At 41.8% G+C, this 53,854-nt stretch overlaps 2 protein-coding genes and 1 long non-coding RNA gene across 4 annotated transcripts; 2 read left to right on the plus strand and 1 right to left on the minus strand.

Moving 5' to 3' along the window:
* The first annotated feature begins 5,811 nt into the window (after positions 1–5,811).
* oscp1b (organic solute carrier partner 1b) lies at positions 5,812–16,209 on the plus strand. Its single transcript, XM_033639939.2, has 10 exons — positions 5,812–6,019; positions 8,027–8,181; positions 8,639–8,806; positions 10,699–10,779; positions 10,905–11,008; positions 11,404–11,532; positions 12,565–12,634; positions 12,896–13,035; positions 13,174–13,237; positions 15,157–16,209. The coding sequence occupies exons 1-10, from the start codon at positions 5,908–5,910 to the stop codon at positions 15,274–15,276; spliced, it is 1,143 nt and encodes a 380-aa protein (XP_033495830.1). The 5' UTR covers positions 5,812–5,907; the 3' UTR covers positions 15,277–16,209.
* On the minus strand, positions 9,130–14,613 carry LOC144464508 (uncharacterized). The gene is made up of 4 exons (XR_013492205.1): positions 14,495–14,613; positions 14,238–14,304; positions 9,922–10,073; positions 9,130–9,706 (listed from the first exon to the last, which is right to left on the minus strand). It is a non-coding gene; the product is annotated as an uncharacterized LOC144464508 (long non-coding RNA).
* A 2,251-nt stretch (positions 16,210–18,460) lies between the features above and the next one.
* stk40 (serine/threonine kinase 40) lies at positions 18,461–35,758 on the plus strand. 2 transcript variants are annotated; one of them, XM_033640971.2, is made up of 11 exons: positions 18,461–18,675; positions 22,104–22,230; positions 22,739–22,824; positions 23,472–23,615; positions 24,692–24,916; positions 25,227–25,279; positions 29,327–29,442; positions 30,858–31,002; positions 31,272–31,391; positions 31,753–31,837; positions 32,156–35,758. In XM_033640971.2, the coding sequence occupies exons 2-11, from the start codon at positions 22,113–22,115 to the stop codon at positions 32,372–32,374; spliced, it is 1,311 nt and encodes a 436-aa protein (XP_033496862.1). In that variant the 5' UTR covers positions 18,461–18,675; positions 22,104–22,112; the 3' UTR covers positions 32,375–35,758. The 2 variants fall into 2 exon arrangements, with proteins under 2 accessions (XP_033496862.1, XP_033496863.1); XM_033640972.2 differs by lacking the exon at positions 18,461–18,675 and adding an exon at positions 21,911–21,929.
* The last annotated feature ends 18,096 nt before the right edge of the window (positions 35,759–53,854 follow it).

A 53,854-nucleotide genomic window follows, 5' to 3' on the forward strand; every position in this document is an offset into this window, starting at 1 on the left:
GTTAGCAAAACAAGTCATGGGATTGATCCAATACAACTTGACCTCAAACTACGGCCCTTGTAATTAACCACACAGTCATCATTTAATGCCATATCTGCTGTATGATGAAACAATAAGATGCACTAGTATCAGCATCACTACTTTATTACTGTCCCACTAATGCAGCTCTGTGTGGGGTTTAGGTCAGTCAAAAAGCAAGATTTTGCAGCTGCAAGTTTGTCATGGCTCTTGTGTGAAACCATCCCCCTTTGCAAACCTCAAGCTATGAGACAACAAGGATGTGATGCATTTTGGGTGTTTACGAAAGCAGGGTCTAAACAATTTTGACAGCTGCGTGAATTCTCTGAACTGTGCTGAACTGAGAAACTAATTCGTAGCTTTCCCCTCAAAACAGTGACATGTTCCAGTGATCTATCTCTTCGTGATTACAGCCACCGTCGGCCTCAAAACAGAGCAGAAGTTCTCGTTAATGGTCGGAGTTTATCAGTCAATCACCACAGATCTTTGTCATCTTCAGAAGCAGCAGTTTGTTGGCAAACCAGCGTTTCACAGCTCGAGTTCGTCAGTTTCCTGTGTGGTGTGCAGCAACTTGTCACTTAGATCAGGAGGAGCACACACTGACACAGTCTTCTGGTAAGTGACACCTTTTTTTCCCTCTCGCAGTAGATTTGCTCAAGAATTCACTATTAACTTACTTAAACTGATATTACTCATAAACCATATTTGCAAATCATTCATAGTTTGTACTTTAAAAGTTATGCTTTCACTGTAAACTCCTAACAGCACAACAAGATTACAGCCTGACGCATTTCTAGGTCAAGTCAAACCTTCACATTTAGAATTATAACATTCTTTAAATTGCTGCAGACCTTCAAGTCGAGTCTTTCAAGTTTGTGAGACGAGTACTGAAACAAAATATTGTCTGACCAACATAAGTAGCTAAGTTGTCACACGCTGACTGTGCTGAGAAGGATTTTTTAAAATACAAGTATATTCCTGTTTAAGAACCACGTGAAACGATGTTGGTGAGGATTCTCAGTCATCAAGGTCATGGAAATCTGACTTGCTGTATCGTAGGCAGCTGGATTTTCTTGAGTTTCTTGAAGACGCTGAACTGGACCGAAGTCTCTTGGATGGGAGGTGAAACGTCTTCAAGAAAGTCAAGCAAGTCCAGTTGCCAACGATATGGCACTTAAAACATGTGAAACGATTATCAAATCATTTGTGTGCAAATCACAAAAGCTCCTAAAGATGAAAAACTAGTGTGTTGTTTTGTGTTAAAGAAGAAGTCCCTGAAACATTTGATGATACATTACATGTTTTGCAGGGAGACTTGTAAATGCTAATTATAAATGCTGTGAATGCTGTCTTAGAGTTATTCTCCAATGGAAAGCACTGGAATATATGTACTGATGCGTCAAATGACATTTCCCTCTCTGTCAATACATAGCGTTAAATGTCAGCACGTGTGGAAAATTTAAAAAACAATAATTGTGGCACATGGAAGGATTTATTCAGGTCTTTCCTCCTGCAGCAAACTGTACGTCTGCTTAATTCCTCTGCTAACAGCTGAATGTGTTCCTATAGGTTGCTAAAGCAAAGGCAAAACAGCAAATCCAGTTATCCAAAATGTCGAACCCAGTGGTCACCCATCAACCAGGCGCCGGCGGCTACGGGACAAACGTCCAAACAGGAGAGTGGAGCTCAGGCTTGTGCTCCTGCTGCAGTGACTTGGTTGTCTGTGAGTACCATTCAGGGTGCTTAAATCTGACACTGTTCAATGTTTCTCCAATTCTGTTTTCAAATATTCACAATGAAATACGCTGTCGTTGTGCAGGTGCTCTTGGTTGCTGCTGTCCGCTTATATTGAGCTGCTACACAGCAAATAAGTATGGTGAAAGCTTCTGTTTGGGTTGTGTGCCAGGAGGCATGACAGCCCTTAGGACTCATATGAGACTGACCTACGGTATTCAGGTGAGTTACTCATATGCATTATATTCCAGAGTCTGAAGAAGACAAAGCTTTTGTTTTGTGGTGGTGTTTCATGCAGCAAGTTTCACACAGGAACACTGACCCGCTCTTATGAAAGACAGAGATTTCATAAACGTAGGAAATGTTGGGTGTTCCCTGCAGTTGAGAAACCTAAACTGCGGTAGATTTCTTCATAGAGGGCTGACGTTCCCTTTTGTGATTTTGTTTTAAATCTTTTAACCACAGGGAACAATAACCAACGACGCCTTGATGACCTTTTTCTGTGGGATATGCGAGGTTTGCAGGATGGCGCGAGAAATCCGCATCAGGAACGGAGACGTTTCAACTTAAGAAGACGAAGGCTTCTGGTCCACTATATATACACAGCATGCTCTGTTTGTTGACGATGTCCCGCTATTGTGGAAGTAATTTGTTTATTCCTGTAGCAGGTGTAGCTTTCATACAGACAACAAAGAAGGAGCGGCTAATGAGTTATGCAATTCAATGAATTTAATTTTTGTTACCTGTATCCTTACATGTACGTCTAATTGTGCGACAGTTAGTGCGAGCACTTATCTGCTTCACTGTAAATAAAATGCTTTGTTCATGATTGATGACATTTAAGCATGCACCATTTTGTACAAGATTGTCAATAAAAACAAAATAGATTATGTGATGTTATTTCATTTGCCTCTTAAATGTCAAGTGTGTATGTGGGATTTAGTGCCATCTAGAGGTAAAGTTGTAGATTGCAACTAAATGACACTTCTCCCATGTGTGTAGGAGAACTACAGTGGCCGACACAAAAACACGAATGGCCCTGTGTAGAGCAAGTGTTTGGTTTATCCATTCTGGGCTACTGTTGAAACAATATAGTGTATCAAGTAAATAACATAAGAATAATATCTAATAATATATTTTTTTACCAGATTTATGGGCAGTATACAGTGACATAGCAAAGATGCCAGAGTGAGCTGGTTTCTGGTTGGTATACAAAACCTACAATGTTGAGAACATGAACTGAACCTATACTGTTAATTCGTACCCTAATCTCCCATATCCATATACTTCTCCCACCCTAATCTCTCAGGACAGATTCTGCAATTTACATTGTAAAAAAAGTTTGTTTTTTTTACCGATGGATTTCCAGATTGCTCCCACCCTTACTCAAAATGATAATAATAAAATAAATATTTAAACTTAAACATCAGACAAACATAGACACACATAGAAAATGATAACAGTAATATGATAAGGGAAATAAATAAATAAAACAGAATAAATAATAAAATAAAATACCATTAAAAATAAATAATAAAATAAAATAAAGTAGAATAAAAAATAAAAAGAGAGGAAATTAAAAAAAAAAAAAAAACTCCATAAAGGGCTTCCAGGTCTTGTTGAAGGATTTACAAATATCTCCAAGGGAAAATCTAATCTATTCAGTTTTGAGGTTAGGATACACCATTCAACCCAAATCATAAACCTGGAGGGAATCCCAATGGAAGAATCTGATTTGTTTCTTTACTACACCAAAACTCAAAAGTAAACATGTCCATAGTTGCCAAAAATGTTTGCGAGAGTGCAGGTCTTTTGATGTGGACCACTCATGTTTTTTAGAAATGTCAGAAAATAACTGTATTTTGGGAAATTGTATGTAAAGAGCATAAGTACATACTAGGACATGAGGTTCCTGTCAGTTGTTTGGTGCTTTATTTATGTACACTTTCTGAATAAAATGATAAATATTTGTAGCCTGAGTGTCAGACTGAAGCTCCCAGAACCTTCAGTCTGACATGGCTTCCACTGAAGGCGATTTACAAGGGGGAGGGAATTTGATTTTTTCCCTAACCAATCAGTAGAGATCAACGACTCACCCAGAATCTGACGTCATTAGTATCCATGCCTCGGGGGTGCCGAAAACAAGCGAGCATTGCCCGTTTAAAATGTCTCCGTCGTTGTGCACGCCCAGCTGCATCGCCGTTAAATCCAGTTTAGCAGCTTCCTTAATTTGGTCCTCCATTAACGCGAGTAGTGGCGAAATACCTCGATAGCATCGTCAATGTGGTCTGTAGGATCTGTAGCGGTCGCCATTGTTGCTATCCTCACCAGTTACCCACTGGCGTACAGCTTGACATCAGCATGGCGCTGATTGGCTAATCGCTAGACCCCCGGCGTTCATTGGTCCGTCCAGCGTTTGGACGAGATAAATCACAAATTCATTGCAGTATGCCAGACCAGAGATGCAAGCCTACTCAGCTGAGTGGGCGGGGTCTATGGTCTGGAACCAGGCTAAGATATTTGATCAAAATATTACTAGTAGCAAGCAAGACAGCTATCAGTGGGAGCTGGGGTAAAGAAACACCGCCAACGACCAGTGGCTAACTATTGTGGAAGAAATCTTTTTCATGGAGAAATTAGCACATACTGAGACTACAAGAAGCATAACTAGAAAGAAAATTAGAAAAATGGACTCTATACAAGACTCAAAATCAATAGATACACTGATCCTTAAGGCTGTAAAATGTGTATTCACCCAAGCAGTTTTGTTTCATTAGCTCTTATTATTTTAAATTATTTCATTATTCTGTTGTAACTGACATATCAATGTCACAAAAATAGTTTTCATAAAGATTTAAGTGGGGGAAAAAAGACACAAAATAGTGACCTCCGTAGAGCAGCACTTTATGTAGATATAAATGCACACTAAATTTGACACACTGGACCTTTAATGTAGGAGATTATGATGTGCTGAGCCACCAGAACAGATGAGTATTGTGTGTGTTATTTGGTGAAAAGGAATGTGCTCATAAATCAGTAGTTCCCAGCCTTTGTGGCTGGTGACTACATGAGAAACAGTCCTTAGCATGGACATCTGTTGAGATATCAACATTTCAACATCAGCATTTTAGCGACAGAATGAGTAACAGAAAGTAATTTCCTTTTTTTTTTTTCATTAGATGGATTTTTAAAGGGTTGAATAGGTTAAAGTATCAAGTATTTCACAAGATCAAGAAGGCAGAAGTGTGTGGTGACCTCTGGAGGTCAGGGGACATGATGAGAACACAATGCATAAGTTAATTGAGATTGTAAGGTAATCTTACTGGTAAAGTATAATTTGGATGTGTGCAAATCAGTTTACAACTTTTAATACATGTCTTCAGGCTAAATAACACCAAATAACACTCATTTCTTTTATAGACCGTCGATTTATCCCAGCATTGTACATGTGCCCTTGCTTTAGTCCTCAGGTGAAAGATCAGTATTTCCTTGGAATATAGTTCCTCTGAAATGTCCATTCGCTGTTCTGTAGATGAAGGGTCAGGTTTAATGGCCTTTTTGCATGCCAGTATAAGGATTTTAAACAGATTAAGTCCTTCTTATAAATAATGTTCTCAAGTATTAATGCCAAGTAAACAATCCATGGGTCCCTTGGGATCTTGTAACCTATAGGTCTCTCAAGAATCAAAATAATCCTGTGCCAGAATGTTCGTAGTTTCATACATGACCAGAATATATGAGTGATTGGCATTCACCTGCCCACAGAATGTCCAGCAGCAATTATATTCCTCCACCCTTATTCTCTCCATCTTTTAGAGCTGGTGGAGGTTTGCTGCGACCCATATATATTTTAAATATTTATATATTTATAGGCAAACACGTCAAAACCCTGTGTATCCAGGCCATAGGTTGTTAAGGCCTATAGTTATTCACACTGTGGTGAAGGGTCTAACTGAAAGTTTCACACAAACTTGACCCCGCCCGTTTCCGTATACGTCATAACACACAGCGCGCTGATTGGCTGTCTGCTTCGTGGCCTGGCAACCAGAAGAGGCTTTACCAAACAGACAGAGCCCCTACCAACAAGCATCCGAGCTAGCTACAGACGCTAGCTACCTACGTTTTCTGAGGATATTCAACCGTCCAAACGCCACCATGTCTTCAAGAACTCTGCCTCTGCTGTTCATCAACCTCGGCGGAGAAATGCTGTACATCCTGGACCAGCGGCTCAGAGCTCAGAATATCCCCGCGGACAAAGCTAAGAAAGGTAGCTAGCTTAGCGGCTAACAACAAAAATGTCACCCTGCAGTAAAACGTCTGATAACTGCTCATTCATTTCAGCCCGTTTGCACGTTTACTGGTTGGTGAATTAGGAATAAGTTTTGGCAGTTGATAAGAAGTCAACAGTAAGTTAACATTAATGAGTCAACTGGTTGTCTTGTCCCAAAGCTAATTTGAATTCTTAATTCTCAATGCTCCAGTGTAAGTAAATGGGAAACTGCTCTATTTTTTCCACCCAGAATTTTAGCATATATGCAAATGTTCTATACACCAACATTGGTCAAGCCATGAGTTATTTGTCATTCAACAATCTAGTTTCCAGAACAGCGTTTCATTTATCTGTCTTCCTTTAAATCATAAAGTCTTCACTGTAGCTGGCTGGATAGAGGATGACAGAAGGAAAGGTATTATTACAGAGCTTCAGCATAATCATGCACTCATGCATTTGTGGCTCTTTGCTCTGCTTTGGCCTAGACTGAAGCAACACGCTGGATAAACAGTAGGACTTGAGAAGTAAACAACAGATGAGATTTCATATGCACACATCAGCTCACGAGAAATGTATTATGTGGTTGGCTCTGCACCCAGGTACATCTGGCTCAGGTTCTGGCCACAAACTAACCTCAATAACAATGAAAGGAGGTGTGTTTAAAGGAATACTTCACCCTCAAAATGATGGGTATATATATTTGTATATCTGTTACCCACCCTACGTAGGTTGAATTCATGAACATAACTTTATTTCTTTTATATGCCTCTGCAGTGAACAAAGACTCCAAAACCAGAGAGAATTCTTGATGAATTGAAGTGAAAGGGGTCGACGTGAAACAACAGCAAAACCAAGTCAAAACATCAGTTTACAAACACTCACACAACTCTTGCAGTTTTACTCCAAGCCTCATTTACCCAGTCATATTTCCAGCATTTCCCAACACTTGCATTTTAGCTGAAACTGCATCAAACAATTTGAAACACTCCTGCATAAACAGTCTCAAGCATGCGTTTGAACTTTGCTCAAGTATTTTTTTCATATCCTGCCTCTAAGCGACAGGCGTGGGTGAGTGACAGCAGAGGTCCTGGCTGATACACAAGCTGGGAGGTGGGATTTCAATGAAATGCACATCCATGCGTGAGACTGTTTATGCAGAATTGTTTTAAATATTGAGGTATAAGCAAACATGTATGTTTGTTGATATTTTTAGTTTTGCTGTTGTTACCTCAATTCATCAAGAATTTTCTCTGCTTTTGTATTCTTTGTTCACCACTGAGGCAAGTTTTTTTTCTCTCACAAATTTAATGTAACTCAGTGAGTAATTTCTATACAGATGTCATTGTGGGGGTCAAGTATTCCTTTTAAAGCTACCACACAGGCCCATATTCCACATAGGACACAACATACACTTGATGCGATAAGATAATCACTACATACAATTGTTTCTTAACTCCAAAATATTGTGTATTGCACCTGTTTATTCTGCATATATCAAGAAGATCATCAGGGGTCACCACACTGTCTGTCTCTGCTCTGAGAACAGTCTTACAGTGGGTAAGTTGCACTACAGAGAATAGTACATAGCCTCACTGAGTTAGGCAAGTTGATCTGCCACACCCTTGAGCCAATACAAAGCTTGTGAAAAGTGAAAGTTAGTCAATGAGGCTTGACTTCCTACAGTCACAGCAGTGATTGTGATGACTTCAGCCAATTGCAACAGTGATTGACGGACATAATCACTGTAAATGAAACACTCTTTTTGGAGAGTGAACACAAACATTTTCCTACCTGGCTATTGCCCTGCTACCAAGTAGGACATCCGCTGATGGCTTACCATGCTGCTGCTTTATTAGGGCTGTCGGGTTAGGCTTTGTATGAAATGGTTTGGGCCAACATAGTGTATAGAACGCTGCCTGCTTTTGAGCCTACAGCGACGAGGGTACATTTGTCTAACCTCAGTTAACTCTGTGTACCTTTCTGTCGTGCTGTTTGCCTGACTAGTTATGAATGACATCATCACCACCATGTTCAACAAAAAGTTCCTCGAGGAGCTTTTCAAGCCACAGGAGCTTTACTCCAAGAAGGCCCTGCGGACTGTGTTCGACAGGCTCGCCCATGCCTCCATAATGAGACTCAATCAAGCCAGCATGGACAAGGTGAGTCATCTCGTAGCCCTCCTGCACAGCGCTACACTGAGCATGAGCACATGTTCAATTGTTTTGTTCCTTTTGTCTTCTGATTTGAATTTCACATTAGTACATAAGACTCCACTCATTCATCACATTGTCTCATCAGCTGCACAGTTTGTTTTCCAGCCTCCTCAGTATACACACTAGATCAGTATTTTAGAGTCAAGCATGCTTCAGATCCACATTAGATAAATCTACTCATCAATCAGTGCTTTATGTCCATATATCAAGTGTGTAAATGTTGGATCATTTTGTTGCCTTGAAGCAGAGTGCAACTGTGACTCTGAAACAGTGAGTGATTGATATCTCAAACACTGAATGCTGCTGTATGTGGCTCCCTCTGCTGTTTATTACACAACAATAACATTGTTTTTATTTTGATGGATGACTCAGTGTCGTTATGCATGTGTTTCCCTCCTCACAGCTCTATGATTTGATGACCATGGCTTTCAAGTACCAAGTGCTCCTCTGTCCCCGGCCCAAGGACATCCTCCTCGTCTCCTTCAACCACATGGATGCAATCAAAGACTTTGTGAAAGACACTCCCAGCATTCTCAGCCAGGTTGATGAGACGTACCGACAGCTCATAGAGGTATGACGTGTGTGACTTAACTCTTCTCACATTAGTTTTGGACAGGAGTGTGTAGCGGCATTACACATGGCTTGTTGGGGTTTCCTGCGGTGTGATCTTTGAGTTTTTAGTGGCAAGTTAATTAGGTGTGATAAATGACTGTATAGAAAGACGGACAATGTGTCTCACCTTCTCCTATTGTACACAATGTCGCAAAATATCCATGTACAGCTGCCACCTTGCACTGGTGACATCATTTGGAGCCAGAATCTACATGGTAGCGACCTCCGCAGTATCAAGTTCCTGCTGTGTGACCAGTCGCATGCAGCGCCATTCATCAAAGCACACACAGCTGTCAGTCATAATGTCAGCTTCCTTTTTTATAGCATTAAATAACTACTGAAAACAATACTTATTGGGAAAACAAATACTTGAACACACAACAGCGTGAAAAGAGACACCTTAAATGAAGAAACCATCTTTGGGAAAAATTTATTGATGTGTACCTTGATCTTATTTTTATTGGTAATTCAATAAAGATATACAGAGTATTAATAAACAAACACAGAGCCAGTAAGGAGAAAAAGACAACCCCACACACCCATTAACCCAGGAACAGACAGAGAAAGTCAGACCAGTTAAAGGAAATCTAATAGAGAAGAAAGACGGAAAAAAGGGAAAAATCACGTCAAATTAAGTTGTGTGACATAAGTAGGGGAGTATAGCATGTTTCATTACAATTTTTCAGCTTCCATATTTGCCACAAAAGTTAAAAATTTTTGCCAGGTGGCAAAGACGCGTGCAGCTGATCCTTTAATAAAACAACGGCTTTTCTCCAATTGTAAATGATACAAAACATCCTTGATCCAATGTCCATATGTTGGAGCTGAAGAGTCCTTCCATTTACATGGGATGAGCCGTCTGGACAGAAGTGAGCAGAAAGAGACAATGTCCGATTGGACTCTACTCAAGTTAACATCGCGAGGAGTTACTCCAAATATTATCATTGACATAGATGGGGCAGCCAGCCGTCCAAACAGTGTTGAGAAAGTTTTAAATATTAAAGCCCAGAAATGAAATAGTTTCGGACATGACCAGAACATGTGACATAAAGTGGCTGAAGACTGTTTACGTACCTTGATCTTTTAATTTGGCCCATGTCCCATCTGCTAACATGGAGGGGCGGGGTTTATGACTGCAGCGAGTCCCCAGGGGGCCACCAAGGTATTTTGTCTTCACTTTTGGGGCCGCTGTCAAGTTGAGCGTCTTTATTATACAGTCAGTAGTTCTGATTTTAAAAGAGGTGGAAAGCAAAAAATGCTAGTTAGCTCGTTATACCAAGAAGAAGAAAAAAGAAGAAAATGAAACTACTTAAAACAGCAACTTCTTTTGGTTTTGTCATACAGTCAGGTGTGGAGTACAGAGCTGACTTTACAAAGCAATGACTCACATTGTATCACCAAACAAGATTTTAAAAAAGGCCATGTAGTACAATTTATACGACCCAGAACAGGAAACACATTTCAACGTTAGAAGTGTCATAGCCTTCCAATTCCATCCAATTCAACTAAGTAAACATTTAATACAAGCAATTTAAGTGGCAGTGATTTATTTTTTCTGCTTTCCTGATGCAACATAGTCAGGGATGCAGGTAATTCACTATGCTGTCATAATTCCTTACCATTTGGATTATAATCACATACGCTGAGCTGCAGTATGACTACACATTATGTCAAGTGTCAGCAGCAACAGATGTTTTAAATTGCTTGTTATTTTATGGTAATATGAGATTAAATGGGATAATGTTTAACTTTGATAATAAAGGAAACATGTATATACATACATTCAGTTTGTAGTTACATTTTTGCATTATGTTATAATGTTATCGTTCATCTTTACCTTTTTATTTCTAGATGTACACACCCTTGTCTAGTGGGGAATTCCAGCTGATCAGACAGACTCTCCTTATCTTCTTCCAAGACATGCATATAAGAGTAAGTCCATTATGTTGTCAGGTTTGAATATCTTGGAGAGAGTAAACTGGATAATATTATATTCACTTTTGTTTTTTGTTTTACTTTCCTCACAAACCTGTTTCTCTGTTTTCTCTCTCTGCCAGGTATCTATTTTCCTCAAGGACAAAGTGCAGAACTCAAATGGTCGCTTTGTGCTCCCCACTAGTGGTCCTGTGCCTTATGGAACACAAGTCCCCGGCTTGATAAGGTACCGCTTTATACAGCTTTTTCCACTCAGACCCAAACAGTCTTCACTCTAAAGAATGATGGCGATAACCGAGACTGAGATTAAACAGTTGGCTCTGATCATAAATGTACTTTTGGTCCTTTCAGTGATCTTTAATGTTTGTTTTTTGCCTTTCATATGCTTGCTGATCTCACCCAGACACTGTAATCTTAAGTTAAGTAGGCCTAACTGCAGCTAATAGCATTACTGAGGTTTTGTTGAACAAGCATTTACATTCTAAGTTTAGATGTGTTGCATGTTGAGCTACTAACTACTTTTGTCACAGGAAGAAATACTAAAGAAATGATGTGCATAGAAAAGGTTTGAAGGCATGTTTGTCTATAATAAATATATTTTTTTGTATTTGGCAATTCCAGGATGTTTAGCTGCACTGGTGAAGAGATGGCCAGACTGCAGTTCAGTAATGGAGGAAACTACAATGCTGCTCTCCGGGAGGGATCTTTTGAGATTTTCGGAGACAGGGTCACCAAACTAGGCACAAACATGTAAGGCACAACACATCACAAAAGATGTACATTAACATCAAAAACATGATTTGTTTGTCCTGTATTTATGTAGTTGCAGTGGGCTGATGATGATCGTCTGTCATCCAAGTCATGATATACTTAGAAGAACTAAGTCAAAGGCTTAAAGGGACATTTCATCCCAAAATCAAAAATACATATTTTTCCTCTTACCCTTGGTGTCAGTTGCAGAGTGTTGGAGGTAGCGGCTGTGGAGATGTCTGCCTTCTCTCCAATATAATGGCACTCTGCTCGTGGTGTTCAAAGCGCCAAAAAAAATACAATTGAAAAACTCAACAGCAATGTCTCTTTCCAGAAATCATGACCTGGTTACTCAAGATTATCCACAGACCTTGTTGTGAGCAGTTTCATTCATTCATTGTCCGTAACGGCTTATCCTGTTAGGGGTGGCGGGGGTGCTGGAGCCTATCCCAGCTGACATTGGGCAAGAGGCAGGGTACACCCTGGACAGGCCACCAGACACAGGGCTGACAGACAGACAACCATTCACACTCACATTCACACCTATGGGTAATTTAGAGTCACCATTTACCTAACCTGCATGTCTTTGGACTGTGGGAGGAAGTCGGAGTACCCAGAGAAAACCCACGCTGACACGGGGAGAACGTGCAAACTCTGCATAGAAGGGCTCCCCCACCCTAGGGTTCAAACAAGGAACCCTCTTGCTGTGAGACGGCAATGCTAACCACTGCAGCACTATGCTGCCCTAAAGGAAAAATATGTATTTTTGATTTTGGAGTGAATTGTCCCTTTAAAAACTTTGCGATGGTGTTATCTTGGTGACTTTCCAGAGTCTTAGGTATTTAAACCTATGTAATTTAATGTCAGAATGTTATTACATTACAGTGTGACTGGTATAAAGAGAATTAAAGGCCTGGGATTTCCCACCACTCAGTAAAACATATAAAGACTACTGGATCACTAGACAGATCATCTTTAGCCCCATGTTGCATCAAAGTGTTCATTCTCTCTGTTCTTCTTCTTTTCACTCAGGTACAGCGTGAGCCGCCCAGTGGAAACCCACATGTCAGGAACATCTAAAAATTCTGCTCAGCACACAAAGGTGAAACAGCTTCACTGTCAGTGCTGTGAACATAACTGATTTTATTAACACACAAAATGTTAATGAACTTCATGCACAAAAGTTGCATTCTTAAGGCTGATTTGGTGTTCTCAGTACATAACAGGAACATGAACTTAATGAAGTGACCCTGGTCCAGATGAACACTCTACGTCCTGGTGCATAATCAGCAGCAGCAGGACCTTGTGAATAACAGGTTCAGCATGAATACACTGTAGTGAACAAAGCATTGTGTGTCAACAGGTCAGTGCTGCTCCCAACCCTCTGGCCAAAGAGGAGCTGAATCTATTGGCCAAGTTAATGGGAGGGTTAGAAGTTCAGAAACCAGGAAATGCAGACAGCGGCTTCCGTGTCAACCTCTTCGCCACTGATGAGGAAGAAGAGTGAGTTTCCATATTTGTGTGTGTACTGTCAGTGTGTCGTACGGCACTTGATGAAACAAAACTGCTACCGAAATTAAACTATTTAAATTGTATTAATTACTCAAAACTAACATTGTGACTCTTTTCTTGTCATCACAGAGAGGCATTAATATCAAGACCAGATGAGCTTTCATATGGAGTCATAAACATCCAAGCAACAAAGGTAAAGCTGAGTTATCTGACCTCACAAAACTTTTCTATTTTGTATGATGTAATTTGATTATCAGTATTTGTGTCATGAAAATCAAACTTAACTGCACATTCAGTGACAAAGTCTGACTATACTGTCAGTCGTGTGTCATCTAAGGACAAGTGGAGACTACAAGACTCTCAGAGCTGCTGTGCTGCTCAAACCAAAAAAATTGGGGGGCAGTTGGCGATACCAGAAGACTCGTGAGGCCTTAGTACATACAGTACATTTGTGCACAGTAAAGAGCAGGGTAAATGTCTAGCTTAAATATGAGGTGTCTCACTATCTATATTATATGCATCTAACAGCTGCTACACACACATAATCACTTTCTGCATTTATTGTTTATTTATAACAGGCAACAACAAAGAAGACAATGCCACACCGCACACTCTTCAGTGGCCTGTGTGCCTTCTGCTCTCCTCCTCATTTTGTCCTCTTCTCCTCACTTTATTCTCCACTCCTTTCCTTTGCTCTCTTCTCACTTTTGTCTCCTCCCCTCCTTGTTTTCTTTTCCTCCTTCTTTTTAAGACAATCACACCCTAATTCTTATTGTTAAATAAGATATTAATATTCTTAAAAAATCCCAGGGAACAGATGCATTCAGCAGCTGCAGCTCTGCGCTCCTCCTCTGCACTCTTTGCACACAACATGTTTGTGCAGCACCAAACCACATCAGATTTGTTTAAAATGAATTACCAGAGCCATGGAGAGGGAGACGTAAACATTATTTCATGTCGAGTTTTGGTTTATAAAGATACGTGGAAGTAGGAAAGCCATTCGGTGTCTGTCTTTGGTCCCACTACGCGGTTAGTGAACCCGAATCAGCGAGCGTTGCGCTAGACTAGCTTACTTGTTGTTAAGCTAAATGGCAGGTTATTACCCAAGATAGGCTGGTTGTATTGAGATATTCTTATAGTGATTTAAAACAGCGACAAACAATGCTGAGGCCTAGGGTAAACACTATCATTACCTAGCTGTCCATGGAGGCAGGTCAGGGAGACGTTGATGCTGCTCCACAGGGTGCTCGATTTGCATGGCTGTGACAGGGAAAGAGGAATCAGGCATACAACGTGCTTTTAATTGAGAACTACAGCCAAATTTCAAAGCTTAAATATAAAGTTATTAAAACAAATAAAAAAAAAATATCTTGCAAAAAGGGCACTTATCCAGTCAGAGGCCAAAAGGGCGGAAGCTTGAGCTCCACCTGGGATCTATCTGTACACGTACATGCTGGGTGGGCTGCTTTGACAGGAGCCAATGATCACGACAGTCGCCAAAATCACAAAAAAAATTATGTCCGGTTTGCTTGCATCAGGCAAGTGAGTGATTCAGAGTTTACTGAGCCTCCCTTCTATCTCTTGTGTCCACTCATTCCGCAGAATGCTAGTTCCTAATGTATTCACCAATTTTGTAGCTACGATACTGGTTTTGATTCAGACTGTCTGCTTCCCTGCTTGTTTGGACACTGCCCTCCTCCCTTCTCAGAATCATCTCCAGGGTGTCTCAACTACAAATGGAGCTTGTTTTTGGCTATGATGAAATCAAACATGTTTTAAAACTGACATATCATCCAGGACAGCTCACGACAGGAGCAGGACTCATCTCAGAGCTGTTTGACTCACAGCTTTTTATCTCATCTTATCTTGTCTTATCTAAAAAGTGTGTCTGGGTTAGACGGTTTGACAGACAAGTCTTCTTTTACCCTTGATAAGCCCTGTGATCGGACTCAGGGCCAAATGTTACTTATCTCAATGATAGGCTTAAGATTACACAGTCAGTGATCAGGGATGTGACGCTTTGCCAGTCTAACAGGATTTACTGTGATGAGGTATTAGTCCCTTGTGACGACCACTCTGACACTGTGATTGGTGGATAACAATGTCTTTCAGGACCAGCAGGCCAATGCAGAGCTGGCCAAGATCATGGGGGAATTCACAGAGTCTGGAGATCAATCTCCCAGCGCCAGCAGCAAAGGAGACGACCTTCTGGCCATGATGGACGGCCTGTGACACGGTCGCCCTGACAGAAACGCCCAGGGGGGTGGGGCACAATGCATCGTCAACAGTCTGCTCTACTGTAGACCAGTCTGCTGTCTCTACCTGCGTACACACACTGCAGTGACCTCACGTGCAGCCAATAAACTTTCTTCTTTGGGTGCTATTAAAATGCAGATGTGAGCAGGTGTTCCCATTTGGTTGTCAAATGACCGACTGCCAATTTGCATAGTTAACAACAGAGAATGTGGTGAGCCGAGCTTTAAGCTATGATACACTGTAGTAGTATATTTGCTGTAAACTGAAGTGTTTCAGTGCATCAAAATACACAGTGGGCCTACTGTACATCAGTGTGTTGAACATATGTGTGTGTGTGGCGATAGCAATACATGCTAGCTGTACACAAAACACACATTCCTTTAATTTCACACTAGTACATTTCTCTTAATTATTAATAACACATCCCAGTTTTAGTTGCTTTGATGCGTTATAGCTCATAATTCCATGTTACACGATGTGAAGAGGGAGTTTAACTTCCTCTGTGTTCAATGAACGAATGATGATATTGTGGGGAAATCGGTGAAAACCCAAGTGCTCTTTCTAACGAGATTCAAATTCCCTCAAATCTTTATTTTGGTAAGAGATATTTATATGTTGCATCACACTGTACTACCTTAAAACAATATGAGGAGCAACCTGTAAGACACTTTTCACCTCCCTGTGAGTCTCTTGTGTGGAGCTATGGCCCAGAAATGTGCTCACTGATGAGTACATTATTATAAAATAGAGTAATGCAATATAAGTCGTTGTCTAATATGTAAATATGTTTATTGCATACGTTATTTATTTGAATGTATAATGTTATATGTATAGGGGAGTGCATATTGCTACAGTTGTTAAATTGTTGGATGTGCAATGTAGGATTTTTAATAAATAGATGAAACAATGCACGTTTTTACGCATATTATTGTATGCACTATCATCTGCTTTGGTACTGATGCAACAGAGTGTTAATAATGGCATGAATCTTGTAACAGCTTGTTGTAGTTTAGGAAATATAACAGTAGAGGGAGCTGTTTGACTTTTTTAAATATGTGCTGTATGTGGTTTGTCATAACTGCCACACGCTGCCACAGTGCATTTAAGAGTAGTCACGCTGCCTTTAAAAAAAATGTGCCACATAGGTGATGGGTGACCAAGTTTTTCCACTAATTAACTTGCCTTAAGAGTTAAGGATTCACTGAGATGTAAAACAGCAAATGTGTGATTGATTATAGTTATCTATATTTACATATTTAGCCACCAACCCAGAGCATTAAAAGCAACATGCTTGGATGTAATCCCCAATTAGACTGCTGCTCCAGACCTACAATGAGAATTGCTATAGCAACAGCTATTTGCAAGATATTTGTGTGCAGTGTGCCTGCAGACGGGTCAATGTGAGACTGTGATATAGTCTGCACTCACCAGCCAACCAGTCAGATGCACACACACACACGCACACACACACACACACGAAGATGGTGCATACCATACAGGCAAAACATGCTGAGACACTTCTCTGAATTGATATGGAGGAGGAGGATTGTGGTGAGGTCTTCCGAATAATCTTGGCAAAGGAGAGACAAGAAACACTACGTGCCCTGAGGATAAAACCTACCTGCAAAACAAACAGAAACCAGAGCTCATGCTAGTCATCCTGCAAGACTGCTCACTGGAATAAGCTCACTACAAAACAACATCTCACCATAAAGATTTGTAGGATTGCTCATATGTTGCATTGCAAGGATTATTCTCTTTCAGGGGCGTACTCAAAAACAACACTGTGATTTCTAAAATAGTAAACAAAAGTCACATATTTTAAAGAGATGCTTACCTCACTATGTTTTGAACTAGCACTGTTTGTTCCATGAAGGCCTCAAGTGTGCCTAATATGACAAAAATGTGGATTTAAAAACAAAAAAAAAGGTATTTCTTCTTTCTCTAAAGAAGCCAAAAGAGCCACTAAAACATGTTTCTTTCACAGACGTTGCATTTTGACTTATGATTCAGTTTCCTCTCTAAAGGCTGTGGGCAGGACACTGTAAAGCCACAGGCTGAAGAGTATTTCATGTGGCCGGGGGCATATGCTCTGCTGAGTCAATGCAGGAAGATGAGTGCAACTCGAATGAGCCTTTGCCATTTAGGTTGCCCTCTCTGTCTGTCGCACCTGCCCACTGGTTTGAAACTGGTAGCTGTGGGTGGAAAACAAGGTTAATCAGGTTAGTCTAAATTGGGAACATAGGTGGGCTTTTTCTAAATGTCACAGTCATTCAGAGCTGTGTTGTGCTGAGTAAATGAGTAAGAAATTTCCTAGCTTTTGAGTGAGCTGAGATGGTGGTTGTGTGTTAGGTATTGCAAATTCAACACACGGGCAGTCTCAGATATTGAAAATCTAATGCCTTTATCAGATGAAGTGCTAATTAAACTGTGATAATTAGTTTCACTGAGTCATATGGTGAACATAAATGATGTGCAATATGTGCCTCGTTACAAAAATTGCAATGTAGAAACTAAAATTTTAACAGTCAGAGATCTGTGTGTGCAAAGTTACATTCAGGTGCATTACCTTTTTGACATAGCAACACAACGTTAAGGATTTCCCTGAAGAGAGAAGGCTGAGATTGAATATTAAGTCTATATTTTATGTTTTATTGCTCATTATATTTTTAATTAAGGACTGCACTTTTTTATTATTAAATGCTCTATCATTTCTGATGTCTTCTTCTTGTCGGATGATTGTAAAAACGTGTGTTTTAAGAGCTTTCTGTGGCAGATTTTAATTGTAGAGCTCACCCAAGGTCTTAGTTTGTCATGCAGTGTTAAGTATAGTAAGTTATGTTCTGTCTGACAAATGTTTCACCACTACAATGGTGTTTTTAGTGCCTTTTAAGTCCATATGAGCTGAGTAGTTTTTGCTTGACATAATAAATAACGTCTACACTGACGTTTACAAGTGATGTAGTTTCATAGAACAATAATTTCAACTTTTCCCGTACAGGCAACTATGATGTAATGCGTTTCATTCAGCAACTTTTATTATGCAAAGAATTTCATCATCAGTGCGCAACCATTTACTGGGAAAAAACAGGCGGCTGCTGTCATTGGTCGAGCGCGGCTGTCAATCAAACGAGCGTGTGCGTCATTTCCGTTGTCAGGTGGTGCTGTCGCTGTGGAAAGATGCGATCAGCGAAGAGCGGAGGCTTTTCCTTAATTGCTCATTTCGGTAACAGAGGCTAAACAGCCCGAAACCAACCCGCTGTGGTGTCTCCTGTTAAAGCGAGAAGCTCCGCACATCCACCGCAGCGTTTAACCCAAGAAATATCCATGTTGTAAGCAGACAGCGCAGACTTTACCCGGCGGTTTTGGCTCGAGGTAAGCGAGGTGGCGACTACATTGCTATCTAGCTTTCAGGCGAAGCTAGCCAGCTGTAATATTACCTACTTTGTTTAAATGGCCTCCCGGCTGCTCCGTAGCCTCCGGGTTGCCTTTAGCTAACGTCGCTCTCCACATATCATGTTAAAACATCCGTGACACGTTCAAATACACGCTAAAGTAGCCGTTACCGAGCTAACGGCTGCTCCGTGTAGTTTGCACCGTAAGCCGAACTCCTTGTTGTGTTGTGTGCCCCTTTGTGTGGCCGGTGTGCCTGGAGCAGTGGCAGCGTCTGTAGCCGACTAATTCACCCAGCTTTGTTGCCGTAAGTTTTTACGAGCACTCAAGCTTTTGTTTTATGTCGCCCCGTGTAAATATACACCGTAAAATAACGTGTGTGTGTCGTGTTTATTTAAATGACCCAACTCACTGTAACGTTGTCTGTTACGTTAACGCACGCCGTGTAATGCGGTGTAGTATGTGTGATTTTTAAACGTCCCCAGGAGGTCAAATTGTAATTGTTGTGGGCGAAACACATTAGCACCTGGCTGCTCAAGTTGTGAGCTGTCTGTGGAGTGGTTTTGCTCAAGTTGTAAGGCATAACGTCAGCGTTTCACTCCGCGGCTCGTGTTGCTTACAGTGCTCGCTGCCAGGACTGAGCGGTGTCCAGACCTTGTGGTCGCAAAATGGCACCAATCAATGTGTGACCGTCTGCGTGCATTTGTAATTATATTCGTCTTGTGATTTGTAATGTGACCTTGTGTACACAGACGTGCAGTGCGGTCAAGGACGCTGTTATTGCAATAATGTAGTCAACAACTGCAGCGAGAAGTGGGCTTGATGGCGGTAGACGTGTGTTAGAGCTGACATGAGTGATTGACATTTCATTCAAGCAGCAGGATTGAAGCCTGTGTGACCTTCCAGTTGCTTTACCTTTTTGTCCCGACTCTTGTGTTTGATCTATTTGTGGATTTCATTCTATCTCTCTGGCTCCAGATTTTGTAATCCACTCATGTGTTTACTACCTGCCCCGGTGTTCCCATGCTTCCTTTGTCCATCCTGATACTACCTTGATTTTGCGATCAAGCTGTTCTTGCAGAGCCAGACAAGTGGCATGGAGTCTGGGTGGGTGGATCTTCAGACACCTACGTGGTTGTTTTGTTCAGATACTATTTAAGGAGCCCACATTTCTCGTGGGCACCGGCAGCGTGTCTCTCCTTCTTTTGTGTGATATGATTCAGAGGCTGTATCTGTTCTTGTCCTCCCTCTGGTACAGTCAGAGGCAGAGGCAGTCTTTCTCACCAGATCACTGGCTGTGCAGAAAGGCACAGCAGTGTCAGAAAAGGATAGCTGTGTGCTGTCATTGTGCTGATGTCATTTAGGTCAGCATGCATTAGTCGTTGCGTTGACCTTTGCTTTTTAGATGTGTCAGGGGTTGGCTCCGCAGCACTACAGCCGGTGTTTAGTAGGTAGATGAATTGCCTTGGGTCCATTTGCTGTGTGTTGTGCATCAGTTGGGTCAGTTTAGTGTCATCAGCCCACAACTATGTAGCTGGACAAGTAATGCATGCAAGTTACAATCACAGATCACCTTGTTAGAAAAGTGGGGAACAGCAACAAATGAGCTGCTTGTTGGTTTTGTAGAAACTAAATTTAGCAGCCTCTCTAGCTCTCCACCAGCAAATTAAAATATATTAATCTGGCAGCACTGAAAGCTGCATGTACATTGTCGATTCCGCCAACCACTTTGGCCACTAGATGAAAAAGTTAAATAATTTCCTTCCCAGGAGCCTCATGAATTGCACTAGATGATTATCCGTTGCTTTGCTTTGCATGCTCTAGAGTAAGATGCTCTCTTACTATTGGCAGCGTGACTTGGTGTCACTCTGGCTTGTGCCATAAATGCTGTCAGAAAACCTCAGCTCATCAGACTCAGTGGGTGATGACTAGTGGAGATGGAGACAGATGGGCGAGAGACATGATGATGACACTGTCTGCTGTCTGGGATCACAAAAAGCCTCATGGAAGTGAGAATTCATACCAGCCCATACTGACTGCCAACTGTCCTGCCTCCTCTCTGCCCAAAAACGCCAACTGGCGAGTGGCGCACGATTAGTTTTGAAACAGGAAGAAGGCCTAATTCATTAAAAAATATTACATTTCTGTAGTTTGTTCCACTTGCAAGCCTGGTTACATATTCAGAAGTTTTTCGGGCTCTCTCCACTCGATATCTAGTTTGCAGTTTATGAGGTGCTTTGGATTTTATTAGTCTGAATCACCTCTGTAGCTGGCAAAAACATGCACGCCACCACTTATCAGTCAGTGACATTTTATGCTTCATATATGTCACTTTGTGTTGCTTTTCTTGTCAACATAACTCTTATTAAGGGATTTTTTTTTTTAAGTTGATACGGCGAACACGCCAGGGAGTTTGGGCACATATTTCTCGCTCTTATTGGTGTTGTCACCTGGGTATTTAGGCATTTCTATCCAATGGAAACTCAGGACGACAGCAGGGTGAATCATTCCTCTCGGTTCAAGGCTCTACTTCCCTGTTACGGGAAACAGATGGGGTTTCATCACATAGGAACTCAGTATCAGTAAACAAAGTATACCTCCTGCTCTCTGCATTCTGGGAGGTAGATCTGCCGCGACAGTTAAAGTAGTTTGTGTAATGATGATGTGTCACACTGTGTCACTGGTTCTTCTGGCATGTGAATCTAGTTCCTTATCATAGCGTAAGGGCTTGGCTTTTTTTTCAGCCTTGTTTGAACACGCATGTCCTTTCAGAGGAAGGTCTGCGCAGATAAGCCGGCTGTACAGATTTTGAGATAAAACACGCAGATTAAGAGTGGAAGGATTTTTCTAAACCCCACGTCCACTGCAGCAGGAACAGCTGGAGATGGGTATGTGGCTCAGTGGAGAGACTCAAATTAAAAATGCATTTGTTTAAAGTATTTTGTGCTAGTGAGCGAGATGCGTTTACATGACAGCATCGGCCGTTTAAATTGCAGATTGTGCCACATTTGCATTGCTTGTTGGGGAGATTGAATCTGAGGTGTCACCTTTGACGCCAGCAGCCATCATTCTGAATGGAGCTGTAATGGCCTCACATTCACACTGAGGTGTTGGTAAACGTGTGGGAGGGATATTTAAAATAGGCTGGGAGGAGCTGCCCTGTAGTTTACCTCTTTTCTACTCTATTCACAAATCAGTGCACTCTTGTCCAGCCTGTAGTAGTACTCCTGCCCAGGGTATATTCTTTATTTTTAAACGGACTATTTATAAAACCATTGTTTGGTTACAGATTACTGATGCTATTTTTAATCACCGGTTGAGAGTTTGTGTCCTTGCAGTCACATGGATGCACTTACCCTTTAACTTGACTATCTTTATCTCGTGTACTAATCTGATTTATTTCCCTGTAGAGCTCCAGTATGTCCAAGCGGCGCTCGTCGGAGAGGGGGGCTGGAGAGACATCAGGCAGGGCCAGCAAGCTGCAATGTCCTGGGATATCCGGCAATAACGCCAAGAGAGCCGGGCCCTTCATCCTTGGTAAGGACGCTACTCACATTTTGCACAAGCCCCAAAAGTATAGAAATGGCAGGCAAAAATGTCTGTGTGGCTGAGATTGCACCTAGTGTGCAAGTATGTAAACATGTGCAACCTATCTGCGCAGGAAATCAGTGAAGTTAATGTGTGTTTGTGTGTGAATGTGTGTGTGTGAGTCGTGGGGTGTCTCGCTGTGAGCGCACGCCTGAGACAAGAATGTGAAGAATTCTGCTGATCCCCCTGACATCGTCCAGAAAGGTCTGAGTCTGTGTTAGAGCGAGGTTACTTCCTCCCTCTGGAAAATGCAACTCTCCCATAGTATTAAACTTGTATGTTTTCTGCTACACAACCCCTCCACTTTTTGCAATGCAGAGTGCCAAAGAAAACATTACGCTCTGGGTGTTAATGGGTACGTGCACATGCAGCCTTTAATGAGTTGCAGCGAGAGCACACACTCCGGCATGTAGCCTGCCTTTTGGTCATGCAGCTGTTCTTTTGCTTATCCTTGCAGGGCCTCGCCTGGGCAACTCACCAGTGCCCAGCATAGTGCAGTGTCTGGCCAGAAAGGACGGCACCGATGACTTCTATCAGCTCAAAGTAAGTCTGTCGCAGTCGGACAAATTTTTGTTTCTTTTTCTTTCTCGCAAACTCAGTGAGTTAAGCACACACTTTAAAAAGTGAGCATGTAATTCAAAACAAAGCAATGATATCCCTGAAGACATCTGAACCTTTGACCTCCCTTTGTTGGTGTTCATTTTATGGCCCCCGGTTTTAGTCTGGTGCAAACAAAATCTCAGCCGGGCAATCAGTTTATTGGGGCTATCTAATGCCTGTACACACGGGACGGGGCTATAGAAGGGGGGAAAGGAAGGGAGGAAGGCGGCGCCCCACCTGGAATGTCGACTTTTAACCCCATGACCACGTAGTGAGTCAGTGCGTGACCCTCCCCTCATACCCATAACTACAGCGCCTCAGTGTCTGCTGCGCAGCCTGTTTGCCTCACATTGGTATATGAGCCAGTTTTAAAGCTGCAGACCTTGTATACCACCTCTACAGCACAGACCTTCTTTTAAATGCTAAGCAGATGTAACTTTCTATCATGTCTTCAGTCATTTAAAGGGTTTAGAGTCAGGACTGAAGATTAGCCTCATGCGAAACAGTGAAAGCCCTCATTCCACTGTCTGATCCAGTATGAGCTCTTGTCTTGTGACCTCTAATGTTTGCTCTGTTCTCATGTGTGGCAGATCCTCACGCTGGAGGAGCGGGTGGACTCTGCAGGGGAGACTCAGGAGGAGAGGCAGGGGAAAATGCTGCTGCACACAGAGTACTCCCTCCTGTCTCTGCTGCACAACCAGGATGGGGTGGTCCACCACCACGGCCTTTTCCAGGTAGACTGAAACCTGCACAGCAATTAAGTTTCTGTTGGCAGGCGCAGCGTATATGATCAGTGGAATGACTAATATAATGAACAAAAAAAGAGAAGTGTCTTTTAGTTTATGGTGTATTACTCAGCACTGTGTGGGCGAGCATTCTGTATAGTTGAACACGATAAATACACCAACATTGCCATGGAGAAGTGTCTGTAACTTTCTGTTTTGTGCAGAATGCGACGTCACCATGTAAGTACAAGTAACAGCATGCTCTTATCAGGCCGGTATTAGCAGAGGTAAGCTTGTCATTAGTCGAGCCAGCTGCTTGTATTTTCCTTATCAGGGTTGTTTCAAGAGAGAAGTGGGAGTAGCATTAAAAGCCATATTTATCTGCAGTCGTTTTCTATTCACAGCCCCATCCATTCACAATGAACCCCCCCTCCCTCACCTGTCTTCCCGTCTGCCTCCTCCTCTAACTTTGTTATTGTTCCATCTGCCTTCTTTCTCTCCCTCTGTTTTTCTTCTTTGTCTCTCTTTCACATCCTGCCCGTTCCACTCTGCCAGTGTTCTCAGAATAGCAGCATTGAGCCGTGCACTCTGATTCATTTAGGCCTGCAATATTGATTGGATTATTATAGTGCATCTCCACTGTGAGAGAACCAGTTAATAATGTACGCTTTCAGAGGTGTTGACTGCATCTAAAAAAAAAAAACTGACAACCTGATACAGAAATCAATAAGAAGTGGTGACTCCACTAAGACTGGAGTTGGAAGAAGAGGAATGACCTTTGTTATTCGTCCTCCACCACCCGGTGTGGAGGGGTGGATGTGTCTTATTCATGGGCTACATGCAGGCTGATTGATGGCCTCTACCCTGCTTGAATCTATATGTCTTTCTAAGCTGAGTGAAGCAGCATGATCGGCCAGCGTAGTACAGGAATCCATTCAGTTTGATGCATTTGTGAATGCATCAACATCTATTGATTGGACGCTGTTAGAAAGTGCTTCTAAAATGCATCAACAACTTTGTCCACAGAATAACGTCAGTCCTGAAGATAGCCGCTCACACTTCTGTTTGTTGTTGTTGTTTTACAGGATCGAGCCTATGAAATTGTGGAGGACATGGAGGCCAACAAAGTGCGCAAGATGAAGAAGCGGATCTGCCTCGTGCTTGACTGCCTGTGTGCTCATGACTTCAGTGACAAGACGGCAGATCTCATTAACCTCCAGCATTATGTTATAAAGGAGAAACGACTGAGTGAGCGCGAGGCCATCGTCATCTTCTATGACGTGGTGCGTGTGGTGGAAGCCCTTCATAAGGTGAGAATTTGGTGGTGCACTTCTCTGAAAAGGGTGTTATCCATCATACTGCCAAACATTGCATAAAAGAAAATCTAGGCATGTTTTTTTTTTCATCAATGAAGAGAGTTTGGACACTCCACTGTTTTGGCCAACTGTAGGAGAAATTGCTTTGTTATTGTTAGCTAGTTGCACATCATTTCTGATTACTCATCTCCTATACTCATGTGCCACTCTCCAAAACAAACTGATTGTTTTGATAGCAGTGATTCACCAAGAACGATCTGACCAGACATTTTTTCCCTCTCATCCTCTTCTTTCTTGCATACAGAAAAACATTGTGCACAGAGACCTCAAGCTGGGAAACATGGTGCTGAACAAACGGTAAGATGAAACTCCTTCTCTCTTTTGGCCTTGCCAATCAGTTAGCTGGCCAGTAACCTCCCCACATTACACCAGGTCAGTCATTTTAGCCTGCCAGTTAGTCATTCTGCCTCAGCTCACGTGTGTGAGAGAGGCCTCAGCCGGCCCCAGCAGCCTGTATCCAGTGCGTGTTTGGCTTTAAACTCAAGCAGGGGTCACATTCTCAGACTAAGAGTGAGATCAGATGGAGGAACCTAAAGCCCTGCTCTCTTGTGCCTGACTCTGGGTCCGTGTCTGTGTGTTGAGTAAAGGCTGATGATTCATTCCCCGTGGTTAGATTTGTGGAAGAGGAGGGTGAACTGGACGCTGGTGCAAAACAGAGCAAAGAGTATGCCACTGCTTTGTTCTCGGTGGGGCAGTGAGCAATGTTGTACAGCACAGGAGACCCTGGTGAGTGCACCTCGGGTCACAGGGTGCTGCAGATCAGATAGACCCTGCAGAATGGAAAACTACTCCTGTAAAGCTGTCTCCAAACACCGTAGGCACAGAGTATGAGAGAGATTTTGTGTATAATCAGGGGCTGAATCCTGCTACTTTTTCTGCTACATGCATTTTGATATGAATTTGTCCAAGCTCAGATGATTCAGCTAGATTTTGCATTTAACCTATGGAAGGCTGCGTCTGAACAGAGGAGGTTTGCGCGCACATTCTTGGAGACGCTGATAATCGTCCCACAGAGCCGGCCTTTTCATTTGGAAGGACGTGACTAACACCGACACACACACACACACACACACTCTGTTCCTACGCTTGCTGCACACACCTTCACATCCCAACATGGAGCATGCTTACATCAGTGAGCGTAATCATGGAGTTGTCTCACACTCTACTTAGTCATTTCTTATGCATGATCTGTAAGTATGAGTGCGTGCATCGCAATGTCACGTTCCTGGCTTATCTTTAAACCACAGACATGCTCTGCATCACAGGCACCAGAGCGCGTATCCCCCACCAGCATCATCATCATCATTAACAGCAGTAGTAGTAGTGTTGGTGATGAAACAGGAGTGTGTTTTGGCCAGGGGAGAGGAGCAGACGAGTGGAACACTCCGTCCCAGCTGGAGACAAAGGAGAGGCCTGCCAAAGGCCCCATAGCTCCGAGCTGACTCACACCACAATGCACATCACACACGCACACACATGCGCACACAGTCATCATTTATTTACCCTCCACTCTGCATTTAATCTGTTTTTCTTTTACACACCAGTCCCTTTCCTGCTTTCATTGGCTTTGTGTTCTGTGCCCTTTGTCACATCCCTTTTTTCTTTTCACTCTTCCCATCTCCTTTATGCCGCATACTTCGCTTGCTCGCATGTTTCCTGCATCACTCCACCCTCTTGGATGTGTATGAATGTACAGTCGGTATGGGAAAGACAATTTTAGATGCAGACCGATCTCAAAATCTCCTATGCTCCCCTGCTGATTGTCGCCACTCTGGGAAATGCACCAATGCCATCCACAAGCTCAGCAGTTTATGCAAGAATGATGTGATTTCCTCTTGCAGGGCCAGCTGTTATGAAAGCAGGATGTCATAAATCAATCCGCAGGGTCAATGACAATGTACGTTGGAGCTGAACTGATTTCCTTATTGTACATTTTTAAGAGGAGATTCATAGACAGAGACACACAGCACGGCAAGGTGTCATTATTGTTTTTATTCCTTCCAGAGAGCTCCTATTAGTTTCCATCACCGTATTATCTCAGGGATGGATTACCCCTTTCAATTGAAATAGAAGTTAGGGGAATGTTTTTTGTTTTTTATGCTGTTTTGCGCAAATCACAGTTCTGAGGAAATGATCTGCAGAAGCTGCCCTGCATTTAACCTCCGCCCTTGTCAGCTGGTGCATTTCCAGCAAAATGTTGCGGGAAGGGAGGCGAAATCACGGGGGCTGTTTAGGTTTCTGGTTTCCTGGCCTACCCCTGGGGTCACATGACCAGGAAGCAGAGATGGTGTGGTCTCTCTTCAGTCCTCAGGGACCCTTGCCTCACGAGGCAAACATGCAATTTCATTTACCCAATCTCCGGTGCAAGAATAGAAGCCTGGGTCGTGATGCGCACAGACAAAGGAACAGACTCCTCTATAAAGGAAGCTTTTATGTCGAGGGTCCTTGAAGCATTGCACTCTGTTCTGGCCCATCCTTGTGCACATCACAAAGCCACTGTATGGTTATAGAGACTTGGATCACAAAAGCTGTTAAAGGGCTGGATCACATAAGTAGCTGGAAATGATGTGAACCGAGTGTTCTAAGGGAAGATTGAGATTGGAGCATTTGCTTGAAAATTGAGTGTTTGACAGGAATTGGCTCCAGACGCTGCACTGGGAGCAGTGAGTGTGTGTGTGTGATGGAGCAGAGTGTGAAAGTGAGAGAGAATAGGGGAAGCTGTTGACCTCAGGCTTTTTAGAAAGCGGATGTGGGTGAGGAGCGTGATCCAGAGAGGACCCAGGCTCTAGACCGTGGCCACTTTTGTGTGTGCTCATGTGCCTCTGAGTGCATTTTCGCGTGTGCGTGCTCGCCATGGGAGCAATCGTGTGGGTGCACTCGAAGTTGTGTGTTTGTGTACATATTTTAAATCTTCGTGAGCTTCATATACTCGTTTGCCAACCCATCACCATGCAGGCTTAGTCATCGAGACAATTATCCCAAGCCACAAGTTGACTCATATGTTTGTCAAAGTGCGGCTTTTTATTTTCTCTTTCTCTGCTGAGAGAACACAGCGATATAGAGCAGTCCATAGTCCCTGGGTTTTAATACTGTTAGGTTTCACTCCGCCACAAGCAAACTAAATTTACCTTTGATGACTCAGAGAATAAACCTTATAGTGCCACGTAGTTTCCACAGAAACCAAATTAATCAAACATCGCTGGTAACATCAGCGGGTCTTCTCAGACTTGGAAGCGCCAGTGTGTCTGGAGTGGTCTTGTTCTTGATACGTCTCTGGCCTGATGTAGGAAGATGGCTTTCAGCTAAAACAGTGATGTTGATACTTTAAGTAGAGCATTAAAGTCGACGTAACATTTAATGGGAAGGTACAAAAAAGGAACAAGAGACAAAAGAAGAACATTAAGCAAATAAAAGAGAAAATTATCTACATCAAACCTCTAATGCAGTCCTCTGTAGTTGAAACTAGCGGACAGATACGAGGGTTCTGCACACAGATGTCAAGCTGCATGAGAAGTCTATGCTTTAAGAGCAATCTTTATTTTAAAATCAATTCTGTATTTGCAAATGTCATAGTATATATGTGTACCAGATATGCAGGACATCTTCCTGATTCAACCAGTTTTGCACAATTTACTTAACAGTTGGCTTGAAGTCTTAAAAATGTTCTCACATGTGCCTGTCTTCAACTTGATCTTTTGATTTTGATTGTTTGATTTGGGATAGGTGTAAAGCAGATTTGTTTTTTAAAGAAGATAAACATGCATGCTTAAAAATGGAGAATATAACGGCTGCAACAGAGCAACAATGCAACAGATAACGTACAAGACATTCTGAGACATTTTTTAAAGCTATCTTGGGAACATCGTTTGGGAAGGGCCCCTCCGTACAGTCCTCCTCAATCTTGTTAAATTCTTTAATAAAAAGGAAAACCAATATTTTAAATGCAGGTATAACACATAGAGATGGGAGACTGTCTTTTAATAAGACTGGGCATGCATACTCTGTTTTGCATCTGGCAGTCATGAGATACTGATGTATATTTAAGGCCCAGTGAACCATGAGATTATTAAAACAACAGCAAGTTCTCTCTGTCTCTGTCGGCCTGGGTTTGCCTCATGCTTTGAGCTATGAGTGTGCAGTGTTTCACATTCTAAACTTAACATTTGTTATGATGAGTAAGACTGTTTTGCCACGGTTTGATCAAGTTAAAGAGGAGAATACTAGAAGGGGGGGGTGCACATAAGAAGTGGGGATATTTAGGTCATTGTTTGATGCAAATTTGCTGAAGAATAAGATGTATGAAGGTTATTTACGAGGTGTGTTTGCATGTTTGTGTGCTTACAGGACTCACCGAATCACCATCACCAACTTCTGCCTCGGAAAGCACCTGGTGAGTGAGGACGACCTGCTGAAAGACCAGAGAGGAAGTCCGGCCTACATCAGCCCTGATGTATTAAGTGGTGAGTGCAAAACAGATTCGTTGCGTGCGCTTTCATTTATAGCACAGTATGCGTGTCAAGCGAGGTTTTTTTCAGACAGAGACGTATTGAAAAGCTGCTTTCTGTCATTCGGTCACGGGGGGGGGGGGTCAGCATCACCCAGTTTTTGTCACTTTCAAAAACTGACAATCCAACAGTCACACCTGTTTTTGCAGCAACTGATCGTGTGTGCACAGGTGTGAAAACCGTCCTCGCTGTCTTTGATTTGCCACCATCCATTTTAGGTTGTGAAATAGACCCTTTTTGATCCAGGACCAGACGGGGTTCTGGGATTCTTTTAATGGCGTTGTGTAACGTTAAGCAGTCAGTCTAATGTTTGGTTTTCTGGTTATTAAGCAACAAAAAAGGGGTTATGTTGCAATCTGGGACTGGCAAAATGCTAGGAATAGCTTTTTTTTGTGGTCTTTGTTTGTGTAATCACGGTGATGTTGCATTTTCTCATGGTATGTGTCTGCAGAGGAAGCTTCTTTCCTCTTTGTGCGAAAACTAAAAAGCAGAAATCAGTTTTTATTGTTTGGCTTCACAATGCTCATTTGTGCAGACCTGAGCACCACACACATATCAGGTTGATGCTTGAGCACACACTTCCATGGTAGATCCCAGTACCATCCATTCAGACATTGATTTCCAGAGCATTGTCGTGGACAGTGAACAAGATTGAGAATCTCAAACAGAAATCTTTCCGCTCCAACCACTCAAAAACTGTAGATAAAACCCGGGCGTGTATATCAGCATAACGTGACAGGCACACAATTAAACAGAGCTTCAGTGACTCACACACTGATGACTCACTGGAGGGAAACTACTCCCATCTACCCCCTTCCCCTCCCATCCCCTGCCTCTGTGTGTGTGTGTGTGTGTGTGTGTGTGTGTGTGTGTGTGTGTGTGTGTGTGTGTGTCACAAGCTTTAACATAATTGCCTGCTGCTGTTGCTACCGCCTGCCTGGCTGTAACAACACTGCCTATGGTCATGCACAGCCATGATGCTCCACCCTCACCAGTTCCAGTGTATTCACTGCCGATCCATGTCTGATTTAATGGCTCAGGGTTGGCTATAAAAACATTTCCCGGCTCCCATTTTCAAAGTTGTCAGTGTGCCGGACATTTCTAGGAAATATGATTGATGTGGAGTCATAGCTTGTGTTTGCTCATCTCGTTAATCATTAGACCTGGTGACTGATCAGGAATTGAACTTGTGAAAGGGTTGATCACCCCTGAGTCACACAGGGTCGAAACTGTCAACAAACAAACATTGATTTCAATCTCTGGCTTATCTGATTTTGCAGTTTGCAAAGCATTTTACTGTCTCTGTGTCAATTGCCACATTTGTTTATATCAATCACTGATCCTGATCCCCTCCTCCTTTCTGTCTCCAGGTCGGCCATACCGTGGTAAACCCAGTGACATGTGGGCTCTTGGCGTGGTTCTCTTCACCATGCTGTATGGCCAGTTCCCCTTTTATGACAGCATACCTCAAGAGCTCTTCCGCAAGATCAAGGCTGCTGAGTACTCCATCCCAGAGTGTGTACCTGTCCTGTCCATGTGACATTTCAGATGTATTCAAAGCAGCTGTATCCAACAGTTACAGCACATAAACATGAAAAACTTTATATAACTACATAGTTTTGCATACTCCATATTTAATTAAGAGGTTTTTCTTTAATGCTGAACATTACTAAGAATTATCCACATTATCATATTCAGTTTGGACCTGAAGATACGGCACTATAATCCTTCAGAAGTGGCTTTGTGACTAAATAGCATTCCTGTTCACTTCCACCTCCTCACAGGGACGGTCGTGTGTCTGAGAGCACGGTGTGCCTGATCAGAAAGCTGCTGGTGTTGGACCCTCAGCAGAGGCTTACTGCAGGAGAGGTGCTGGAGTCTCTCAGTGCCATCATTGCCTCATGGTAAGTGCTCCCCCTGCTGGATGTTTGGAAAATGCATCAGATGTGTTGAGTCTCAAGTCATGATTTTATTGTTGAAGAGCTGAGAAATAATTGTAATGAACTTGTGTAAAATGGCTACTTCTGGCTGCCATGAGTGTTAAAGCTTTCCACTGGTTTTCTGTTTTTTGAAGTAATTAAAATAGTTACTTTACTTATTACATTTACATCAACAGGGTAACTAGTAATCTGGAACCCATTACATTTCAAATTAACCTTCCCAACATTGTGTATGAATATCCTAATGTTAGCCAGTCAGTAATTTAACATGGGTAATTTAACAAGCTGACCGGTGCTGATCTTTGTTGTGTTTCCCTCGTCACAGGCAGTCTGTTTCATCGTTGAGTGGCCCTCTGCAGGTGGTGCCAGATATTGACGATCAGGTCAATCACCCAGAACATCTGCAAGAGGTAAATTATTGTAGAAAAATGACATCACAGATCGGATGGATGGATGGATGGATACTTTAGGGTTAGGGGTTAGGGTTTAGTAGCTCACAGAAAGGCTCAACAACAATAAAAAAAGGTGCCAATAGAAATGAATAAAGTATAGGGGGACAAAGTATAGCCTCTAACTTATGAATGTAATTCACCTGTTTTAGTTGGTCGTGCCTCATGTTGACATTACTTCTTGGGTACACTCAGAGAACGTGTTTATTTCGGCAGAAAATTGTTTATTTCAGCTCAGATGTTGCAGCACATTGAACAGAATACATTTTCTTCCCTCAGGCCAAGGTGATAGAAGAGTCTTCACAGTACGAGTTTGAGAACTACATGCGCCAGCAGCTGCTGCTGGCTGAAGAGAAGAACACTATCCACGAGGCCAAGAGCTTTCTCACCAAGCGCCAGTTTGGCAGCATCCCGCCTGTAAGGCGTCTGGGCCACGACGCCCAGCCTGTCAGCCCGTTAGATGCTGCCATCCTGGCACAACGTTTCCTCCGGAAGTAGTCCCCAACCACCCATGTCAGCCTCCCTGATCTCCCCGGGGAGTCCAGAGACCTGTGGAGTCCAGAGAGGACTGAGAAGGATGAGCCCCCAAAATTGAACTCGCGTACAGGAGGCCCAGCCTGACCCAGGTACAGACGGCCCCATTCCTAGGTAGGTTTTGGGCAAGCTAGGTAGAGCAGGTGTGAGGAGAGCACCAGAACAAACTGCCAATTGAAAACTTCACTCCTAGTGTCTGGATCCTCCAGTGAAACATGGAATGCCCCGGAGGAAGATCTGAACCAAAGGTTCCTTGCCCTCAGGTCACCCACAGTCAGATCTCACTGTGCAACCAACCTGATGGCACTGTCACATATGGGGCTAACACAAGGCTCTGCCTGGAGCATTGAAGAGACGATTAACCCCATATTCCTCCTCCTCCTCCTCTGAGATCTCCCTACTGTAACACTTTCCCCATCAACTCTGGATCCCCTGAGCAATACAGGACCAGAATCATGTAGCAACCCCCTCTCTTCCTAGTGGTTAATGGTATTGCCTCAAGTCAGATCACCTGATCACAGATGTCACTTCTCTATACCTCCATTCCACCCTCCTCCTTTCACTCCTTCCTCTTCCTCTCTACTGTTTTCCTGTATCGAAAATGATCCAGACTGGTTCTGTCTGTAACTCTGACTTCAAATCAATCTACCTCTCTGTCTCTTCTCTGTTGGTAAACCATGCTCACTGTTCTGAGACAAGGGATTGTAACAATGGAGTCTTGATGCCACCAGTGACATAAAGCATTAATGTTTTCTGTCAGAGTGATAATGCTTTGAAACCGTTTCAGTGGTTTCAAAAAATCTGAATAAGCTTTTTATCATATATTACCTTAATAAGTAGCATTTCACCCCTACCTTTGGATTGAAGATACAGAATATCAAAGTGTGTACATACATCCTTTGATATTTGCAAAATGCATTGTCTCCTGCTTTTGCTCATCCCTGTGGAAATCTATTTTTAGCATCTAGGCAGCTAGTGTGAGGTACCTGGAAGTCACAATGCCAAGAACTGAATGGGAAACACTGTTGGATCCTCCCTGCCAAGGCATATTGATGGTAACGCTTCCTCAGTGCCATTATAGTGGAGATCAGGCACTGTCACGTTTCTATTGCCAAAAATCATGTCTTAAATTTACTCTAAGCCAAGGAAACTGGTACCCACAGCCTCATTCAGAATCAAATGGCTTCCAGGTATTCCAACTTCCCTGTTTCTCTTTATCAAGACAGATCATGGGTTGATCAAGTGTTTTTCAGTATGAATGTGAACTGTCATTCAACGCTTTGATGTCTGCAGTATCCGTGAGTGTGCACGTGTGTGTGTGTTTCGGGCCAGGCAAAATCAAGAGTCTGCAGAGCTGTCGAGCTGTTCACCTCTAACAGCCTCAGACCCTTTTAAGCTATCCTCCAATCATTGTGTTCTGTTATCTGGCCTGCCTCAGTGGCAGACACTGTGAAAACCCGAGCAGGCTTTGCTGAGACGGGGCTTGACTGAATGCTTTAGCGATCGTCATTTGTAAAATGTCACACATCTATCGACATTCTCAAGCCCTCTCTTGAGCACAACTTGTACATGCTTGTATTATCTCACCGTGTAGGCTCTCTGCGCAGAGAGGCTAGCTGGTGGCCGGTAATCGATACTGTAATATTTCATAGAGAAATGAAAATACAGACCCGTAAGTTTTAAGTTTAATTGCTGGGTCTTCTTGGCTATCGATGCGTTCTCGTCTTTTTATCAAACGCTTTCTTCAAACCATGGCAAAGCTAATAACCAGTGACTGTTAGGCATCTGTACACTGCAACTTGCCTTTGCGTATTGGTACCTGCTTTAGGCTATCTAGACCTCTTCCTATTTATATTCAAACTGATTGCATGAACATAGGCTCTGGAATATTTTCAAATGTCTTTACTTCATTTTTTTTTTTCCTTGTAATATCATGTTGATTTATTTATTCACTTGTGTAGACTCCCCCCGAAACCCCCCCTAAACCACTGGGGCTTGTGTCACAGACTAGGAGCAGTTTTATGTCAGTGAAACAGGCCCCAAATCTCTTTTCCTCTCTCAGCTTTAAGAAGTGTTGTTAACTCCAACCGTCGTTCTCATTTTGATCCTTTTCAGCCACACTCATGAAGAGTAGCATCTGTTTTTGTGTTTTTGGTTTCCTAAATCATTTTCTTGCCATTTTACCACACAGTCTGTGGTCAACTTAAGCTACACTAATAACAAGACTGACTCTGCATAGTTATATTTTTTACAAAAAAACAAAATACTGGCACATTATGTTGATTTACGGGAGTTTTTCTTTTTTTTATTTTTTCTTCTTCTTTCATTCACCCCAAAAGTCCCCACACAAGGCTGCACTCTCCGGTCAGTATGTAAATATGTACCATCACGACTGCGCCAGTCACATTGTATGTAGTTCCACCCAGTGTGATACTAACTGTTTCAACACATGCCGATTGACGTGCATTATAGGCCACGTTGGCCACCAGCCACCACATCCAGAGGTGAAAATCACATGTAAAGACAGCTGTCGGCTCTCTCCCACCTCAATGTGAATTCCATGGGTATAAAGCAGTATTGTAGTAGTCTAGGTCGTTCATCAGAAAAGGGTGTTTTCATGAACACCGTAGCCATCGCCGAATGCTGACATCAAGTGATCCGTCTGTGGAAAGTGTCTTACACCATCTTCCATGACGCTCGACTACAGATTAGTAACTACAGGTTCAATAGACCCGTGACGTAGATGTTATTTTGTCTCTCCCCCCTCTAATCAAAAAGTGTTTCACCTTCTAGCTAGTGGATTGTACACATTCAATGTTTGTTTTACAGAGTTGTATTGATAGACTGCAGTGTGGACTGAAAAAGCATGGACATAGTGTGAGGTTCAGCTCTGTGTAAAACACGTGACTGTTGCATGATTTTGAACTTGCAAGGTGTGCCAGTGCAACTGATTAAGAATTTGAAGATAAGTTGCTCCTTTGGGTTCTACGAGAAACTACAAAGCAAAAATAGATAGACCCCTTGATTGATGAGTTGTGAAATTTGGTTGTTGATTTTCAAAAATTTGAGTTTTTGTGATGATTTTCACCCTGCTTCTAAAGTCTTCAGTATACATCCGATATATTGCTGACTGTCTCAACTGGAAACTCGGTGTAGGATATGAAATGTGGTGTAAGTTTAAACCCAATGGGACAATGTGTTGTAAGCTGCTTGGTCGGACACGGGCATCTAGATACAGAAAACTGCGTAATTGTACAGATGAAAAACACGTTTGTATAAAAAACATATTTTTCTACTTCATCAGATCTCTACATGCATGTCAGCAATAAACTTTGATATGGAAACATTGATCTTTGTCATGTATCTGTATTCTGACGCTTCCCTTTGTTGCCAGTAGGTGGAGCACTTTCTTAAAAAATGAAACCAAAGCCAGCACTAGGACCAGTGTAATTAACATTGGCACTTGTAGAACATTATATTGAATGTTCTTCTTTGTTGGTGTTCACTTATTTCTCTACCATATGTGGACAATACAAGCTACAGAAAAGGCTCAGCTGCACAGTGCCAGCCATCTGTATGTGCTTTTACATGATGTGGTCTCGTTCCTCTGAGGGTTGGACCTGTGTGAAGAACGAACAGAATATAGAATAAATGAGTCTCTGTGCGTCTATACCACCTCGGTCTTGCGGTGAGCTGGGTTTTGGACCCAAACTGAGGCAGAGGTGGTCAAACAGGAAGCCTCCTGCTGACTCTGACAGCACTGCAGGACCCTGTGGGCCGCTCTGACGATCTCCCACCTCACCTCAGGCTTTTGAACGCACACACACCCTCTTGACTGGAGCACTAATTCCACTAGAAATCATGCCATGCCTGCCAAAAAATACACACAGATACACATGGAAAGCTCATCATGTGCAGCCCTGACAGACGTATTGGATTAAATCTGTGATAATGGCATGTGCAAATGCTTCATGAACGCTCACTATGCAACACTTTTTGGTCCTTTTTATACCCCCTTGATGCGTGCATACTTAGACTCTATATAAAAAAGTGGCTTCCACTGAGGGGAATTAAATCTTAAGCCCACAATCACTGTGGCATTGAAGGACAAATTAGGAGATCAGACTTTTGACCTCCTCATTATAGGTCATTTTCAGTCAATAAGCAGTTACGAAAAAGCAAAATGCTGTGCTGCTGAATCACTCAGCAGAAGAATAACAGCGTTCTGAGTAACCTTTCCCACCTTTCTAAGATCCTCACAACAGATTTAGTCCCAAGCGGGTCCCTCTCTCTCTTCTCTGGATCATTACACCCTTATCCCAACATGTCAAGCTGGGCGGAAAAGTCTCAAGGGTCAAAGTTGCACATATGCTTTGTCCCCATAAACTACAACCAGCTGGCCTCGAGGAGGTCGATCCTGGATTCATGTGTGTCTCAAACAAACGATTGTTCAACAAAGACGACGTCAGACATCTGCGATGCGCTTGCTTAATTACCTTGGAGAGCACTGCGTATTCATTTCATTAGAAAAGAGCGGGCTTTATCCAGTTGGACAAAGGATATGACAGAGGATAACCAGGGATCCACATTTCCAGATGTATGTATGCAGCAGTGTTGTCACAGCTTTGTGTGTGTGTGGACTTAACTGGTAGCAGTGTATTAAACTGTAAAAATGTATTAGATATACTTGATCTTAGTGCACAGCTGCATCTGCTTTGTGGTTATTACTCCGCGTTTGTCTGTCAGAGTGTGTGAATGTGTCTCCAGCTGCGTCCAGCAGGCCCAGGCTTTATTACCCCCCTGACAAGACATACCAGCAAACACAAAACCAAATGTACTCTGTATTAAAGCAAACAACAAAATATGTGACAAATTACAACATTAGATAACAGATATAATGCTCTCATCTCATATCACATGAAATCAGATGATCTACCTCAAAGGGTTGAACATCAGATTTCCTGCTGTCAAGTGGATAGCAGGTGGTGGAGGTCTCACCTCTGAACATGTGCCTCTACTGTGTAATGATCGCACAGTTTCTTTGTCTGGTCTTTACTGTGTACGCTGTTCTCACTGTCTCAGTCAAGAAATGAAACTAAGTCAATTAGTTGTGCTTATAGGACTTGTTGCAATCCCTAGGAGTAACCAGCATGTGCCTGGTGTCTTGTTTCTTGAGGGGTAATCACTTCACTGGGGTCAACAGGTGGGCACCCTCCCGTTTCGTTGATAGGCCCACGACACCTCCAGAGGGCTCAACATCAACACCTGGCGTCACCTGTGCCCCCCTCTGCTTTTACACCTCATTTTGGGCATCTTGCAGACCAGTTGGGGTCTTTGGGGCTGTACCAAAAGTGCAAAATGTCTCATTTTAATCATCAGAATCAAAGGAGTTTGATCCCTCAATAGGATGAATTTGCTTAGCACATCTCGTAACGTAGTCCCTGTTAGACCATGAGATAATGTACATGCAGTGTTGACACTTTGCCCTGAGAGAAGTGTGACAGGGAAACTTTTTGTCAAAGCAGAAAGGGTTCAACCTCAGATGAGCAAGAGTGAACATAGAAACTAAATATTTATCCATTGGATCAGGGGCGGAGCCAGACCTTATAAACATTTGGGGCTCAGTCCAAACCTTTGGGGTCAGGGGAGGAGTTTTTTCCCCATTTATGGCAACTATATGCTTTATTTTTTTTGCCATTTGAGATACAAGAGTGCCTAAAAATCTGTACATCATTTGGAAAAAACATGAGAGGCTACATCCTATTTGTATCTAACCGCTCTCCAACTGTCTTCATCATTCTGAAACCACAGCACAACAAATGTTGAGTGACTAATTTTCACTCCTGCCACCTAAAAAGAGGCAAAAATAGTCTGATGTCACTATTTTTAAGTTACATAACATAGGAAGTGTAAGAACTTGGCGTGAGCAGCATTATTAATCTTGAAACCCACTTGTTATACAATGTTGGAGTGGATTTCACAGAATGAATGTTCAGCTGGCAGATCTATATTTGAATCCATCCCATAGTAATCTGGGCTGCTCTGATTGCAAATCAAGGGTCCTCAACAATACCAACTAAATGTGGCTTTCAGTATTCTAAATCTGTGGTTCCCAACTGGTGGGTCGTGGTCCATAAGTGGGTCCATAAGCGACTTCTGAACATGTCAAGTTTGTAAAAAAAACTGTAGAGTGAATGACTAACAGACAGCTACATGACAGATGGTGCTTCTCAAAGTTGAGAAAGGATCCTCAGGGGCCGTACATGTGCCGCATTTTTTGCGCCCTCAAATTCATTTTTTTCAGTGTAGGCACAGGGCAGGTACTCTCAAACACCAGAGCAATGTCGCTGCGGTGCACACTGTGCGACCTTTTTTCAGGGCTTGATGGCTGCGCTCTGAGATAAACCAAGTTCAACATTTGGAGCAAAGCAGTGCACACCGCATGTCATGTGACGAGGACCGACCAATCACAGCCGACAGATATCGTTCCCTTCTTCTGTAAATATCAGTTTGTGTTATGGAAAAGTTGATCATGTTAGTGCAGGGCTGCTAGAGCTTTACATCCGTCCCACGGACGATAAGCCTACACATTTATAAACAGCGCCTGGAAGAAGATCAGCTCTGCACTCTGCACACCTAAGCTATGATATGGTGCTTGTTAGACGCAACCTGTCACCGTGCTCTTGAAAGCTGGCTCAAAAAAGGTACAAAAGTAGCGTCCGGTGTCTGACCTCGCATTTTCCAGGCGGTTAAAGACGAGGCATGTATACGGCCCCTTAAAAGGCTGAATTTACAGGAAGCTTTATCATCGAATCCCGTCAAAGGACTGCTCCAATGTCAAGGATCCTTCGAATTCTACCAAGGGCCGAGTCCTTCCTTCAGAGAATTTTCAAGGGTGCATGTGTGTATCCTCAGTGGGCATGAAGTACCCACAATTCTTTGTGCACAATTTGCTGGAATTAAAGGCAGGGCCTCGTCAATGACACACACACCGGGGAACTCATTAGCCTACTCAAATGTGTGCTCACCGAATGCTAGGAGGGAGTCTTGCTTAGCCTCTGTAGGACCTGACTTGGAGGGACCTGTCCTACCAAGGAAGCATTCTTGACTTTGAGAAGCACTGAGAGACAGCAAAGTAGCAACCTGGCCAAAGGCAAGTGTGATGCTGAATATATCAACTGTGTGGACCTTGAACTAATGACTACAGAGAAATCTGGACCTCATGACTGGATCAGTTGGGAATGACTGCTCTAAGTCGAATATAGTCCAACAGAAAAACATTCACATTTAGATTTCTTTAGAGAGTAGTATATGATAAAAACCACTGACATATATTATTATCTGAATGACACAGAGATTCAGGGCTTTTCAAAAAACATTCAGGGCTTGAGTCCCAGAAGCCTCCCCATCCCTCTCTGCTTCTTCTCTGCTTTAAATTTTCTGCAAATGTCCATATTTGGCCTGATGCGATGGAGGTGCAGCAGGAAAGTTTAGGGTTTATCCTGTGGGGACAACAAATATACAGAATACATTTGTGTCAGTCTGGCTCGTGACTGCCAAGATATCCTGTTCTTGAGTGTTGAACAGATTAATCAAACAACCACCTGATTATTATTCTTAGCTCCCAGTGCTACTAGGATAAAAAGCCACATTTCTAAAACTAATATCCAGTGCACTTTATCCTGGAGGCAAAACACTGAACAAGCACTTCCATTTGTTTCCACCTTTAAAATCTCATAAACGAGACAAGAAGATGAGATTAGCAGCATTATGATTTGTACTTACAGACATGCTGTACTAAGTTCATTTTTGTTGGCAAGCCGTCATGGCCACAAAACAGGCCTCAAAACAGAATGTGCATACGGTCCCCATATGAGCAGCACAGAGGGAAAACATCTGTTAAAGGTCTTTCTTTACTCATTTTAAGTTACTCTGTCTTTAGTTATGCTCTTCATATTTGAGTGTAGTTACACACATGATAAAACAGAAGATCTGAAAATGACAAATGCAGTTACAGCATCATCAACCAGTAAAGTGGCGACCACGAAACATGTAAATCATCTGAAGTGAACAGATATCCTCCTTTAATCCTTGTTTTCATTTACTTTACAGTTCAGCAGATTAAAGTCACATGTTGCCGTGTTCTTGTACACCAATGCCGTGTGACTTTATGATCACTGCTCATGTTTCGTTACACCAGTAAACATCCTTTAACATGATACCTTCATTTGAGACAATAAAACAAACGAGGTAAGAAAACCACCAGTCCTCATATTCCTCCCACATTAGAGCACAGTCTAATTCAGTAACAGACAGTCACTTTAGATGTGGGTGTAAAACTGGTGCCAGCAGAATCAAAGACTTTGTTGTGGCACTTTGCATATGGGGTGCCCTACAGCGATGTGATCAGAGAGCTGTTCAAATCAAATACAGACAATAATAACCGTTGTCCTGTGATGAACTGGCTGTTTCTCTCAGTATTTAGCTAAAAACACAGCTAAATATGATGCTAAAATGTTTTAAATGTTTGGGTAAAAACAATTTTATGGACCTCATTAATAACTTAAACAGCAACCACAAAGTTTGATCTAATTAATGGACTTAATTAGTTAAACATTACTGACAATATGTGCAGCAGGGAACAGCAACAGGCCCAGCACTAGGACCCAGGCAAGTGGGAGGGGAGCACACCTGGGCCTTCCTGCTTGCTCCGAGACACACACCTGAGAGGAGAGCTGAGGCCTGCAATTGTTTGCTGCTTAATTTGGTAGGGTTTTTGTTTGATAAAACATATTTTAAAACCATGATTGTTAAGAGATAAAATAGTTGTTAGTTCATTGAGATAAAGATTCTTTAAAAAAATCTTTTAAAATAATGGATAAAAATGTTTGACTAGGGTCGGTCTGTTTGAGGTAAAACCTTGGAGTGGTTGCCAAAGCATGCCAGGTATGCCAAACAATACAATTTTTAATAAAACAAATTTTATTTATTTTATTCAAAGGTTAACTTAGGTCCTTGTAAATTTAGAATCCAATCACCTGCAAGCCTCTGACTGACAGGGATGCCTTTCCTCTTATTTTACAATGTATATCATTTTTAAAAAACATTATATATTTTTTGAAATGTTTAATTTTTTTCTGTTAAATCAATTTGCTTTTGTTTATTTTAGTTAAAACGCCTAAATGGAGGAGCCAACCACTGTTTTTCCCACAGTTAGTTGATTTTATTGCACCTTTAGTTCATTTATTTCCTGGGCCATTTATTTTGTTGTGTGAGGGCAGCAAACCTTTTTGTGCTTTGTGTGGTTTGAATTATGAGTGTTGTGGATTATTTTGACCTATACTGACTAATTTGCATGTTTAATCCATAGTTTGCCTACATAATTTGTGATTTGCATACTTTTTTCATTGTTCTTTGCATAGCCCTCCCTCAGCCTCCCTCATGGTGCAGCATGGTCCTCCCATTGTTTGGTTTTCTTGTTTGTTTAGTCGATTAATCACATCAATCAATTATTTAATTACGTTATTGCTGTTAGTTTAATATGGTTTCATTTGAATTCATGTTTAAACTTTTGTTGCACCTCAGTTGAATCAAAATGTATTTTATGCTATGAATTAAAAATACTAAATATTGTTGGTATAACAGTCTCTGGTTTGAGTCCTTAACGGTCTTAAATAATCTACCTGATTCGGTCATATATGCTTGTCTACGTTCTTTTTCAGAGTTGGATGAGTAGATCCAACCAGGAGCCCGTTAGCTTAGCTAACATAAAGGCTGGAGACAACAGCTAGCCTAAACAGCTAAATGCCAACACCTTCTAAGCTAGCTAACATGTTGCTGTCAATTTTGTTTGATCTATATTCAAACTATGTTCAATGAAGGACAATTACAATAATCTTCAATAAGAAAGAGTCACGTTCTGCAATTACTTCTTGACCAAAAGCAGTCAAGTGTCGCGTAGCTTCAACTTAAGTGCAATGGTATGCTTCCTTCTGTGCAGTCATATGGTTGGCTGGTGTATTTACTGGAGAAGGAAATAGTTCCTGCATCAAACTGCTCACAAGGTTTGTGATTCATATTGAGTCAAGTACAATCTTCTAACTCTTGACATGAAAGCAAACACGTGTATTTCCCAAAACTTCAAACTTTTAGGCTACTACTATAAGTTAGCTTTGCACACAGTAGCTCCCGTAAGGTCGGCTGTCGGTCAAAGTTGGACCGTTGGTGAGCATCTGCCAGGAACTGCCCATTGGTCCGACAGCCCACTGGTCCGACCATATTAAACCCATTGTTCCGAAGTCCCGTTGTTCCGAAATCATCATGATGCCCTGTGGTTAAGGTCTGGTTAGGTTTAGGCACAAAAACCACTTGCCTCTCATTTTGCCATTCAGTACTCCCAGGAGGTGGAGCTTCCACCACCAGGGTAGTGCACAGGTGTGTTGCATACAGCCAATGATGACACTGAGATTGGTTACTTTCACCTGCCCATCCACTGTTGCCTTATGTATGCTCTGATAGACCGAAGCTCAACAATGAAGTGCACTGCACAGATGTGAGTATGCAGAAACCTTTTTCTACCAGTTTGGACTTATTGATGTTTCCAGCACCTTGCCAAAACCATGCCGGGTGGGGCGGTGGTGGTTATGCATCGTCAACTTGTTTTGGCCAAAACACAGCACATGCGGTGACACAGCAGAGGCCCTTGTTGCCACTAGTAGCCGCTGAAGTCGGTTTGATGTGTCTGGGCCTCTAAGTGCAATTTATTAGCACATCCATGAGAGATGTTTTGAGCTAATGCTGTTCTTCACGTCTTTTTTATTGCTGTCTTTTTTGGGTCCAGCACCTGCTTTAGATGGTTTTTGGATGTGTGTGACTACTAAGCTTTTTTTGTGTACTTTAAGTTGGCCATATCGATAGCATTAGTTTAATTTTGCTGTTAGAAATTCCTGACATCTCCAGCTTGGAATTAAAACTAGGAGGCTGACGTGAACAGGTTTTGCTAAGTGGCTGCTCATAATTATGATCCAAGTGATATGACGTAAAAGCAGCCTATGCTAAGCTAATCGCCTGGCTCCAGCCCCTCAGTCATATTGTAATCTCTCCATCTAACTCTTTGAAAAGAAAAAATGTATTTCCCAAAATGCATAGTACTTATTTTATTGTTCTTTATCAATCAACAGTCTGATGTATAAAGTGGCTATGACTCTTACAGAAGGTATTAGCCTCATGCAGACACGGAGCATAACCCCTCTTACTCATAATCATCTGAAACCCATCAGCGAGTAGCGGAGGATTGTTTACAGCTGCTCTGCGTCTCCTGCTGACCTTGTCCCATTTCTGTGAGAGAATGAAACACTTCTGTTTATTGTCTCTTTTGAGACGACATCTTGCAACTTTTACATACTGTGCAGTCAGTATTCAGTGTGTTTGCGTGTGATGTGATGCAGAAGGGCTGCGATGGTCCGTTCAGTCTGTGCATTTTTTGCCTACACATGGCTTTATTTGGTGTTGATGGTGGAGACACCTTTTGTCTTCATCCTGGACTTTTCTTCATCCTCCATGCAAACTAACTCCTGACTGAACTTCTATCTTTCTTCACCTCTTCAACTCATCCATCAGGAGCAAAGTGGGAAATCCAAAATGGCGCAAGAATGAGTGTGTCATTTTCAAACTGCCCGCTAACTCTGAACATCTGGTCCTTCGGGGAGGAGGGCGACTGTGTCAATGGGAGCCCTTGTCTCCCCTGTCAGCACCACTAGAACAGCCTGCCACAAGGTGAACAAGGAGGCATGTGTGTGTTTTAAAATGTGTGTTTATGGGCCGACGCTGTTCGTACTGGAAAGATGTTTAACAGGCATCGTTAAGACTCTCAAATTTGTGGAGGGAGCTACTGTAATTTGAATTTCTCTTCAATCTGCACTCAAAATAAGCAGCGAAAATTGTGTTTCATAGATGTTCATGTAGTTTGACAATGTCTAACTGGTAAAATAACCTGTTTGGCTTGGACTTTAAAAACAGAAAAAGGCAACTGAAAAAAATAAACCTTTTTAGTGCATACTGATGTCTCAGGCCCTTCAGCATGCTGAGTGTCAGACCACACACAGGTGGGAGCAATAAAAAGACACTGAAGTAATTAATCGACAAGACACATCTGTTGCAACAAGATCAGGACATCAGGACAAGAATAGGAATCAGCTAAATATTCAATATGTAAAATGTGTCCTAGATCTTACTGGGAACATGAAAAAATCATTAATAAAAAAGTCATCCATCCAAGACATTAGGTGTGACAGTGTTTAGGGACCGTATGAAAATGATCAGGGTGGTGAGAGGGTGTGAACGTTCTATTTTAATTTTGTGAAAAATGAAGGTTCTCGTTGAACCAACAGCCAGGCAACAGCCTCTCTAAAACAGGTTTAAAATAATACTAAGTGTTTGATTTGTAGCAAGGCAGTGGTTACAATAATATATAATCATATTCAAATTTACCCAACCCCCAAAATGCTGATAAAAAATATAAACAGGATTCCCACAGATCCTTAAAGCAGCTGTGCGGAACTTTTTACCATTTATAAAACTGTCTCTAGTTCGTATCACCCCCCCTTGAAGATCCGCATATTTATTTGAACCCAACAGCGACAAAAAAGCCTTTCTCTATATGGCTATTTAGCGTAGCCTGACTCGGGTCGGACATAGCGGAAGTCAGCAAACCAGAATACGGCATATGGAGGCAGAAGTAAGTCTGCACGCCCGCAGCGGCCCGCAGCCATTAAACCACAGAAGAAGAAGGAGCCGTGTTTACGAGTAGGATTTAAGAAACAGGCTAAATGACGTGTAGCTGGGAGTAGTCTCTTGTACAGTAGGTGGTGGTATGCACCTGGAAGTTGTTTGCGATCCGCCAATAAATTGAGAGAAGAAGAAGAGCCGTGTTTACAGAGAGTGTTCTTCGAGTAAGCGGTACGCAACAGGCATTGCTGAACACATAACAGTTTTACCAGATGTATCTATGAGGACTTGGTTGTACTTTCGATGTCATGGCGGATAAAGAAGGAGCACCATCTAAAAGAACAGAAGAACAGACGAAGGCTAAACAGTGATCGGGCTCGAGCCCAAACGTGTGTAAACCTCGGTCGGGCATTCACCAAGTGGAGAGAGCTGAGAGATTTGAAAGGTTTTAAAACTGATCCCAAGTTGGTCCTTTTCCTAATCGACAGGTTTGTAATTTTTGTTTTTATTTAGAGAATATACCGCAATTTGTTAGACATTGTTTCACTTCAATATATGACAACATGGAAGTTATAAGCAAGCTAAATGTAACGTTAGCTGATGTGAACCGCTTTTGTCTAGTAACGTTACAACAAACGCCACAAAATTATCTGTGACTGTGACCATGAACACAAATATACAGCAGGCAGTTGTCCTCAGTTTATAAGAAGTTCAGAGCTACACCAGAACATTTATGATTTTCCTCTCGCTCTCCAAAACAAATGCATGCAGTAATTGCCGGTTGCAGTCGAGATTTTACGACACCAGGCTGTGGGTGTCATACCGCTTCGACCAAAGGGGGCGCTATAATCAACGAAAACGTAAAGTTCCGCACAGCTGCTTTAAAGTATTTACATTGATAAATCTAAAAATTAGGTCTTAATGACCTAAATCAATCTTGTAAAGTATTAAAAATGCTCAGACATGGGCCGTAGGATTTTAGAAAAAGTTTTTTGTTTTGACGTTGCATTTAGGACTGAAACTGAAAATCATCAATGCAAATTATCTGCATCAGAGCTTTGTTTAATCCACATAATTTCCGCTGCACCCTGTTTGGCACGTATGATTATAACTGCGGCACAACGTTCTTAGGCTGTGGACATGAGATTTATGCATCAAAATCATGCACCTGTTATCAAAACAGAGGACGTGATTTAATAGCACCGACTATAAAATGATGGACAAGAGAGAAAATAGCGAGGGGCAAAGAGAAGATGGACTGGAGCAAACAACAAATGACCAAAGTTTGGGATTCAGGCTGAAACAAAACTAAACTCTGCACTGTGTGTCTACTGTAAAACCAAACTAGCTAACTGAGAGGCAAAATCACTAAGAAAACTTCCCAACAAATGGCAGGTATTTCATATTTCTGTTCTATCCATGTCTCCGCTATAAGACAAAGTCATATTTTATGTTACATTAAACATTTGGGCTGAATTGTTACCAAACCAAAACAACAGATGTCAGTTCTGTTTTTTTCCTTTAGTTTTGGTTATTGTAAAAAAAAAAAAAAAAAGTCTTTAAGTCCAACTTGCCATGAACTGTAGGAACCCTGATAAAGAAAAAAAAATGCAGTGCTAGGAAACCATGCACCACAGTCTGAAATAATCATTAGCACATAAATTATAATCATTTATATACTTAACACACTGGCATTGTTATTACTACGAGTTCTAATGTTATGGTGTACTGCAGTTCTCTATGTTGTTAGTCCAAGTGGTGTTGTGGTACGCCACCAGAAGCTGTTGTTCAGCTGCTGTGGTTTGGTACCATCAGTGTCAAACACTGCACTGTCCTTCAAATGTACTACAAAGTGGAAAAATACAATTAAAAATACAAATGTGAAAACTTTATTGTCCACAATGTGGACATTTTCCTTTTGTTTCACCATAGCGCTATGACACATACATAAAAATGTGCATTCACATATATATGACAACATAAAGACTACATAAAAGTGGCTATAAGAAGTCAGTAGCCTAATATACAAGTGTCCAAATTTAATATGATTGCTACATGGACTATATTAGTGTTGAATGTTTTTGTGAAGGGTTAGTCAGTCGTAAAAAATGTCATGATAAAAATCCTAGTATAATAGGTCATGTCATAGTGTCTGCATGTTTCCTGCCCTCAGTCACATGCTGGCTTCCTAAAATGGCACTCAGTGATCAAGACTTCGTTCGTTGTCTGTTTAGCTGTTAAGTTTCTAAAAGTTCCTCCCCATACCGCCCTCAATGATTGGGTCACAGAAGCTACAGATTGAATACAGCCCCTCCCAATGTTAAATAGGTGATTACAGCCCTGATTGATAGAACCTGCTTAACCGTGTACCCCTATTTAAGCTTGACATGTTACTGGAACTTGATCTCTTAATGCCTCCATGTTTTAATTCTCCCCAGTACAGAGACAGAACTGTTGTATGACAAAGTGCACCTACTGTATAAAAACCATGGGGCAAGTGAAGGTGGTGTGTTTTGAGATTACACAAGTCATGTTTAAGGTACTTAAAATACTTAAAATGAATTGTTATGGTTATGAAAAGTACATTTAAACATACAAACATGCATCTTAAATGCTCTCTTAGATTTACTAACATAAAGGAAGTGACATGAATTGGTTTCTGATGTGTACAGATCCTTTCCTTTATGTGGGGATGCCAACATGCTCCTTTTTAAACATTCACCCCTGATCTTGCACCAGATGCATCTTGTTGACTAATTAATGCTCTGCCTATTTATTGCCGCCACCTGTGGGAGGACTCTGTCTCAAAAACTAGTCAGCAACACTAGCTGGGTGATTTAAATTACCCTGATGAGACGTAAACCCCCTGATGTGATCCATCCTGCTGAAATTAAGTCATTTCTTCCAGCTGGTCAGCTTGTGTTGCTCAGTTGTTTGTTTAGTTTTTCACATGTGGTGCTTTGTTACTTGAGCATCAAGTTGGCTGGTGACGTAGCGACAGCACACTCCTCTTACATGTGGACTGGGGTCTGACATTAAGCATGCAGAAGAAGAACTTGGCCTTGTTTTTTTTCTGTTACTTTATGTTAGACATGGAGATTGTAATGAAAATATTTTTCTTTAGGACTTTGCTGCTTTTACAATGATTTAAAATCCTCACTCCTTGTGTTGGAAGATTTCCTGTTAGAGAGTAAAATCTGATTGTACACCTCTGGGTCACCATTACGTGAAATAGGACACCCCTCCTCCGCTCTATGCCGATGACTTAATGTATTCTTTATCATTAAAACAGCTCAATCAGTGTAAAGTCAGCTGAGAATAACAGATCTCAGTCTGACATGGGCTGAATGAGAAAAGCTGTTTGGTTTTATCCAAAGTCCAAATGTTGAATTATGACAGAATCAGGTCCTGGCCTCTGGGACACTTTTATGAAGGAACATTTAACTGTGCTGTACAGTCTAATATATTTTTGTTCCCTCTACTGTACCTGACTTCCAAATTAACATGACAGCTAATGTGCACAATCCCAAATATGCTCACACTCAAGCCAATCCCACACTGACCATTGTGGGCTGACGCAGCATTAGCTTGGGAAAAGCGCTGCTATCCATCGACGGTGATTACGACTCTCGCAGCTGTCCCCACTCAGCACGGTCAGCGCAGAGAAAACTGCAGGAGCTCTTCTAATGTAAGCTGTGGAAAAACTCAGGAAAACTTAGCTGTCTGTCTTCACCTTTCTGTTTCTAATGATGTTTGGGCTCACACCACATTCTCTCTCTGACATAGAGACATAAACATCAGAGACACTTTATTAAAGAATCAGATACCAGACTCTCTTGATGGCAGCTGCTGCTGCTGCAGGCGTAGAGAAGTTTGAGAGTGATGACTATATTGGGGAAAAAACTGTGTCGTTTAACTGGATGAATTTACAATTACGCATAAAATCCATAACCTCATTTGGACTATTTAAGTTTCTCTTGCCTCTAATGTAAAATTTTGGATCTGTGAGTCGGTTGGACCACAGAAATATCTCAACAGCTATAGAGTGACCCATGAGTCCCAAAACCCACAAATGAGTTAGCATTTTAGCACTCGACTCCCTCTTCTTAAAGTCAGTGGGTTTTGGTTAGATGCCTGAAATACGGTCTGTGGTTAACACAAGCTTAAGAGACTTTCATGTTTTGTTCTACAACATAAAACACATCAGCACATACCTCACTCATGAATTTTGAAGCTTTTACGTCTTAAAAAAGGGGGTTGCTAACAAGTGGCTGAATGAGACTACAGAGCATTATCATGTCATGCAACTATGAGTAGTTTGTTTATAGTGTAATGATAGCTTTTCTCTGGCAATTGCATTTGGGTTTCAAAAGTCATAAAAGTGGTGTTCATTTGTGAAGATTATCTTGCTGAAGAAAACGTTTAAGTGTCATAAATGTTTCTTTGCCATGGAACTTATTTCCCACTGGCTTTTTTGTCAAGGTAACCACAGCAAAGCTAACTTTCCGCATCGGCCTACAAAGAAACATCTTCCCATGAGCACTCTGTTGGATGAATAGCTATTAAATTTGGTACATGCAGTTGTGTTCCCCTCAGGATGAATTGTAGCAGCTTTGGTGAACCCTCTACTTTTCATCTTTAGCGCCATCGTGAGGTCAAAATGTTAATTTCTCCAATATTTGGCTTCATCAGCCGTACTGTGTTTTATGCTAATTAGCAAATGGATGCACATTACGAGCATGTTAGCATGCTGACGTTAGCATTTAGCTTCAAGCACCACTGAGCCTAAGTACTGCCTCACAGCTGCTTACATGGCTGTAAACTTTTGGTCTTGTTATACTTTCGATTTAATGCCATAATAATTTAGTAGTTATGGTCTATGCTTTTTTTGTACTTAATACTTTTTGTTCTTCCCCCTCTGTGCTATAGAATTATGATGGCCAGAAAGGGCAAAGGCACTATAATGGCCCAAAACATTGCCATTTGCTGCAGCTTCGGAAACAATGCCAATTTAAAAAAAAAAAAAGAAAAGCCAAAATAAATACATTAACAGTAAACATGGTGCAAATACAGAAATGATGCAAAGTCAGAAACGCACAAATGCAAGAGAAAAACATTGCATTGTGACAACCCCTCTGCTCCACTAGGTGTGCCTGTTTTCCTGGCCTTTCTCTTTTGTCACAGGATGTGGGTTAAGGCAGAGGATCTGGTTTGCTTCATGATATAAAGCTCATCACCTTCCATCAGACTTCTCTTCCCTCACAGCACAGCTGCTGTTCTTTTGCTTTGTCTACAGACATATCCACACACCCACACACGCAGACATGACTGATTATTGACTGTCATGTTTATTCGGTGATTCATCATTATTATGTAAATAAATAAGCTTTTAACTTTTTGTAAATTCATCTCGTCTCCCATCATTGTTGCAGCCTAAGGGCAGGGTTGTAACAATATCCAGTCAACACAACAGAAGTTCTCCACGCCTCAAATGGGAGCGTAAGTAGCATTATGCTAATGCTAGCTATTTAGACCAGTGGCTCTTTTATGTAAAACAGTGGTTCCCAACTGGTCCTGCCTCAGGGTCCAGTTCAAGGTCCAACACATTCAGTGTCATACTTGTGTTTGGCCATGTTGTTGGGCTAGTGTGCTTTCTCTGTCTGTAGTCTGTAGTCTGTAGTTGTCAGTTAGTCACTCATTCTAAAGCAGGAAACAGCACATCACAATAAAAGCTCTGGGCTGGAAAGTTATAGTACTTAAAAATAAAATGTGTTTTTTTACAAACTTGACACATTTGTGAGTCACTTGCGGTCCATTCAGAATGGATCCGTGACCCACTTTTGGACTGCAACCCACCAGTTGGGAACCACTCTTGTTAAAGATTGAGGCCAAATGTAAAAAGTAACATTTATCTTTTTATTTCATCTTTTTATTCCACTTTTCCCTTCGTTTCAGAAATCCTTTGGTCTTGTCTGGTCCTTCTCTCAGGTCAAAAATCAAGCTGTCCCACTCAGGCCCACAGGAAAGCAGATCAGCCTTGCAGCAAATTTTCACAGTGGCCACTCGTGATTGCAGCGAAAAAAATCCCCTGCAGCCCAAAAAGCATTTTCCCAATATGCCACCATTGTAAGAGAGACACCTCAACATAAGTGTTGACACCTCGAACTGTAAACAAAGTCAAATTATGAATGTTTCTATTCTGAATTTTTTGAGCCATGGTAGTTTTACATTTGTCAAACTTTCCTCAAGTTGAGAAAAGCAATTTAAATCTGTGACGTCATCACAATGTAACAGGCAGGCAGGCCCAGCAGGAGAGACACTATTTCACATTTTCAGTGGGCTGCATACCCTGGAAGTAAACCTGCAAGCTATAAAACTTGAGCAGCTCCATTGGAATAAACAGGCGCCATCTTGGTGTCTGGTATCTAGTTATTATTAAAAACCTATGGTTCCACTCAGTGATCTACCGAGCGTTGGCTGCATATGCAGCGTGTTTTGGGGGTCTGTGTGGTTTTGATTTTGCATTGTTTCTATATTTGAACCGTGTTTGCTGTTCATTAATTTGTTTTGACTTTCTACAGCAGGTTTTTCATTTGCAGCGTTTTTCCATTGTTTTATTTGTTTTGGATTTTAGCATGCGTTTTTGAGTTGACATAGTTTCTAAAGCTGCAGCATGTTTGTCCTAATGGAAATGTGCTGGGCTGTTGTAGCATGTTTGCCCTCATTGGCCACTGTATAGAATAAATTGTGAAATGTTATTATGAATGTTAGGACCTTCTTCTTCCAGACATCTTTTCTGCAAACAATGCAATTTGTCCCAAAACCAGCGGTTTGTTTAACATTAGTGGCAGACAGCTGTGGACCAGAAGGCAAAGGAGTTTTTATTAAAAAAAGAAACACTAGGTCTGACTTTGCCTCAGGGTTTGTAATTGGACTTGTATGCACTGCTTTCAGCACCTTAAAAAAAGTATTTTCATATCACAACGTTCAGTCAGCTTGACATATTCAGGAGGCAATGCGTTTTGGCGTCAGTCGCGTGGGCGTTCAGCAGCTGAATCATTTACAGAAATCAAGTGATTTTACTTGACACATGAGAATGTGGAGGAAAACAAAGCCCACCAGCACTGTGCTGAGAAACCACAAGGCTTTGTGCTCGTCACTGTGCCAGTAAAGATACCAGATTTACCAAAATGTTGAACAAATTCTGACTCTCACATCCTCCTCCTCTTCCTCTCTGGTGCCTCCTACTCCTTCATCCTGTATCTGCTGGTGGCAAACAGCTCTTGGATTTCCTCTCGCTGCCCCTTCAAAAGCCAGCTTTGGTGTGGGCGGTTGAGACACGTCTCTTTCTCTTTGTGTACGCTGTAAATATTTTCTCTAATCAAAGAGTCAAACTTCAGAGCTCGGTCTAATCTGTGAGACACACATCAAAGAGCAGGATGGAGCAGATGAGTAAAGTCAGAAAGGGAGTGAGTGTGCGTCTCTTCCACTTAGAGTATCGTCTTTGTTGTAAGAAGGAGTTTATGATTTAATTTATGCAATTTGCAGATAAACAAATATGGGTTACACTGTATTGCATGATATTTCTTTACATGTACACAGGCTTTGAAGCAAGACTGAGTTTAGAAATATGAAGTAACACAGTTTGTTGCTCATATAAATGAAAAGCTTAAGTCTTAAGCACCACTGCAACATTACTGTTAGCAGGTCATCAGGTCGCCTAATGACTCAGGTCTTTAAGGCAACTAATTCAGTGTCTTGTGAAAATAAATGAAAATGCAATGAACCACCACTTCTGACCACAGATGCCTCTGGTCAGAAAAAGTTAACAGAGCCTGATACTTCAGGTTTTCAGGTTATTTATTAATCTGGATTGTTTTGGTGTGAGTTGCAGAGTGTTGGAGATATCGGCCGTAGAGATGTCTGCCTTCTCTCCAATATGATGGAACTAGATGGCACTCAGCTTGTGGTGCTCAAAGTGCCAAAAAACAAATTTGAAAAACATGACAGCAATGTCTCTTTCCAGAAATCATGACATGGTTACTCAAGATAATCCACAGACCTTGCCGATAGTTTGATGTAGGAACTATTTTCTTTTTGAAAATTTTCTTTTATTTGATTGCAGCCATCCTCTACATCACTGTTTTCAGTTACTACCCTCAGGGCAAAGGTACAGAGTCCCCTGTGCAATGAAAAACATCTACAAAAAATCATTTGTCCCCGTTAAACCCCGTTGTCCCCATAAACCATCTCAACCATCTCAATCAGTAAGCCGGCCTGCTACATCAGTACATAACACACTATTTTAAACAACTACCTCAGCACACTGCACTTTATATTTACTGGATTTGGTCTTGTAATGTTGCTTCTGTTGTGATTTATGTAAACTTTTTTAATGGGTTGTTGTTGTTGTTGTGTTGGAACATGGTTTATGGTTTTATGTTGTTTTGCAAGTCAAAGACAAATTTCTGCCTTCTGCATGCATAAGGTAGACAATAAAGCATTATTCTATTCTATTCCACTGAACTACACCTGTGAACTGTATCACAACGCAGAAGGGAGTGTGTATCTACTGCATTCTCACTCTGACATCACATATCTACGTTTGGTATTTCCACGTCCATATATGATGTGAATGGTACTCTGGGTGTGTTGATTGCAGATGTTCTGAGACGCTGTGTCAAGTTCTGCCTGTTACATGCATCGTCTTCTTTCAAA

Source organism: Epinephelus lanceolatus, chromosome 10 (genome assembly GCF_041903045.1).
Source record: "Epinephelus lanceolatus isolate andai-2023 chromosome 10, ASM4190304v1, whole genome shotgun sequence".
Lineage (NCBI taxonomy): Eukaryota > Metazoa > Chordata > Actinopteri > Perciformes > Serranidae > Epinephelus > Epinephelus lanceolatus.

Bases quoted from the DNA above. Each gene is read 5' to 3' on its own strand.
- oscp1b (XM_033639939.2), top strand. From the start codon at position 5,908: ATGTCTTCAAGAACTCTGCCTCTGCTGTTCATCAACCTCGGCGGAGAA. The intron at 8,182-8,638 runs GTGAGTCATCTC...CCCTCCTCACAG, and splicing joins ATCAAGCCAGCATGGACAAG to CTCTATGATTTGATGACCAT. The intron at 8,807-10,698 runs GTATGACGTGTG...TTTTATTTCTAG, and splicing joins CGTACCGACAGCTCATAGAG to ATGTACACACCCTTGTCTAG.
- stk40 (XM_033640971.2), top strand. From the start codon at position 22,113: ATGTCCAAGCGGCGCTCGTCGGAGAGGGGGGCTGGAGAGACATCAGGC. The intron at 29,443-30,857 runs GTGAGTGCAAAA...TTCTGTCTCCAG, and splicing joins CAGCCCTGATGTATTAAGTG to GTCGGCCATACCGTGGTAAA. The intron at 31,392-31,752 runs GTAAGTGCTCCC...CCCTCGTCACAG, and splicing joins AGTGCCATCATTGCCTCATG to GCAGTCTGTTTCATCGTTGA.